The sequence below is a fragment of the Capsicum annuum genome, chromosome 12, assembly GCF_002878395.1.
Source record: "Capsicum annuum cultivar UCD-10X-F1 chromosome 12, UCD10Xv1.1, whole genome shotgun sequence".
NCBI lineage: Eukaryota > Viridiplantae > Streptophyta > Magnoliopsida > Solanales > Solanaceae > Capsicum > Capsicum annuum.
This window is the reverse complement of record NC_061122.1, coordinates 13,456,196-13,528,284: the sequence shown is the minus strand read 5'-3', so window position 1 is coordinate 13,528,284 and position 72,089 is coordinate 13,456,196. Positions and strand designations below refer to the sequence as shown.

Here is a 72,089-nt window from a genome sequence, read left to right as displayed (position 1 = left end):
TGAATTCCGCTTCAGGAATACATCTGCAAATAATTCTATTAGGACCTTGGTTGAAAAAATATGGCTTATCCCATATATAAGCACAAGAATCATGGAGCAGTTTCTTCCTCTGTTGAATTGTACTTTTAGGAGGGTAAAAGTTACTTGCCAAAAATTTTACATTGTCTGCATACCAAGGAACTTTACACTCCCTTATAGACAATCTTTTTCATCCAAAAACTCTTCCCGAATGCAAAGAGAGTCATCAATAACAAGATCATGAGTCTCTAACCTTGACAAATGGTCTGCAACTTGATTTTCTGCTCCTTTACACTCACGAACCTCTAAATCAAACTCTTACAGTAGCAAAATCCACCGGATCAAGCGAGAATTTGCATCCTTTTTATTAAAGAGATACTTGATGGCCGCATGGTGTGTGTGAATAATAACCTTTGTTCCACCAAGTACACTTTAAATTTATCAAATGCATAGACCACCACTAACATCTCTTTTTTAGTGACTATATAGTTCATTTAGGCATCGTTCAAGACGTTACTAGCATAGTAAATAGAGCAAAATACCTTGTCTTTTATTTTCCCCAAAACAAATTCTACAACTACATCACTAGCATCACACGTCAATTCAAATGACAACTCCCAATCTGGAGAAATCAAAATCGGAGCTTCTATCAACTTCTTTTTCAGCTTCTCAAAGGCTTCTTGACTATCCTCCCTAAAATCAAACTTGGCATCCTTTTCTAACAGTTTGCATATCAGGATTGCAATCTTCAAGAAATCCTAAATAAAACACCCATAGAAACCTGCATTCCCCAAGAAGCTTCGCACTCCCTTAAGTATGTCTGGATATGGCAACTTTTCAATCACTTCAATTTTTGCCTGTTCTACTTTAAGTCCCCTACATGACACATTATGGCCAAGGACTATTCCTTCCTTTACCAAAAAGTGGCATTTCTCCCAGTTTAGCACCAAATTTATATCCTCAGATCGAGCTAGGAATCGATCTAAATTTTGAAAGCATTTATCAAAAAAATCACCATAAATAGAGAAATTATCCATGAATACCTCCACAAATTCTTCGACCATGTCATAGAAGATTGCCATAATACATCTCTAAAACATCGCAGGAACATTGCAGAGACCAAAAGCCATATGTCTGAAAGCATAAGTATCATATGGGCAAGTAAAAGTCATCTTCTCTTGGTCCTCTGGAGCAATGGTTATCTGATTATCACCTAAGTAACCCTCAAGAGAATAGTAGTACTCCTACCCTACCAACCAGTCCAACATCTGATCAATGAAAAGAATGGGATAGTGGTCCTTCCTTGTGGCTTTATTCAACATCTGATAGTCAATATAGATTCTCTATCCAGTCATCATGCAAGTGGGAGTTAGATCATTCACTTCATTAGTAACCACAGTCATCCCACCTTTCTTTGGGACACAATAGATTAGGTTTACTACTTGTTTTCTGAAATTGGATAAACAATTCCATTATCGAGCCACTTTATGACCTCTTTCTTCACCATATCTTTCATCACTGGATTTAACCTATATTTTTATTGCACCCTTGGTTTGAAACCTTTCTGCATGTGTATTTTGTGCATGCAAAACGCTAGATTTATTCCTGTAATGTCAGATATTTGCCACCCGATTATCTTCTTCCTTATTTTCAACATTGTCATTCCTTCCTATACTTGTATATCAGATAATCCTGCAGGCAAAATGATAGGAAATGTATCATTATCTCCAAGGTAAATATATTTAAAGTGAGGAAGAAGAACCTTAAGCTCCAATTTTGGAGCTTCATCAACAGAAGCTTTAGGGGATGGACCAATTGGCCTATTCAATAGCTTAAAAGGAAATTTTCTTATTTCAATGACCGTCGAATTCATGACTTGAACTAATTCCAACGCTTCCACATCTCCATAAATATCACAACCTACCAAAGCTTGCTTTAAGGGATCTTCTAATAATAGCAGCCTCTGATTAGACTCAAGATCTATAATAGATATAGCAGACAACTCCTTATATATAGCTGGAAATTTTAGCGCCTTATACACATAAAAAAACTCCACTTTATCATGCGCTCTCATTGTTATTTTCCCTACTTCTACATCAATTAATGTCTGTACCGTTGCTAAGAAAGGTCGTCCCAAAATAAATAGAACAATAGGATCAACTTCAAAGTCAAGAATTACAAAATCCACCAAAAAGATTAAGGATCCCATTTGCACCAACACTTCTTCAAAAATATCATCCCGCCTAGCAAGGGACCTATCTACCAACTACAAAATAATAGTAGTGAGTTTGGGACTCCCAAGACCCATCTTTTGGTATAAAGATATGGGCATAAGATTGATGCTAGACCCCAAGTAACATAATCCATGAGCACTGATGGTCTGCCCAATAGTGACCTATTATGTGAAACTACTTGGATCTTCTTACGTCATGGGCAGTTTGTTTTGAATCTTAGATGTGCACTCCTCAGTAAGTGCAACTGTAGCATACTCTATCAACGTATTTTTATTTTCCACTATATCCTTCAGGTATTTTTCATATTTTAGAACACTTTGTAGAATATCAGTAAGAGAGAGATTTACTTGAACCTTCTTCAAAAGATCCAAGAACTTGTTATAACTCGCCTCCTCTTGATGCTTCCTTGACCTTTGAGGAAAGGGTAAAGGTAAAGTCTTATTTTCCACATGAATTTCATGATTTGCCACTTTTTCTTGACTTTGGTTTCTGCATTGTCTTTAGAACCATCTTCAGTGACTGTGGGACTAACCTACTCCTGAACTATCTCCTTGGTTTACAACTGACTCCTTGTTGTAACCTCATTCACCTACTTCAGATTTACCTCTATATCGCTAGGTAAAGTTTCTTGAGGTCTTGTATTCTGTGCTCCTACAATTTGACTAAGTTACAACTCCAGATTTCTCATAAGAAATTATTGACTCTTTAATTCTACTATAAACTGCACCTGTTGAGTCTTAATTTTGGTTGCAAACTGTGCTTGCTGAGTCATGAACTACTTCATTAAATCCTCCATATTCTTAGCTTGAGCAGTAGCCTGATTTTTATGAGCCGGCTGTTGATTTGGTTGCAGTGGCCCTTTATACTGATTTGTATTCTGCACTTGATTTCCACCCCATGAGAAATTCTCCAGTTGGGATTATACGTGTTACCAAAATTCTGATGTCCTTGATGATTTTAATTCCCCACATAGTTGATAGATTCTGTATTAGCAGTACAAGCATTTCCTACATGCTCACCACTTTTACAAACCTTACACCAAGAATTCGCCGGTTGAACTGCATTAGTTGTAGCTGCTATTTGTTTAAACCCCAACTTTATATTATTATGATGAGTAATCATATGATTTTTCATTGCTATGATCTATGCTTGTAATGTAGTAAATTGGTCTACATCTAATACCCCTATAACTTTTCTAGGAGCACTCCTCGAACCATCATGCCAGATTCCGTTGTGAAATTTGATTCAGTAGTATGCACAATTCTTCATAAGTCTTTTCAAGAGCCTGTCCACCTACTGCCGAATCCAAGAGAATCTTCGTATTTGGATCCAATACCTTAATGAAAGTATGAACAAGAACATCATTAGACTGATGATGGTGAGGGCAATTTTTGAGCATACCCTTAAATCTCTCCCAAGCTAGGTAGAGATTCTCTCCTTTTTTTTGTATAAAAGTCAAAATATCGCTTCTCAAATGTGTAGTCTTCACTGATGGAAAGAATCAAATAAGGAAATTTCAAGCTAAATCTTCCAATGAAGTGATGGAGAGTGGTGGTTCAGCATGTAATCACCTTTTTACTTCCCCCATTAGAGAGAAATGAAAGAGTGTCAATATGATATAACCAAAATTTACCCCTTCCGGAATGTAAGCATTGCTTATTTCTAGGAAGGGCTATATGTGTGGCTGTGGGTCTTCATGTGAAAGGCCATGGAATTGCCCTGCTGAATTAAACAATTGCACCATATTTTGTTTCAAATCAAATTGAACACCTGGTTTTGGCTTAAGAATACTATTCGTCACATGGTTCGTGAGTGGGATTGCTAACTCATGAATAGGTCAAGCAGCTGGTTAAGCAGGAACAAGTGGAATAATTGGAGGCCGGACATTTTCGGCATTTGGATCGACTGGATCATTTCTTTGTTCAGCCTTTCTTCACCTTTGTTAAAAGATCTTTTCTGGTTCTGCAAAAGTCTCTACCAACTCTTTAACTCTCACTAGTCCTGTATTCAGCTAAACCTACAAAAATTTAGCCACTAAGATCAAGTTGTTAACACTTAAACTTACAATCAAAAACCAAAAATTTAGTAATTTACTAATTACACTAGTCCCCGGCAATGGTGCCTAAAACTTTTTGCAACTCAATTTCACACGTAAGTGCACACAATCGTACAATTAATATAGTGACATAGACAGTGAGATATAATTCCCACGAGGACTAAGTAACTATAAATTTACCCAACTTTTATGTCACGACCCGAACTAGGGCCTGACCATGACGGACATCCCGAACCATGAAGGCCCAGACATCCTACTCTATCTGGTAGTCAAGCACAATATTTATATAGTAAGAAAATATGAGGAAATACAATATGATACGAAAACATGGTTATACTCTGAATTCAGTTTTACAATAAGGAATGAAATCCAAAATCAACTAAACAACCTCTAGAACAATCTGCAAATTTTCTACTACATGATCAAATAACAACAGTCTGAAAACTGGGACCAGGACCCAGTAGACCAAAACAAAAGGAATAACATAATCTTTTATAATAGACCTTTTGGAACAAAAAAGGCTCATGACTGTACTGATCACTTCTCTCTGGCTACTCTACTGCTTAGCCAGACCCCAAGATTAAGCCTTCACACCTGGGAGGTAGGGGGGTCAATACAGATGTACTGATACACGAAGAAAATCCAAAATAATAATTCATATTCAGCATATATGAGATCAATTTAAAATAGTTCATAAATATGTCATATGGTAAAAATCACATGGGCATTTTTAAAAGAATCTGTAAAATCATTTGAACTCTGTAACACTCTTAGTTTTACTTCAACGCTAGGTGGTATTCCCTACAATTTCATAGATTTCACCGACTACCTTATCTCGGTTGCCACCAAGATAGGAGTACTAGTGACGGAAGAGCAGACAAGAGCACACAACAAGGTGCCACAACCCCAATCAAGTCATTATATCGTGGTTTGGCTCGAGATCATGAAGCAGGGCTCTAAACCATAAGTCCCGATTTGGGATGACAAGGTACTAGGTACACAAGATCACATAGAAGGGTACCAAGTTCCCGTATCAGTAAATCATGGTTTCCAGCATATAGTCATTTGAATCGGGCTTTCTTTGGGTAACCACCTAACTCACATCAACCTAGTTTTTAACTCTTTAAAACATAGATTCTCTGAAATCAAACTCTAACTTTTCGATGGCATACATTTATATGGTATCGTTATACCATTGAATTGCAAGTCAAATTATCTGATCCATTTAGAAAATTTTAACTCTGTTCTCAAAAAATGGAATTTAGGACCACCATATCAACAATTCTTTTCAGGAAACTCATGTAAACATATGCAAGGAAACTGTCTTTGTCAACATTTCAAGAATGCAAGGTAGTCATGTCAAAGTTCTCAACTATATACATTTCTTTCTATTAAACACAAGAGCATCATAGTAACATCAAGACACACCCTCTCATTATTTTTAAATCATGTTTCAATTACTATGACATTGAGAAAACTACTTTCAAATCACAAGGCATGCATTTTAACTTTTTTTTGTCCGACAAAACCATAATCTTTAATTCAGCATATGAGAGGGGTTTCATAATATGTGCTCTCAAACAATCTTAAATCTCAGTTTTCATACATATGCATATACTTGTAAAACCATTCAAGGGGGAAAGACCTAAAGGCCAAATCAGCAATATCATAAAAACATTTATAATGCATAATTAAAACATAGATTTCAAAAACCCCTTTAAAATTCATACTTGATAATCTTTAAATCATGACCTAGTGTTTATAAGACCATGTACTTTTCAGGATAACCGCACATACCTCAAATTAGGAATTTGATAGATGCTTCTTGAAGCCTACGGTTCGGGGATTCCGAATCTTCAATCAATTTCGAAAACCCAAGGTTGAATCTTAAGGGATCTTCATTCTCAGGTTGAGACCTAAGTGTTTAGTTCTTGAGGGAGTTGGATAAAATGACCATATTTTGGTCATTTGGGGGCTTAATCACGTATTTATGACTGGATAAGGGTTGGCAAAAGGACTAAAATACCCCTAAGGAAATAAAGAAAGTCACAGCAGCCCCTCAGTTGATAGGCTGATATGCTAAAGTTAATTGGGCATAACTTTTTACTCCAATGTTGGATTGCGATAAAATTAGTTGCATTGGAAATAAGACTCAAAGACATTTCATTTGATATATAGAAGCCCTCCCAGTTCATTATATACAGAAATTTATGATCATTTGAAGTTGACCCTGAAATTATGGTCTGAAATGCACCCAGAATGCTGAAGCATTTCAAAGACATTTCAAACCAGTGTGTTATGCCTCAAAAATGCTCCCAAGACACACTATTGACTTTCCTCATCATGTATCAACAAGAAAATCAAGAAACAGAGGTGGGGAAGGTCGCAAAATAATTCATCAAAAATTGGGAGCTAAAAATGAGACCAAGTCCCTTTGACACTTAGAGAATTTTTTTTGAGTTTTACTCTATAAGCATGCTACTAGAAGCTAATACATGTACGATTTTTGCGGGGTGATACATTATCCCCCCTTGGGATCATTCGTCCCTGAATGATGGCGTGGAACATATATAATCACGATTTCAAGCACACTATGGCCATAAAAGAATAAGACAAAGATTGTACCTTCTGCTTCTTCATCATTCACCGGACAAAAAGGTTTGGGTATCTATCTCACATGTCATATTCTGATTACCAAGTAGCTTCTTTAATTTTTTGATTTTTCCACAACACTTTAACTAAGGTTATCTCCTTACTCCTTAACTTCCTAACTTGGTGATCTAAGATTGCAACCGGCTCCTCTTCATAAGATAATGAGTCTATCACTTTGATCTCCACTATAGGAAACACTAGGGAATGGTCTCCATTACACTTTTTCAACATGGACACATGAAACACTGGATGGAAAGAACCCAAACTCGCAGGTAATTCTAACTCATAAGCGACTCTACCTATCCTTCTTACATTCTGATATGGTCCTATATATCAAGGACTCAGTTTACATTTCTTCCCAAATCGTATGACTCCCTTCATAGGGGAGAATTTGAGAAATATCCAATAACCAACCTCAAATTCTAGCTCCTTTCTCATAACATCAGCATAGGACTTCTGTCGACTCTGAGTTATTGTAAGTCACTCCCTAAAGATTTTCACCTTCTCCATTGCTTGTTGAACAAGATCAGGCCCAAAAAGCCGAGTCTCACCCACTTTATACCATCCTATTGGTGATCTACACCTTCTCCTATACAGTGCCTCAAAAGGATCCATCTTAATACTGGCATGGCAGCTATTATTGTAAGCAAACTCTATCAATGGCTAGTGATCTACCCAGCTACCTTTAAAGTCAATTACACAAGCCCTCAATATATCTTCAACGGTCTGAATGGTGCGCTCAGCTTGTCCATTAGTCTGAGGGTGAAATACAGTACTTAGGTTCACTTGGGTACCTAAAACTCTGAAAAGATCTCCAAAACTGTGAAGAGAATTGAGTACCTCAGTCAGATATGATAGATATTGGTGCTCCATGCAAACGGACTATCTCCTCAATTTATAAATTGGCATAATTATCTCCTGAATAGTTGGTCCTCACAGGCAGAAAATGAGTTGGCTTGGTCAGTCGATTAACAATTACCCAAATAGAATCATACTGATTTCGGGACCTCGGAAGTCCCATGATGAAGTCTATATTGATCATCTCCCACTTCCATAATGGCAAAGCTACTCTTGGGATGTACCACCTGGCATTAAATGTTCAACTTTAACTTGTTGGAAATTCAAACACTTGGAAACAAAGTCAGCAACATCACATTTCATATTATTCCATAAATTATAGATTTTAGATCATGGTACATCTTAGTAGAGCCGGGGTGAACAACATACCTCAAAGTGTGAGCTTCATCGAGGATTCTCTTCCGCAAACCATCTACGTCTAGCACACATAATCTACCATGATATCTTAGATTCCCATTACCACCAATTTCAAAAGACATCACCTTCTGTTGACCCATATCTTTCTTGATCTGCATCAAGATGGGATCTTCAACCTGCTTCTCTTTAACTTTTCCACAAAGGGAAGATTTTTATATCGCATGGACAATCACTCACCCATCTTCAGAATCCAAAAGTCGCTCTCCTAAGTTTTCCAGTCAGCGAATGTCCTTCACCATTTCCCTCTTTCCTTTCTCATCATAAGAAAGACTGCCCATAGATAATCTGCTAAAAGCATCGGCTACCACATTCTCCTTGCCCGGATGATAGTGCAGAAATACGTCATAATCCTTCAAAATCTACAACCAATGCCTCTACCTGAGATTCAATTCTTTCTGCAAGAAAACATACTATAAGCTTTTGTGGCCAGTAACTATATCAACATGTGCCCCATAAAGATAATGCAGCCAGACTTTAAGAGCAAATACCTCAGCCGCTAACTCCAACTCATGGGTAGGGTATTTTTGCTCATGCACCTTCAACTGCCTAGATGCATAAGCCACCACCTTACCATGATGCATAAGTACACACCCAAGTCCTACTCGAGGTGCATCATAGTACACAACAAAACCCTCTATACCTTTAGGAAGAGTCAAAATAGGAGCAGTTGTCAACTTGTCTTTCAACTTCTCAAAATTATTCTCATAGGAGTCAGACTACACGAACTTTACCTTTTTTTGAGTCAACTTAGTAAGTGGAGCAGCAATGGAAGAAAAATTCTCTACGAACCTTCTGTAATATCCCGCCAAATCCAATAAGCTCTAAATATCAGTTGGAGTTATGGGTCTGGTCCATTTTCTCACTACCTCACCTTTTGGGGATCAACCTTAATCACCTCACTAGACACAATATGCCCTAAGAAAGCAATAGCATTAAGCCAGAATTCACACTTTGAAAACATTGCATACAACTTATGATCTTTGAGGGTCTAAAGAATAATTCGGAGGTGATTGGCATGATCTGCCTCACTCTTAGAATTAATCAAAATATCATCAATGAAAACTATGACAAACAGATCTAAAAACTGATGGAACACTTTATTCATCAGGTCTATAAAAGTTATAGGGACGTTAGTCAACCCAAAGGACATGACTAAGAATTCATAATGACCGTACTGGGTTTGGAAAGCTATTTTGGGAATAAATAACTCTCTAACCTTCAACTGATGGTATCTTGAATGAAGGTCTATCTTTGAAAAACATTTAGCACCCTGAAGTTGGTCAACGAGATCATCAATCCTAGGAAGAGGATATTTATTTTTAACAGTGACCTTATTCAGCTGATGATAATCTATGCACATACATAGGGAACCATCTTTCTTTCGCATTAAGAGTACAGGTGCACCCCAAGGAGAAATACTAGGATGGATAAAACCTTTGTCTAGAAGATCTGCTAGTTGTTTTTCAACTCTTTTAGTTGTGCAGGAGCCATTCTATATGGCGGGATAGAAATGGAATGGGTATCTAGTAATAAATCAATACCAACATCTATCTCCTTATCAGGTGGTATTCCTTGGAGATTATCTGGAAAGACTTCTGAAAATTCATTTACCATAGGGACAGATGAAAAGGAAGGACTCTCAGTATTAGAATCTTTAACTCGAGTAAGATGATACAAACATCCTTTGGAAATAAGTCTATGGTCTCTGAGATAAGATATAAATTTTTCTCTAGGTCCTAAAGAATGCCAATCCTATTCTATCACTTATTTGGGAAAGTGAAAATAACCTTTCGGGTTCTATAATCTAGCATGGCATAACATGAATGGAGCCAGTCCATCCCTAGGATAGCATCAAAATCAACCATATCTGGGTCTACAAGGTCTGCCATAGTATCCTGTCTACAAATAGTAACCACACAATTTTTATATATCCTCCTAGCCACAACAGAATCCCCCACTAGAGTGGAAATAGAAAAAGGCTCAGCAATTACGTTGGGCTCAAACCCAAAACTAACAACTATATAAGGGGTCACATAAGACAAGGTAGACCCCAGATCAAGAAACACATACACATCATGAGAGAAAATTTTTAACGTACCGGTAACTACATCTGGTGAGGCCTCTGACTCCTGGCGGTTGGTCAAGGCATACAACCAGTTACAACCACTAGCTGAAGTGGCGCCCTTTTGAGGCAGTGGTGGTGCATAAGAATTAGCCTATGACTTGGCTCCTCCAACATTACCTCCAGTAGAAGGGAAATATCTCTGAAGGTGACCCACTTGACCGCAGGAATAACAATTTCTCCTCTCGAAGCAACACTTCCCAAGATAATTCTTCCCACAGATACTACAACGGGGAAAAGATCTAGCGGGCTGTGTCATGCTATCTTAAGAACGGGTGTCATGAATCCTCCACCCACTATTAACTTTAGGATTTAAGGCCCGCTGATCACGTAGGGGTTTGAGCGCAGGGGTACTAGCTGTAGGACAAAAATTATTCCAAAACTTTTTCTGTGGCCACTTGTCACCCTAGTTCATATCATGATGCTGACTGTTGTTCTGATTTACTAGCCTAACCCTCTTGGCCTTTCTATCCTTCTGCCTATCCTCAGTAAATCTACTTTTCTATTCCCCAACTTGCTGCATAGGAACTGATAGTCTGGAGAAATCTATGTCCCTATTTAACATTACCCCCTTGCATTCAAGAACCAAGTCATCTGAAAGGCCGAATGCAAATTTTCTCATATGGGTTCTCATATTACTAGTCATCTCTGAAGCATAATGGGCTAGTTGATTGAACTTCATAGTGTACTCCTGGACACTCATTTCTCCTTGCTTTAGATTCATAAACTCCTTAGCTTTAGCTTTCCTTAATTCTAGAGGAAATAACCAATCAAGGAAGGCTTTCACACATCCTCCCACTTTTTATAACACTAATTTGCAATGTTTTTAAGATGATAAGTTGCTAATTCCACACCTTCTACCATATCTATATGCATCACTTCAAAGATCTTCTCTATTTCATCCATAAACTCCTGTGGATCCTCCTCTACCTTGGTGCCAAAAAACTTGGATGGGTTCATTCTCATGAACTAACCCAGCCTAGTAGACTCAGATGTAACAAATACGGACCCAACATCTTATTACCATTGAGTTTGTATGTCCACCAACTATGAAAACATATGAATATACTATCTGAATTCTGCATTAGACACCTCTCTCTCATAAGGTTGGGTATGGTTAGTCCCTGTTTGGGGAGCTTTGGGTGCCCTGGGTGGGCTGGTCTGAGTAGGTGCGACTCTCGGAGTAACATCAACCTCTGTAGTCTGAGCTTTATTTTGGGTCCTTATTCCATGAGTGGGATGGACCTTATTAGTCTGGGAATTATCATTAGTGCTACGGGGAGGCATGGTTGTTTCCTGAAATATAAGAGATCATTGATTATAGGACAGATTAGACTCTAAAGCACGAACTAAATCAAAAAGAGGTGAAACATTCCTAAACACCTAGTAGCCTCTTGCTTATAAGTGTGGCGTGCTACACACCCATAAATAAGACTCTACCCGACGTAATTTTATAGACACACTAGGGCCATGAACTGTTCTCTGATACCAAGTTTCTCATGACCCAAACTAGGGCCTGACTGTGATGGACATCCCAAACCATGAAGGCCCGAACGTCCTACTCTATCTGGTAGTCATGGACCATATTTATATAATAAGAGAAGATGCAGAAATACAATCTAATACGGAACATGGTCATACTCTGAATTCAGTTTAACAATAAAGAATGAAATTTGAAATCAGCTAAACAACCTCTAGAACAATCTACAAAATCTCTAGTACATGATCAAATGACAACTGTCTGAAAATTGGGACAAGGCCCCTAGTAGACCAAAATAAGAGGAATAACATAATCTGATATAATAGGCTTTTTTGAACAAAGAAGGGTCACCACTGCACTGATCACTTCTCTCTGAATACTCTACTGCTAAGCTGGACCACTAGATTGAGCCTCCAAACCTGGGAGATAGGGGGTTCAATACAGATGTACTAATATGCAGAGCAAATCCAAATTAATAATTTATGTTCAATATATATGAGGTGCAATTTAAAACAGTTCATAAATATGTCATATGGTAAAAATCACATGGGCACTTTTAAAAGACAATACAAAATCATCTAAACTCTCTAACACTCTTTGTTTTACTTCTATGCTAGGTGGTATACCCTATAATTTCACAGCTTTCACTGACTACCTTATCTTAGTTGCCGCCAAAATAGGTACTAGTGAGGGAAGAGCATACAATATCACATAGCAGGGTGCCACAACCCCAATCAAATCATTATATCGTGGTTGGGCTTAATATCATAAAGCAGGGCTCCAAACCATAAGCCCCGATTTGGGATGAAAATGTACTAAGTACACAATATCACATAGCAAGGTACCAAGTTCCCATGTCGACAAATCACTATTTACAGTGTAGAGCCATTTGACTCAGGCTTTTTTCGTGTAACCACCTTCACATCAATACCGTTTTTAACTATTTAAAATATAAATTCTCTGAAATTAAACTCTAACTGTGTCATGGCATACATTTATATGGTATCATCATACCATTAACTTGCAAGTCACATTCTCTAAGCCATTTAACAAATTATATCTCTGTTCTAAAAACATGGAATTTAGTACCACCATATCAACAATTCTTTGAAAGAAACTCATTCTTTAAAACTCATGTAAACATATGCAAGGAAACTCTCTTTGTCAATATTTCAAGAATTCAAGGTCGTCATGTCAAAGTTCTCAATTACATGCATTTCTTTCACTTTAACAAAAGAACATCATAGTAACATCAAGACACACCCTCTCATTATTTCTAAATCATGTTTCAATTACTATGACATTGAGAAAACTACTTTCAAATCTCAAGGCATGCATTTCAGCTCTTTTTTTTCTGACAAAACCATAATCTTTAATTCAACATACGAGAGGGGTTTCATAATATGTGCTCTCAAACAATATTCAATCTCAGTTTTCATACATATACATATACTTGTAAATCAATTCAAGGGGGAAATACCTAAAATCCAAATCAACAGTATCATAAAAACATTTATAATGTATAATTAAAACATAGATTCCAAAAACCCCTTTAAAATTCATGCTTGATAATATTTAAATAATGATGTAGTGTTTACAAGTCCATGTAGTTTTTAGAATAAACCCCACGTACCTCAAATTAGGAATTTGATAGATGCTTCTTGAAGCCTACGATTTGGGGATTCTGAATCTTCAATCAATTTCTAAAATCCACGGTTGAATGTTAAGAGATCTTGATTCTTAGGTTGAGACCTAAGTGTTTAGTTCTTGAGGGAGTTGGATAAAATGACCATGTTTTGATCAACTGGGGGCTTAATCACATGCTTATGACTGAATAAGGGTGGGAAAAGGACTAAAATACCGCTAAGGAAACAAAGAAAATCGCAGCAGTCCCTCAGTTGACAGGCTGATATGCTAAAGTAAATTGGGCATAACTTTTTACTCCGATGTTGGATTTGGATGAAATTAGTTACATAGGAAAGAATACTCAAAGAAATTTCATTTTATGTATATCAGCTCTCCCAATTCATTATATACAGAAATTTATGATTGTTTGAAGTTGACCCTAAAATTGTGGTCTGAAATGCTCCCGGAATGCTAGAACATTTCAAAGACATTTCAAACCAGGGTGTTATGCCCCTAAAATGAACCCAAGACGTACTATTAACTTGCCTCATCATGTATCAACAAGAAAATTAAGAAACGGAGGTCGGGAAGGTTGCTAAATTATTCATCAAAGATTGGGAGATAAAAATGAGACTAAGTCCCTTTGACACATAGAGATATTTTTTCGAGTTTTACTCTATAAGTATGCTCCTAGAAATTAATACATGTACGATTTCACGGGGTGTTATATTTTTCTTTTAGATAACTCAATATTATGTGTTGTAACTTATCAAGATTATTGTGCATTTTCGAATAAAAATGTATATTAATGAATAAGAATTAAAAGTTTCTGACTAGAGCAAAGCAAGCAATAGTTCTAGACAGTAATGATAATAATTCTAGAATTGAGGCATACTGAAAAATCATATAAATCTCTATTTTTATAGCAGTCTAATTGGTTCTCGGGTTGTTGGTTTGCACGGTTTATGCTACTATCTTGGTCCCCCGACCTCGAATCTTCTCTTTATTGAATATTGCAACTACAATTCCCACTGAGATACAACAATTCTTCTAGATTCATAAAGTTATCTTCTTGCAATTTAACCAAACAAGGCCTCTAGGTATATCCCTATCCTAGATGCTAATTCGAACCCCTTATTTCATAAAAGGATAAGAACCTTGCTCCTTAATTTCTTTGTTCTATCCTACGATTCTCCTCCCTATTGACATAGAAATATGGATTTATTCTAAAGGTGGCCACTCATCAAAATAGTAAGCTCAAGAAATTAAGAACAACCCAGATGATAATTCAAAAAGAAACTACTATAAAGAATATCAAAGAGTAATCATGTTCTTGGCCTCAACCCCAGAACAAGGGTATTTAGCCACTCATGTTTGAATTAAATATAAAAAATAAGTAATTAATCATATCCAAAATTAATCTTGAAGTAAAGAAGTTCAAAAAAAATAATAAGAACCATAAAAGAAAGAATTCTATGCTTTTCTGCCGTTGCTATTCTTGAAAAAAATGTATGAAATTATGCTCCCGTGTTCCTTTTATTCTAGGAAAAATTTCACCAGATTTGCACTACTGACGCGATGCGTCGCTAATAGCGTTGCTCAGGCCAACGCGTTGCGTCAACTTCATGTAGATGCACTGGAACTTCACCAAAATCACACATCGACTTCGCGTCGACGTTCTGGAAGTTCCTTTTGAAATTTTGGCTAAGGCACAGATTTTATGGGACAATGCGTCGAGTTATCATCTCGTCACTAGAAATTCACTCCAAATATTCACTTAACTCTCATAAATCCTCTTTTTCAGTTGCTTTCTTTTATCCTTGCTCTCGTGCATCTACACATGTTCTTAGAATCGATAAAAATGGTCTTTCACATAAACATGATTAATTTCACACCATCAATTAACAATTGCTTCATAATATGTGTCCAATTTTTGTCTGAATCCCTGGGAAATTTATCCTGTATTTCGAATCTCATCGATTAGCCATGAAACAAAATTTTAACTCAAGGTAAATACAATTAACTCAATTTTTGTTCTCAAAACAAGTCCAAATATGGGTAGATAGAGGTGTTTGGACATATAAATACACCCTAGATCATTGGTCTTCATAGATCACTATTATAAAGCTTCATGTAACCTTTCGGAACATATATTAGCCTCAAGAACTCTTTCAAGGCACCCATGTTTGCATAGGATTCTTTGCAAATTTATACCATTCTAAGGTTGGAACTTGAATGTACTAAGGGCATATGTATCTTGTACGGTTTTTCTTATGGCATAATCCTCAAAGACTCTTTCACATTGCTATTCCTAATCAAGTTAAACTTTGGGATCCCATTCTCTTTTGAAGATAGATAGAGCAGGAAGACATTGACTCCTACTATACCCTCCATTCATACCTTGGTTCCCGCTTCTACATATTTGATCATGGCTATATTTATAGCCCCCATAATCCCTATCTTTTTTGTATCCATAACATTTGGAATTACAATTATAGTTTTTTATGTTGTAGTCATAACTACACGAGGCTATCGAAGACATATTTCCTTTATATATCACCTTGTACCTACAAAAATGAACAAAAAAAATTTGTAGTAATGCTCCTCACCAAAAAATCTCACCTTTATGATCCTCACAATTGAAGTGATAAATGTTGAAAGTTGCTTGCACTCCGATGGATAATAAAGTGTCAATCTCTACTCTGCGGTGTAATACCCCGTACTTTTCCTAGCTTGAAATCATCTCAAGAATGTTAGAAGCTTTCTTTCAAAGATGAATCCACTTTTTTACATGTGGTATTTCTTAATATTTTCACTTTTTTTCATGTGGAAAGTTGAATTAGCTTTCCAATGATACCAATTTTATCAAAATCCGACATTAGAGGAGAAAGTTATGGCCAAAATACAGAAGGCAGTAAAAACCGCTCAGGTGTGACGGTGAGGCCGATGGACCATCGGACTAGCGATAGACCGTCGCCCACGACCGTCGTAATGGAAATAGTGAGGCCATATTCTATATAAGGTGTGATGGATAGGTTGATGGACCATCGAACTTGTGACAGACTGTCGCCCAACTGTCACTACTTAGGCAGTAAGCCCCTTCCCTGGTCCACGTACGATGGTTGAAATGACAGACCATCGCTCTAGTGATGGACCATCGCATGAGCCATCGTAGGTCTTGATTCAGCAAACTAAATCCATTTTCGAAAGTCTATTTTGGTCATTGACCACCCAGCTATATATATATATATATCCAATTATATCCAACCAAAGCTCAGAAATTCTTTATGCTTCTACAACAACAAAATTAGAGTTTTCTCTCTAACATTAATCTCTAAGAACAAAATCTAATATTCTTCAAGAACTAAGGGATTGCCAATTCTTCAAGTTCAAGAACATCAAGAATCTTAACCCAGGTATGCATAGTGTTCATTCATGGACTCCTTTCGTCCATAAAGTCCAAGAATCCCTTCTTCAACATCAAGTTATGGATTTTCTTTATGATTTCATGATTGGGCTATTCTTTTTCGCGTTGATAAATGATAAATTAAATTTTAGTCCATGTTGGGTGATAATTTCTATGTGGGTTTAATTATTATAGATATAGATTCATGCAAACCTATGACTAAACCCTTGAATGATGAAATTAGAATGTGACCATTATATTTAATTGTTGTACTATGATGTTTACATGTACCGTGCCTAAAATATGTTTGATTTAATGCCTAAATGAAGGAAAAGTTCCTAACTAGCATGTTGTCATGAAATCCGCATATATGTATAAGCTTATGCCAATCACATGTTTGATGAAATGCTATAGTAAATGCATTATGGTGATTATTATGTATTGAAGCAAGTCATGCTTTGTTAGTTTCCTTCTATCAAGTCCTGGGGGTACTTGTACTTCAAATATTAGCTGTATGACTAAAGCCATGTTATATTTTCATGATACTCTCAGTCAATCTATGATCCTTAGACTTCAGACAGTCTTAAGACTTAGGAAATCTCCATGATCTCATGAACTCAGTCTGTTCTTAAATATCAGTAGCATTCCTCCAGTCAACAAAAGTCAGTAACTCAGTCCATGTTCAGTTTCAGAAAATCATGTTCAGTGTCTATTCAGATGGGAGTAGAAATTAGCATCGAGCAAACCCAAGGGTGAGAACTCATCTGTTATATGAGGGTGTGATTCTTAGAAGTAATCCTTGTGTTCCAGAACTATGTAACCAACATAGGTTGAGACATCATAGCCTTATATATAAGGGTAAATGAGGTGTCTTCACCTGCTATATGAGGGTTCCCAACATTCTCATTAGAGTTACCTATTGTATTAGGGTCACTCGCATGTTGTCTTTACTAGTGACACGGTATTGACACCCTTCCAATCAGGGCACAGATTGGACCCCAATTCAGCTATAATGCGTCATTTAGGGCATGCCAGTTAGATGACTACTTCCCACAGTTTTAATATCAGTTAAGAACTCAGATAGCTCTTCAGATTTTAGGACTGTCAGATACAGTCAATTCAGATATAGTATGGAACTCAACTAGTTCCATCAGATTTAGGACTGTCAGATACATTCACTCATGTTATCAGTTGTATCAGTTATCAGTATATCATGTTATCATTATTCATATTCAGTAATCATGTTATCATGGTATCAGTGTTAGTTTTTATGTCTCATGCATGTACTCTCATGCTCATGATAATAAATTTGTTATTATATTTGTTCATGCATATGAACCCCATACATTCAGCTTACCTCACATGCATACTAGTACATTCAAAGTACTAACACATTTGTGCTATGGTGTCTTATACCAAAAGTTCAGAAACATGAGTTCTAGAGCATCAATAGATTCCAGTCTCAGCAATCAGAGTTAGAAGTGAGTCCTCATCTTTTGAGGATACGATCATCATTTTATTAGCTCATTAATTAGTTTATTAGTTGGAGTTAGTTGGGGACATGTACCATAAACTCCTTATTTAGAAAATCATATTTAGAGGTTTCTCAGACTACAGTATGTTCAGATAGCTTATTTCAATTTTGTTTTGGGTATTTCATACCCCATCCGTATGTTATGATTTATCAAATTTTATGTTACAGTTTTGAACCTTAGGGGCTTTAAGTTCATGTTTTCACATTATATAGTATGTAGGTAGTGTATAGTTACAGATATCAATCATGGGTTAGCTTATGGTCCTTCGGGGTCATGAGCACCGTGCAAAGTTCTGGGTACCAGATTCGGGGCATTACATCTGGTCGGAGTGGATTGTTATTTGATCCACTCGAAGAAATAAAAATCTACTTATGAACTTGAAACAAAGAAGTTACAATGAATTAAAACTATAAAAGCACACAAAGAAATAGGACGATAAAAGAATTTGGACTCAAGAACTAATCGATCAACTTAATAGATGAATTACTAGTTCATGAGTAGTTTAGGAATCAATCGAAGAGATTAGGAATCAAGATAATGAAACTAAAGAATCAAAGCTTGGACAATGGAGTTTTTTAAAGTGTTGAGATGTGTTTTAGAACTTGAATTGATGTTGGAGAAGTGTTGAATTGTGTTCGGGATGTGTTGGGGCTAATTTTTGCTCAATTTGTGGTGTTCTATCCTAAGATGGGTTTGGGGAGTTACTGCAGTATATGGGTCATATGTAAAAAACACCTAGGATGCATGAGGACCTCCCCCTACTGGTTTGAGGTGTGTTTTACCTACTGGGGCAAATCAAGAGCACCTTGGGGGCAGATGCAAGGCAGGTCACCCGCTCTTCTCTCTTGAAATGGAATTTTGGCCCTTTAAATGGTCCCCCCTTTGTACTGTTCCTTGGGATATACTTGGAATCTTCTTGGATGCTTTAGGAAAAACACTTTTTTACCAATTTTATTTCTTCCTTTTTATCAAATAACAACTATTGATAAAGATTCAACTTGAATATTTGAATGTCATCTAGAATGTGAAGAACACCAAAAACACTAACTTCTTCACCTGGGCTCAAAATGAGTTGAAATTTTGAATGTAAGCACATTTAAATGATCTAAACTCATTCCCAAATTCATTTTACCCAAATTACTAAATCAACACTTCAAATCTTGTGACCAACTTCAAAATCTTCACTCCAAGCTTAACAAGGATAGAACACTCAAATAAGCTTTGATTTGGCTCAAATTTTATTTAGAGACTCATATAGTGTTAGAGAACACAAATATAACACTATAAACTCAAGAAAAACACAAAATAAAAAACTTAAAATTTGACCTAGGGATTAAAACATGAATATTAAGGTTTTGGGATTTTCGATTTCACACTTTTTTGTGGAATTTTGAGATAACAACCCAAAGATTGACTTCATAAGAACAAAATCAAGCTCAGCTCTGATACCAAATGATAAGATTCAAACCACGAGGACTCGAATCTAGGTGCAGAAAATTAAAAATAGGAAGATAGGATAACCAAGATAGGAAGATAAACACAAAATTGATAATAAAAGGGAAATCAAAGGGCATTTCGACCCCTAAAACCTCCCCTAAAGGATTACCAATAAGAACCTAACTCTTACGTGACTACAAAGAGGGTTGGATCTCCCTTATGACCCATATTTCTAGACAAGATTCAACATCGGCTTTTCCAAGCTTTAAATTCACTCTCATAGAGCTTTCATGATTACATCATGTAAAGTTCATCATCAATTACATCATGTAAAGTTCATCATCAAAAAATAAAGGAAATAATCCTAGCTACCAAGAATTTATAGTTTGGCTAAATATTACATAATTAGGACCCAAAAGTGACCCAAATGTAAGAAAAGGCCCACTAGGGATGTTTTGACCCGCTCTTGAAATGCTAGAGAAAATAAAAAGTGGATCCAAAGTACCTTGGGTGCATGACCTTTCTAAGGGATTTGTGAGCCCCATTTTACACTCCTTTGAGCTCGTCAAAGTCCTCTGACCTTGTCAAAGTCCTTTGACCCTCCTTAATGGTGATCTTCATCTATGTGGCACATTTTAATAGTACGAAGGAATCATCAAACACCTCAAGCATCATATGTATCTCATCCGAAGTTCTAGAGGCAATTTGGTTTGTATCACCCTTGATGAATTTGTACAGGTTATTCATCAAAATTAGCTTAGTTCAAAACCTGTGTCTTTTGCAACTTTGAGCAGTTACGGTAGAAAATTCATATCTCAACATAGATCATTTAAATCACACACTGGCTTTTTTGTTGCAAATATAACACCAAAACTTATGACATATGTAAAAACCAAGCTTTATGCATTTACGAATTTATACAAATACATTGTGGAAATCATCTTAGTTTAGAATTTGATGGCCTTTTTTTTCAATTTTTAGCTGCTATAATAGAGAATTCATATCTCGGCGTAGGAGTCTTTGAATCACGTGCCGTCTTTTTTGTTGCAAAGATAACACGAAAAGTTACAACATATGTGAAAACTACACTCAGTAGCTTTGTGGATTTACATAAATATATTGTCAAAATCCATTTTCCTAGTTGGTCTCTTCCCCTTTACATGTCCACGATAAAAATTAGTGAAGGAACATCTAACCTCATGTGATATCTATGTCACTTTAAAGTGTTACTTTCATTCTCAAATAATGACACACTTTTTTTCTCTCTTTTTTTAACTTGTATGACTAAACTTGGAGTAAAAAACACTCTAAGATACCTACGTTCCTCGGAAGGATCAAGTCATAACGTAGTTCAGGAATGATAAGTTAATTTATTTTTTAAATATTTTTTTTTTCTTTTTTACTTTCTTCTTTTTATTTCTTTTTTTTAGAGAGCCATTCACAGTTTGGACTCATGCAGGATAGGAGTGACATGCATTTTAAGCTCATGCCTTAAGGATCGTTTTGGGGAAGAATTCTTGTAATGTAACTTTCCTCCCAACCGTTTTTAATGAAGTATTTTTGTACTTTAGTTTCACATTTATTGCCCCTCCCAACCGTTTGAAATGAAGTATTGTTGCACTTTAGTTTGGTATTTATTGCCCCCATTGGTTGAAGCATATTTTTACTTGATTTTGTGTCAGGTTTTGAAAGTTGGAGTTTAGAAGTGACGTTTTTTTCTTTTGCGAGTGATCGATATCAAAGTGTCACCCTTCTTTCTATTGGAGAAGTCATTTTACATGAACTCGCTTATTGTTTTATTTAGTGGGGAAACCTCAATTGGGTCAAAACTTCCAAATTGTAGCATGTTGATTCCTTCATATTTTGATGATGCCACAGAGAACATGAGTTGTAAAACATTTGAAATTGAACATTTTTATGGTTTATTTTAGCACTAACATGATTTGCATCAACTTTATCTCCATTATCAATGATGATCTTTCCCTCTCGCATTAACTTCATGATCTTTTCATTAGGATGAAGCATTTTGTGGTGTGAGGACTAACAATGCGGTGAAATTTATATACTAAGGATTATCGACTTTGTTCGATTCTTCAAGTCGCTTTGACTTATAATGTTCAATGACTTCTTTGGCTAGCAACTCCTCAAGTATCCCAGGAACACTTGATTACAACTCCTTTAAGGTTTGTTGATTTTCACATCTCAAATTTGTTTCTTTGAAGTTTTCTCTTTTAAATTTTGTCTTGTGGTGGCCTTCGTAAAACTCACAGTTGTCACCATAGATTCCCCAATTTGATCTTCTAACAAGTCTTTAAATTTTGTGATTTCTTTCCTGGATCAAAAATAGGTGACATCATTCTATGACTTGCAATACTTACATCCATGTCATGAGCGCACGTAGTTAATTCCTCAAAATTTCGAGGCTTAATTCCTTAGAGTATGTATAGAAGGCCTCAATACATTCCTTGAATGCACATATCTAGGGCAGATATTTCAGAAAGGCAGTCTTTACAGCCAAAACTCAGTGATCTCCATAGATTAATTTAATCTGTTATAGGCTCGTCCTTTCTTTGCTTAGTGCCATTCAACTTTATCATGCTCATAGTTTGTCGGGTGTTGTAAAATCAATTGAGAAATACCTTCTCGAGTAGATCCCAACTATCAATTGACTTATGCTCTAGGTCGATATACCAGTCAAATGCATTCCCCTTCAATGAACGAACAAACTATTTTACCAAAAGCTCTCCATGTGTTCCAACGTTGCTACATGTTTTGACAAAATGGGAAATGTGTTGCCTTAATTTTCCCTTGTCATTAAATTGCTGCAACTTTGGAGGTTGATAGCTCGTTGGCATGGGGAGATAATCAATTTGTCTTGTGTAAGGCTTGGAGTAATACAATGAACTCTGTGGTGCTCCACCATATTGAGACCTAATGGCATTTGTTATCATATCTTGCAACTGTTGGATAGATAAATTTGCAACTAAAATAGATTATTTCTCCTTCTAAAATTAAGAATTAGTAGGTAATTCCTCAATATTCTTGTTTTGTGGAGTGAAACCAGGTGGGTAAGTAGGTATGTGACTCGACTCTCCTGGTTCGCAGGCCTCCAGTTTGTTCATGAGTTGAGAGATATGAAGGTTTTTATTGTCAACCTACTTCTTTAGGGATTTAATGGTTTTCTCCATCATTTTAAATTTCTCGTCCATCTCAGTTGAGTCAAACATTAAGGCATTAACCTTCGTTGAAATTGTAGAATCTGGTGAATCTTCAGGTTCACCAAAATTAGATTAGTTAGAGAAATTTCACCAAAGAACATGGATACTAGATTGCCCCCAGCAACCGCCATATGAGAGTTGTTGTTTTTGTCCATCTCCAATGAGGTAAAGTATTTAGATTCATCCAAGAAACTAGCCTTAAACTTTCGGGGAGTAATCAGTCCAATATGACCAAGGTCAACAAATGCAGTAGTAGATCCCTTGCATTTAACATCATTTATTTGTCCGAAGTTCATTGCAATGGTTGAATTTGAAGCTTTTGATTTGCAGGAGGAAGAGATGAAGAGTAGAAATGGTCCCACTGGGCATGCCAAAATTTATTCACAATAAATTTTCAAAATGTCAAAAATTACTGCAACCAAAGATAAATAAAAGAAAAATATATTTTTTATTGATGAATCTTATGAGTACAATTCCATAACTCTCTTGATTCTTCTATACTAACCTTAGAAATGATCCAAGGGCCTTCAGTAGTGTGTTTCTCGAATGGTTGGATGGTTTGGACTTCTAGAGTTGTTTTTCAATCGCCAAAAATATTAAAAATGTTTAGTCACTTTGGAATAATCTCCTAGAAGAACTCTGTTGATTTCTCCTTGCAAGAACTTGATAGTCAATGTCGATGTTGTTAATGCTTGTCAACATACTCCTTTTTTTTGTCCATAGAATATTATGTTACCCCCATTTATAGTTGTAGAGAGTAGGCCAGGTTGCTTGTGATTGACCGAAATATGTTACTTTGACACTTGGAAACTTTAGACTGGTTCTTGAATTTGAATGAGATTTCCACATCATTTGTACATATGGAGTCATATCATTGGTCTTCAAATTGACGGGGATGCCAAGTCACACTGACACGTAGCATGGGTCTAGGCTCCAAAGTATAATGCTTTGAGAAATATTTTGGGTAAGACTGTAATTAATAAGTAACAGTAAAATTGGAAGAAATTTGTAATACCCCAAAAAAATTGTACATGCATTAGCTCGTGGTAATAGCTCTTAGAGTTAAATGACTAGAATTATGTCAAAGAAACTTAGTCTTATTTTTGAATTCTAAAGTGAGTAAAGTTTAAGCCATATATAATTCCCTAATTTTGACTTATTATCATGTGGGAAATTGAATGAGCTTTCCGTCGATGTAAGATTCTCCCAAATTCGATACCCGGGCAAGACGTTATGGCTAATTTAAGTTCAAGTGGTAAAACAACGTCATTTTGGAGCTTGGCGCATCGCGGAGGGGGCCTATTTAGAAATTGTCAAATATCAGTAGCATAGCGTGATTGTGGTGCGTCGTGCTAAAGTTTCAGGTCCCAACCAGTAGGACAACACGATTGCTCCGCATCACGGTGACCTTAAGAATCCCACTCATCAATTTCCAGTGAACCATCGTGATTGTGGCGCATCGCGGTGGCCCATGAAATCAGGCTCCCAATTCTATTTTTATTCCGTCTCATTAAGGGTACATAAGGTATTTTCCATCCTCTTATCAGCTGAAAATACCAAATAACATCATTATTGATATATTCATCAAAAACCATCAGGAACACTCCTTAGGGTTTCAAACAAGAAAATCCAAACAACTCAAGATTTAACCGTCGGTTTGTGAAATTGATTGAAGATTTGGAATCACCAAGCCATAGGTACCAAGAATCATCCTTTAATTTCCTAAATAGAGGTACGTGGGGTTTATCCTAAAAATGCATGGGCTTATTGAAAACACTCAATTATGATTTAAATATTATAAAGCATGAATTTGTTAAAGGGGTTTGAAATCTATGATTTTATTATTCTTTATGCATGTTATTGATATTGTTGTTTTGGCCATTAGGCCTCATCCCCTTAAATTCATTTACAAGTATATGTATATGTATGAAATTGAAATTTAAGATTTGTTTGAGAGCACAGATTATGAAATCCCTCTCTTGTGATAAATTCAAGTTTATGATCTTATTGTGAATGATTTGAAATGCATGATTTATGGATTGAAAATAATTTACTCAAATGTCATAGTATTTTGAGAATGATTTAGAGATTTAAGAGAAGGGTTTTCTTGATGTAACTATATTTTGTTAAAAGAGAAAGATTTACATGAAATTAAGAGTTTTGACATGGCCACCTTGCATCATTGAAAGTTTGACAAAGAGAGTTGCATACATGTGTTTACAGAAGTTTTAGAGAAGGAGTTCCTTGAAATAATTTATTGATATGGTGGTCCCAAATTTATGTTTTGAAAACAGAGATTGTAATATGCTAATAATTGCTCAAAGATATGACTTGGAAGTCAATGGTATGACGATACCATAAGAATGTATGTCATAACAGAGTATGTATTCAGAATATATTTTTAGAGAATGCATGTTTTAAAGATTTAAAAATGGGCTTAAAGAGGGTTAGGTGGTTACCAAAAGAAGGCTTGAGTTAAAGTAACTCTTACCCTAAAATAGTGATTTTCTGATCCGGGTATATTATTTTTACACTAGCGACGTTCGTGGGGCGTAGCAGAGTCAGAGACACCAACCCTTGCGGCACACTTGGGTTGGAGGCTTCCCCGCTGAGTCAATGGCAGAATCCAGATAGCCCGTGGAATTTAAGAGTTGTAGGGTATACCACCAGCGCAGAAGTAAAATGAAGAGTGTCACGGGGTTTAGATGATTTTACAGAGTCTTTCAAAAATGCTTATGAGATTTCTTACTATATGATATGTTTATGAACTATTTTAAATTGCTTTCATATATGTTGAATATAAATTCGTATTTTGGATCTGCTCTAGGTACTAGTACATCTGTATTGACCCTCTACCTCTCAGGTTCGGAGGCTCAATCCAAGGGCCCGGCTAATCAGTAGAGTATTCTAGAGAGAAGTGATTCATTTAGTGGTGAGCCTTCTTTGTTCCAGAAGGCCTGTTATTTCAAATTATGTTATTCCGTTGGTTTTGTATACTGGAGGCCTTGTCCCAGTTTTCAGATAGTTGTTAGATTTTTTTGTAGTAGAGATTTCGCAGACTATTCTAGATCTTGTTTAGTTGATTTTGGATTTCATTCCTTATTGTTAAACTAAACCCAGAGTATGACCATATTTCTATATCAAATTATATTTCTGCATCTACTTTTATTATATGAATGTTGTGCATGATTACCAAATAGAGTAGAATGCCCGACACTTTATGGTTTGGGATGTCCATCACGGCTAGGCCCTAGTTTGGGTCATGTCAAACTTTGTATCAAAGCATGGTTCATGGTCCCAAGGTGTCTGCTAAATTGTATTAGGTAGAATCTTGTTTACGGGTATGTATTGCGCCACACTTATAAGAAGGAGGCTACTAGAAATTTATTAATGTTTCTCTTCTTTTTGGTTTTGTTTGTGCTTCAGAGTATGAGTTGTTCCCTAATCAAAGAACTCTTGTGTTTCAGAAAAACAATCATGCCTCTCTGTCATACTATCGATCAAAATGTACAAACAGATGAGGTCCGCCCCACTCATGGGATGAGGACCCAAAATAGAGCACAGACTCCAAAGATTAATGCTACTTTGGGAGTCCCACCTACTCAGACCAGCCCACTTACGGCACCCAGACCTCCCCGAACGGGAACTAACTGTACTCAGCCTTGCGAGAGAGAGGTATCTAATGCAGAATTCAGATGATCCATTCATATACTTTCCTAGTTGGTAACCGCACAGACTTAACGGTTAGAAGATATTAGGTCTGCATATTTTATGTCTGAGGCTACATGAGTGGGCCATATCATGTGGATGAACCCGCCCAAGTTTACTGGTACCAAGGTAAAAAAGAGTTTGTGGACGAGATGGAGAAGATCTTTAAGGTGATGCAAGTAGATGAGATAGAAGGGGTTGAGTTAGTGGCTTACCAGCTTAAGGATATATCGAACCAATGGTATAACGAGTGGAAAAATTCAAAGAGTAAGCACGCTGATCCCACAGTTTAGGCCGAGTTCGTAGAAGCCTTCGTTGATCAATTCTTTTCTCTCGAAATGAGGGAGTCCAAAGACAAAGAGTTTATAAATCCAAAGTTGGTAAGATGAGTGTCCAGGAGTACACTCTGAGGTTCAACCAACTAGCCCGTTATGCTGCAGAAATGACTAGTAACATGAGAACCCAAATGATAAAATTTGCATCTGGCCTTTCAGAGACTTAGTGCTTGAATGTCAGGGAGCAATGTTGAATCGGGGCATGGATTTTCCCAGACTATCAGCCTACATGCAGCAAGTTGAGGAAAAGAAAAAGAAAAACACTGAATCTAAAGAGAATGACAGATAGGCAAAGAGAGCCAAAATAGTAGACCAGAGCTACAGTCATCAGCAGAGTGGGAATTGGGGTAACAAATGAAAGAAAAAAAAGTATTAGGGTAATGCGCACTCTTCAGCCAGTGCCCCGATTACCAGACCCCATTCAGACAGTATACTCAGGATTTTTAGTATATGCAGAGGCCGAGGACTCAGGGTTCACAGTCTCAAGGAAGTGTAGCTCAGACCTCTCGGACATACTTGCGTTGTGAGAAATGTGGGAGGAATCATCTAGGGAGATTTCATTTTGGCGCTATGGTATGCTATTCGTGAGGCCAGCTAGGCCATATCCAGAGAGAATTTCCAGTAGAAAAGGGTAATGTTGGTAGAGCCAAGTCACATGCTAATTCTTCTGTACCACCACCGCCTCAGAAGGGTGCCACTTCAGCCGTCGTAAACAGTCGCAACCAGTTGTATGCCTTGACCAACCACCAAGAGGTAGAGGCCTCACCAGATGTAGTTACTGGTACATTGAAAATTTTTTTCTATGATGTTCATGCGTTAATTGATCTCGGGTATACCCTATCTTACGTGACCCCTTATGTGGCTGTTGGTTTTGGGTTTGAGCACGATGTAATTGTCGAACCTTTTTCTATTTCCATTCCGGTAAGAGACTCTATTGTGGCTAGGAGGGTGTATAGAAATTATTTGGTGACTGTTTGTGGGCGAGATACTATGATAGACCTTGTAGACTTAGAAATGGTTGATTTTGATTCTATTTTATGAATGGATTGGCTTCATTCGTGCTATTCCATGCTAAATTATAGAACCCAAAAGGTTACTTTCTCTTTCCCTAATGAACCAGCAATAGAATAGGAGGGACATTTTTTAGCACCTAGAGAGAAGTTCATCTCTTATCTCAGAGCCCCTAAACTCATTTCTAAGGGTTGTTTGTATCATCTTATTTGGGTTAAAGATTTGAATACCAAAAGCCCTTCTCTTCAGTCCATCCCTATGGTCACTAAGTCCCAAAAGTTTTTCCAGATGATCTCCCAGGAACCACATGATGGGAGATGATCAATATGGACTTCATCACGGGACTTCCGAGGTCCCAAAGCCAATACGATTCAATTTGGGTAATTATTGATCGACTGACCAAGTCAGCCCACTTTTTGCCTGTTAGAACTAACTATTTGGGAGATGACTACGCCAAGCTGTCCATTAAGGAGATAGTCCATTTGGAAGGAGAACCTGTATCCATCATATCTGACCGAGGTACGCAATTCTCTTCATAGTTTTGGAGGTTTTTTCAGAGGGGTTTAGGTACCCAAGTGAAACTAAGTACTACATTCCACCCTCATACTGATGGACAAACTGAGCGTACCATTCAGACTCTTAAGGATATGTTAAGGGTCTACATAATTGACTTTAAGGGGATTTAGGTGGATCACTTGCCATTGATAGAGTTTGCATGTACTAACGGTTACTATGTCAGTATTAAGATGGCTTCTTTTGAGGCATTGCATGGAAGAATATGTAGGTCGCCAATAGGGTGGTATAAAGTGGGAGAGACTCAGATTTTCATCAGGAAATGGAGGACATAAAAATTATTAGAGAACGACTTAAGATAGCCTAGAGTTGACAGAAGTAATATGCCGATGTTAAGAGAAGAGACTTAGAGTTTGAGGTTGGTATTGGGTGTTTCTCAAAGTTTCTCCTATGAAGGAAGTCAGGTGTTTCGAAAAGAGAGGTAAGTTGAGTCCTCGCTATATAGGGGCATACCAGATTTTAAGAAGGATAGGGGGAATTGCTTATGAGTTAGAGTTGCTTGGAAGTTTGGGCTCTATTGATCTGGTATTCCACATATCCATGCTGAAGAAATGTATTGGAGACCATTCACTAGTGTTACCTGTAGAGGAGATCAAGGTGACAGATTCATTAGCATATAAAGAGGAACCTATTGCAATCTTAGATCGCCAAGTTCGGAAGTTTGGGAGAAAAAAGATAGTGTTGGTTAAGGTGTTGTGGAGAAATCACAAAGTTGAGAAAGTAACTTGGGAATCAAAAAATTACATGAGAGATAGATACCCAGATTTGTTTGATCCTGTGGATAACGAAATGGAAGGTACAATCCTTATCTTACCCAGACTTTCCTTAGTATACTTTAAATCATGCTTGTTTGTGTTCTGTATCGTCATTCAGGGATGAATGATCTCAAAGGGGGATAATTTAACACCCCACGAAAATCGTCCATGCTTTAGCTCGTGGTAATATTCTCTTAGAATTAAATGACTAAAGTTGTGTCAAAAAAACTTAGTCTCATCTTTTACTTCCAAAGTGAGTAAAGTTTAAACCATATACAATTTCTCTAATTTTGAATTTTTATCATGTGGAACATTGAATGAGCATTTCGGTGATGTAACATTCTCCCAAATTTGATACCCGGGCAAGAAGTTATGGCTAATTTAAGCTCTAGTCATAAAACACCGTCATTTTGGTGCTTGGCGCGTCGCTGATTGGGCCTATTGAGAAATTGTCAAATTTCAGTAGCATAGCACGATTGTGGTACGTCGCACTAAAGTTTTAGGTCCCAACCAATGGGACAACGTGATGGATCCGCATCGCAGTGACCTTAAGAATCCCATTCATCAATTTTCAGTGAGCCACCGCTATTGTGGCGCATAGCGGTGGTCTATGAAATTGGGCTCCTAGTTATATTTTTATTCCATCTCATTAAAGGTACATTAGGTATTTTCCACCCTCTTATCATCTTAAATACGGTATTTTAATCCCAAATGACCTCATTATTGATATTTTCATCAAAAACAATCAAGAACACTCCTTAGGGTTTCAAACTAGAAAACTCAAACAACTCAAGATTCTACTGCGGGTTTTTGAAATTGATTAAAGATTTGGAATCCCCAAGTCGTGGGCACCAAGAATCATCCTTTAATTTTCTAAATAGAGGTACGTGGTGTTTATCCTAAAAATGCATGGGCTTGTTGAAAAATCTCAATTATGATTTAAAGATTATAAAGCATGAATTTGTTAAAGGGGTTTGAAATCCATGATTTTATTATGCATGTTATTGATATTGTTGTTTTGGCCATTAGGCCTCATCCCCTTAAATTGATTTACAAGTATATGTATATGTATGAAATTTAAATTGAAGATTTATTTGAGAGTACAAATTATGAAGTCCCTCTCTTATGATAAATTCAAATTTATGATCTTATTGTGAATGATTTGAAATGCATGATTTATGACTTGAAAATAGTTTACTCAAATGCCATAGTATTTTGAGCATGATTTAGAGATTTAAGAGAGGGAGTTTCTTGATGTAAATATATTTTTTTAAAAGAGAAAGATTTGCATGGGATTAAGAGTTGTGACATGGACATCTTGCATCATTGAAAGTTTGACAAAGAGAGTTGCATACATGTGTTTACATGAGTTTTAGAGAAGGAGTTCTTTGAAATAATTTATTAATATGGTGGTCCCGAATTTATGTTTTGAAAATTGAGATTTTAATATGCTAATAATGGCTCAGAGATGTGACTTGCAAGTTAATGGTATGACGATAACATAAGTATGTATGCCATAAAAGAGTATGTATTCAAAATATATTTTCTGAGAATGCATGTTTTAAAGAGTTAAAAATGGGCTTAAAGAGGGTTTGATGGTTACTCGAATAAGGCTTGAGTTTAAGTAACTCTTAGTCTAAAATCGTGATTTGCCAATCTGGGTATATTATTTTTACGCTAGCGACGACCATGTGGCGTAGCTGAGTCAGAGACTCCAACCCTTGCGGCACACTTGGGTTTGAGGCTTTCCCACTGAGCCAATGGCGGATTCCATATAGCCCGTGGAATTTCATAGTTTTAGGGTATACCACCTAGAGCAGAAGTAAAACAAAGAGTGTCACAGAGTTCAGATGATTTTACAGAGTCTTTCGAAAATGCCATGAGATTTATTACTATATGAATGTTTATCAACTGTTTTAAATTGCTCCCATATATGTTGAATATAAATTAGTATTTTGGATCTGCACTGCATACCAGTACATCTGTATTGACCCCCTACCTCCCAAGTTCAGAGGCTCAGTCCAAGAGTCCGGCTAATCAGTAGAGTATTCCAGAGAGAAGTGATTCGTTCAGTGGTGAGCCTTCTTTGTTCCAGAAGGCCTATTATTTCAGATTATGTTATTCCATTTGTTTGGTCTACTGGGGGCCTTGTCCCAGTTTTCAGATAGTTGTCAGATTTTTATGTAGTAGAGATTTCCCAGACTGTTCCAGATGTTGTTTAGTTTATTTCAAATTTCATTCCTTATTGTTGAACTAAATCCAGAGTATGGCCATGTTTCCATATAAGATTGTATTTCCGCATCTTCTTTTATTATATGAATGTTGTGCATGATTACCAGATAGAGTGGGACGCCTGGTCCTTCATGGTTCGGATGTCCGTCACGGCCAGGCCCTAGTTCGGATCGTGACAAAATTGATAAAATTTCATTGATTTTTCAAACGGAACAAGTATTATTGAATTTTTCCTTTGTTTTTTAGTACAGTGGACAAATAAGATAACAAAGGGTATATCTCAAAATAAAGGTATATTTAATTAAAACTCTGAAACAAGAACAACGGAGTTTACTATGCCAATAACATTTTTAGAGAGAGTAAACCATTTTCCATTTTCTAAATAAAGATAGTTACTTTTATTGATCACTATGAATGATTTAACCAAAAAATATATATCAGTGTTTTGCCAAGATGCCTATGACTAGTTTTTTCAATTACTCCAATAAAATTATTGTACAAGTAAGGAAGCTACATAAATCAGTCTTTGTTATTGGTTTTAAGCACTTTTTGTCCACGATAAGCTATTACAAAATAGTAAGTACGTGTCCTTATGTCACATATTGGAGACCCAACGTTGTATATCAATTGGTGATCACACTCTTCATCCTCATTGCACAAAAGCCCCCCATTGCTTCCTTGTCCTGATTACACCATTGACATATATAGTTGACTAAGTTAATAATTTGAAAACAACAACTAGAGTTATCTCTTCCATGTAGTAAAATGTGGTACCACTATAATTATATCTCTTCGCAACTTAATTACTATCGTAGCAATTTATTTAGAGGGAAGCATAGGTTGCATCATAATTTCGAATCCATTTACCCCAAATATTGACTTCACTCGACTCTTACATTTTTAATTCCCTTGTTTATTATTTTCTTCTCCAATACATATCTGATTGACTTGAGAACTGTATTAACCGTTTTCGCAATTTAAGATTCATCTTTTGAGCCTACGAGAAAGGTAAAAAGGATCGTAATAGTCAAAATAACCGAACTAGTCATTGCAGTCTTAATTAATGTAGCTAATTAAAGAAATAGTATCAAGGACTGTAACACAATCTTTTCTTGCAGGAAGTACTTAGAAAAATGAGTCACTTAATTTCCTTTTGCAAAGAAACTCATTAAGAAAATTGTGATTTTCAGGTCACATAACTATATAAGGTATAATCTATATCTATAATATATTCAAAGTGTGAAAACCCTTAGAAAAGTGATTCAAACTTTTTTCCCTTCATTAAAACACTCTACAATAGACAAAATCATCTTTTCACCTATTTTCCTTAAATATACGAGAAAATCTAATAAAATAAATATATAAAAAGATTAAAAATCCTAAACTACGTAAAATATATGAATCCTAAAATATTCAAATAAGTTCGTCTGGGGTTTTACGCTTCTTTATTTGATGCTTTTTTTGTTTGTTTGTTTAAATTTACCTTCAAAATAAGTTTGTCTTTTTTTTTTTGTTGTTGCTTTAATTAAGCTTAAACAAAATTGAAGATCCTTTAATTTCTAAGATATTTTTTCATAATCTTTTATTATTTGTATTTGCCTTCATAAGTAAATCGTTATTGATTGATTTTTCAATATATTTGTGCAGATGAAGAAAGATTTATGCGAAACATGCAGTCAAAACTTCGTATCAATTACAAGGTATCGATTATAAGTGAATTTAAGATATTTTTTTTTATAATTCTAAATTTTATTTTTTATTCATATTAGTTTTACTTCTTATTAAGGCGTAATTCATGTTAATACTGTTTTGTCAAAATCATACTTACATTAAAAAAAAAAAACTATTGAGATAAAAATAAAGTGAAAATTGTGATTTCTCATAATAGCAAACAAATCATAGTGTCAAACAAGTATTTAATAAAGTCATTAGTTGGCTAGAAGATAAAACATAATGGTAATTAGAGATTTCATGCGTTAATAAATTAAATTTATAATCAATTTCATTCTTCCATCAAAGATAATTTGAATTGCTTATTTTATGTTTTAGTATCGTCATCAAGACTCTAAAGTATATTTGTCCTTTCAAAGTATAATATTAAATAATTGATATTTCAATGTCATATTTTTTTCAATTTTTTATCCATATCTTTATTTTATAATTTATAATTATTTTGTTTTGAATGAGAAGATGCATGAAATAGAATGTGATTTTACGTGCCTTGGCGTGAACAACATGAAAAGAGAGAAATATGAGATCTTTTGAAGGGTAAGCTTTTCTTTATCAAGAAATTAGCCTTACGTGACTTTAAATGGATCTGATTCATAAAAGCAGGATTTTTCAAGGCGGATCAAGTAGATTGTTCGATATAAATGATATAAATTTATTCTTTTATATACACTTATTATTATCTTCATACACACATGCAAAACACGTATACTTTACTAGTATTACCAAATATATAGGCATCTTTTAATATTTACGAAATATATATTATTTTACAATACACCTTCACCAAACTTCCCCAAAAATAGAAAAAAACATATCAACTCGAATCAAGCAGTATCAAATTAAATAATTTTATGTTATTTCCATAAATATTGTAGCCAATTACAGAAATTATGTGACAATGTGACACAATCGTTTACATATAACTTGGAATATGCATCACTGACGGAGCTAAAAGTTTTAGAAGGGTGTAAAAACAATATTGCATAAGTAATTTTTTTGATGAATGGATGCATCAAAAATTTTTAAATCAAACTACGTTGGATTAATAATTTCACTATCATGCAACTCATGAACTCATTCACAGGTCCTTTTTTTTTTTTTTTGTTTTTGTTTTTTCATCCGGTATCTGGTACCTGTATTGGAGCCCCGGTTCATTCAGATCACACACTACCATGCTCATTTTAGGGGTGACGTTCCCAACAAGATTTTCTCCATACTCAGAGCTCGAACCTGAGACATCTGATTAAGGGTGGAGTAGTCATCACTACACTACAATCCATGTTGGTTATTTACAGGTCTATTGATACAAATCATCGTTTTTGTTTTGGATGCGTTGACATTCGCCCTTTTTCGTAGACTATTATTGAGTTGAGCCAACATCCACATTCATTCAAATGACATTAATTTGCCAAATGGATAGTAACTCATGGCTTAAGAATTTGAATCATGAGATACTGACACTTAGCGAGTATCAAAAATTATTAATTAATCTAATTATCAATCTGCGTCTCAAAATAGAGGTATATTTAAAGGTAAATATGCCGCAATAATAACATTGCAAGGGAAATAGCTTTCAACATTTTTTCTCACAGAAAAATAGCTTTCAGCTCCTTTCAATTCAAACAGAGTAAATCATTTTCCAATTTCAAAATGAACATAGGATACTTTTATTTATCATTATAAATAGTAACAAAATAACATGAATTAATCTTTATCGTTGGTCTCAAGGACTTTTTGTCCATGATAAGTTGTTGGACAAGAGCAAGTACGTGTCCTTATGTCACATACAGGACAATAGCATTTTTTCCAACAACATACTGGAGCCTCATGTTCGCACACAAGCCCTTTGCTAATACATTCATCATCTTCATTGCACGAAAGCCCATTACTTCCTTGTCCTGATTACACCATTATCATTGTTGACTAATATAATAATTTAAAAGCAACAACTAGAATTATCATAATCAATATATTGAAAAGGGATTAAAAAATATCATAAGTGGAGCATAAAAGAGAGTTGGATTAGTACTATAATTAAAACTTTTTGTAACTTAACTGTTGTCTTGGCAATTTATTTATCGGGAAGAAAAGGCTGCATCATAATTTCGTGTCCATCCCAAATGATGATTTTGATCCGCTCTTAAGTTTTTAATTTTTCAAGTTTTTTATTTTATTCTTTAATACACATTTAATTGATCAAAATTCGTATGTGTTACCCATCTTCGCAAGTCATAATTCATATTTTAAGCCCACAGAAAGAATCTTTTATAAGAAAGGAGTCCTAATACTCAAAACTGCTGAATGAGTTGTCGCAATCTTAAAACGAACAATAAACTATCTTTAAAGTATGAAAAATATTTTATAATTATTAAATATGAAAAGGACCAAATTCAGGAAACTAAAAAGATGCTACCACCTCAAAAATTCTAAACAAAGTGTGACTATAACCTGCACATATAATATGAATTACTGAGTAATATAGGTAAATAGATAAAAGAAAATGCTTACCTAACAAAATAAGAAAAAAAGAGACCAAGAAAATCTTAATCAACGTTGCCTTCTCCATTCTCTTCCAAGTGTAATGGTAGGCTGGTAGCACAAGAATAACTATATGATTTAATATCTCTTTGCAACTTAACGTACTGTTGATTTTAGCAATATATATAGGCTGGAAGCAATACACCTGCACCAAACTATAAGGAAACTAAATATTTTGTAATTAGTTTAAAACTTGAAAGGAAAATAAAGATTATAAAATATTCTTACACTAAGAGAAAGTGAAATATTCTATCATTAATGTAAATCATAAGGTAAAAGGAAAGCAAATTTCAACAATTATAGAAAGAGAGAGGGGAGAAAATTTAAAATAGGGTAAAATTACTTTTATCCTTCAATCATTCATGATCTCTACTGACACAATAATAACTGTAAAACATGAGGAATGGAGAGCAGAATCGGTGAGGTTTTATTTTAATTTTTTGTGGAGCCTTTTCCCTTTTGACAGAGTTATATAGAGTTTTTAATATACAAACAACTAACTTCCTTTAACTGATCAATAAAGTGTATAGCTTATGTTGGACAATAAAATTCTCGAGATCGAAAAATAAATATTTGAGATAGAAAAATATTATAACAATCAATTTTATTGATTTCAATGCGACTGTTACAATCTTTATAAATCCTCTGATTCTCCTTTTCAAATATAAAATCAAGGGCTTGAAGCTTCATCTTGAATTTGAACATGATTTGTTGATTTGAGGGATTTGATCTTGACTTGTGCTTGAATTCAAGGGCTTTTGGGCCTGTTCTTGAATATTGCGGTCTTGATTTGAATACTTGAGCTTTTTAGAGAAATTACAGTGTTTAATCCACGAGCTTTCTCTTGTTACATATTAGAGATCCGGGGGTGTCCTCTTTTCTGAATCATCAGAACCCTATTTATAGTTGTGGAAAAGGAAGAGTCATGATGGAGATGAACTTCCTTTGAACAATCAAATTCAAGTTACGTGACGCTTTTTATGCGCTTTTATTTCATGAGTCTGCTACATCATTTTGACATGTGGCATGGTCCTATTGGCTCCTTCACTTGACTTGGCATGCCACGTCATTTGGCACGTGACTCTTATTTGAGCCTCTAGAATATGACAATATCTTGGACTTATTAAAGTGAGCTCATCATTTGTAGCCTAAATCAATGGGCTAGGCTAATAAAATTGGACTTTCATTAAATTTATATTTGTTTGGACTTAAATAATTAATTTAATTATATTAATCCCCAATATTTATTTGGGACTAATATATTTTGAATTTAATATAATCCAAATTTTATACAAATTTAAATTTAATAAAATTGTATCACCTGCAAATATCCCCTATTTTAAGATTTATCGAGATATTTAATCAATTGAGGGCTAGACTTGAAGTAATAATTTAATATTTCAATGGCCCAACATTCGTAAAAGAAAAAAGAATGATAAACCTATATATATTCCATGTCACATAAGGACAAGCTAGATATGGAAAATATATAAAATCCCACTTGCATGCAACTACTTTTTCTTTTCCCTTTTTTTTTTTGTTTTATACTTGTTTTACAATAGAATTATGTAGCAGCTTGTTTTCTCAAGTTTGTAGGTCCCGCCACTTGCTTTCCTTTAGCCATTAAAATTCTAATAACATTACAACATTCTGATTCCAATACTATCCTTTATCGAAGATGAGTCTTAATTACCCGCCTTTTGATGTCTATATAAGCCCGCAGGTCTTGTCTTTATTTCAACATACACTTGTGAAGCTTCTCTTTTTCTTTTCTGGCAGTAGCTCCCAGTCCGGTTCACGACCACCGTGAGGTAATTTCTTCCCCTTTCTTTGCTATTTCTTTTCTATTCTTTTCTTCTTCTTTTTTAGGGTTAAAGCAAATAGCAATACACATTAATGACGGTCATCGACTTAAGGTGTGAAAGTTTAACTTCGCTTCCGTCATTTTAAGTCCGACCAATTTTACTTGAAGATGGTGGACATCGACTTAAGGTGGAAGAGTTTAACTTCGCCTCCGTCATCTTTAGTCCGACAAATTTTACTTGAAGACGGTGGACATCGGTTTAAGGTGCGAGATTTTCACTTTGCCTCCGTCATCTTAAGTCTGACCAATTTTACTTGAAGACGGTGGACATCGGCTTAAGGTGCGAGAGTATAACTTCACCTCTGTCACCTTAAGTCTGACCAATTTTATTTGAAGATGGTGGACATCGGCTTAAGGTGCGAGAGTTTAACTTCGCCTCCGTCACCTCAAGTCCGACCAATTTTACTTGAAGATGGTGCAATGGTTTTCTTTAAGTATGGGCCCTTTCACCGATGTATTTATGTGATGATCTTCTCTAAGTATGAGCCCTTTTCAATGTTCAGCTTAAGGCGTGAGAGTCTAACTTTGCCTCCGTTACCCTAAGACCTGACAAATTCAGCTTCAAATATACGTAAATATATTTCACCAGAGCCAAACATATGAAGAACCCTTTTTTTTTTCCTTTGGCTTTTTCTTTGCCGGTATATATATATATTGAATCTTGACTTCGTTTATAATCGAGATTCTTTTATTTGTGTAGCTTGCAGAGATGGTTCTCTTTAAAGACTACACATCTTCATCGTCTAAAAGCAAGTATCCTATAATTAAAGCCGATGACGGTACCGTTTTAACCAGGCTATTGATTGAAACTCCAATGGTAGGCAGGTATGCAGATCTGTTGCCACCCTTGCAAAATTCTTTCCATATGTCAGATTGGACTTCAGAACATGACATTGGTGCTAATCGATTGGTTAAAGTATGACTTCTTTGGACTCCCAACCAACGTCAATTGAATATTGCGAGTACCTTTCCTTGCTTAGGACGTCGGGTACTTAAAGGAGAAGTATGTTGGGGGTACTATGGAGATAACCATTGAATATCGCCATACTTAAGGATATTAGGAATGGACTAAGGACATATTGGATAGAAGTGCACAAACCTTAAAGGCAGCAAAAATATATGATGTCGTTTATGCTTCACTGTTTACCTATGGTCAAAACTCGAACATATTACAGGCATTCTTTGAGGCTTGGTGTCCAACTACCAACACATTGCTTACTTCAGTTGGAGAGTTATCCATATCCCTTTGGGACTTATACAAAATTGGAGGTCTGCCTATCGGAGGCCTTCCATACGAAGAAGTGGTGCTCGAAGCGAAGGAGCTTACAGGTGCTGACGAAAAGAATGAGAAATTTATCCCTCGTTTTTGTGAATCCTTATTTATAGCTTTTCAACATCTTCAATAAGGAGAGACTTCTAATCCAAGAGTTCCTTTAAGAAAGTGGATAAAATTTTGGTGCAAAAGGATATTAAGATACGAGTTAGCCCCACCGAGGAACAAGAAAAAAACTGCTCGCTTGAAGTCAACCCATAACACAACTGGGACCATTCCAAAGATCGTAAAGTGGTCAAGTGCAGATGATACCCCATTTTCTAAACTTGGACTGAAGTATGAACATAAAACCGATATGTATTTGGCAGCATTCCTATCATATTGGTTGTTCACCTTTGTATTTCCCTCTAGGGATGGATTTTTCATTCTTTCGGAAACTTTTAGAATTGCAGCTATGATGGTAGATAAGTAAACTTTTAGTCTTATCGTTCCAGTCCTATCGAGCATTTATAATGGTCTTAATAGAGTCTACAAATCTTCACAACTTGAGCAGCTCAGAGTATCCTTTCCTATCCATTATGTGTATGGTTGGCTTGCTTACTATTTTAAGACATATTTTCCACTTTCTAATGGACCATTTGTTCCATTGGTGATGGTATATTTCGGCGAGGGCGGGGCAAGGTATTTTGATGGAGAGTTTTCCAGAAAATGCATCCATAAAGGTGACACTATTACTTGGGCTTCCACCATGCCTAGCCAGGCCGCTCCTTGTCATTTTGTGGATGATGATAAAGGTGATGAGTCAGAGATAATCTACTTTATGAGACTCCATTTTAACTTACTCCCTTTTAGATATAGAGGTTCATTCATACTTGATCCATACAATCCACACCGGTTAAGCCGTTAGTTTAGATTTTATCAAGGTATTCCTGGAGTCTTGGAAGATGATATTCCCAGTGCTTCATTAGATGAAGGCCTTAAATTTCATTGAATTTGTGTATTTCATGGCTCTATGTCGAAAGCGACTTTCCCAAAAGTCACACCCAATGTGTGAAGATATTTATCCATGTCGTATAAATCTTGGTGGGACAAAGTTCATGGAAACTTTCTCGAAGTTAAATTATAATCTTTGGTGAACGTTGTAGGTCCAATTATTGAAACTCCTCAAGAACATGGTGAGGAGGTCCCGATTGTGATTAAACCTTCTATTTTGAAATCTAAGGTAGTTATTCCATTCGGGGTTAAGGGACCTCTACATGCAGAAATTCAAAAAGAGGAGTCGCCTATCCTGACTCAACAGGCTTTCAATAAATGACCACCTCAAGAAAAAAGTGAGAGTATTCATGTAGATCATTGCTGGAAGAAGGTAAAACAATCCTTGGCAAAGAAAGGTGATTCTAACACACATGTGGAGATTCTTGCTAGTTCATCAAAGACTCCGTCAGCTATCAAGAAGGTAATGACAAATCTTCTACCATTTCATAGTATATGCATTGCCTGTATATACCCCTCATATTATGTTTTTATTTGTAGATGCGGCCAAACAATATCCAAATTTTGGAAGATCCTCATCAAAGTGATCCACAAGATAGTAGCGACTTTGTAGTAGGTCCAAACTCAAGGGAATTACTTTTGTCATCCAAAGAGGTTACTTCTAACTCTTGCGGTAAAGTCAAAGAAAATTTGGAGTCAAACTTTTTCTGGTAACCAGCAGTAACCATGTCTATTTTTTATGGCAAGAAGGTCATTTTAGAGCTTAAAAAGAATTTATCATAAAGGCTTGGGCTAGTATCCATACCAAAATTGTAGACCTTACTCCAAATCGTGCTTCTTCTATCCAAGATGACGTCCAAGTCATACTAAATGACACGAGTTAAATGGGGGCAGATATTCCCCCCTTGCAGGATTTATTGAGGTCTTTCTTTGGGATGACGGCTTCCTATGACCAAGCACGACCTGCCTTTGTTGATAAGACCACGACAATTAAAGAGTCAGAGCCATATTTAAAAGCCAAAGAGAATTTTGAATTTATATTGAGGGAGAGGGATGAAAAATCTAAAGAAGTTTCTGCCGCCTGCAAATCTCTTAAGAAGGTGAGAAAGAAGGTGAAGAAGTTGAAGAAGAGTTTTCCAAGTGTTCTGGTGTCTCCCTTGTAACAACAAAAGCCTCAAAGGTCGTGGAGAAGAAGAAGCAAGTCTTAGAGGCTTCTTTACAAGATTTAGTCAATTATAAGCTATACTTAGATTAGCCTTAGGATATGTCTTTCTTCAAGCCTTGTTGTTGTTTTCTTCTACCCTTTTTATTGAGTAGTCAGATTTATTAGTCATAATGGAAACTCTTTTTTTTATATTGCACATTTATTTTAATATTTTCTTTGAATTCCAACCCAAAGAATTGCTTGCTTATTTTGATGTATTGATGTAGTCATATTAAGCTCTGGCTTTTCTATTCCAAATTTATTGCTCATTGGATTTATGTCTTTGTCTCACAACCTAGTTGGACTTACAAATTCAATTTAAAATCATTAAGAATTAAAGCTTTTAACTTCATAATTGATAATTGCACGTGTGGCAGATCTATACCTCAACTGTAAGCTTTGGGTATTCCAAATCCTATCAAAAGATCTTCCTTTTCTTTTGATGGGTTACCCCCATTGAGCCACAAGTATTTGACATAATTCCAAAACTTAATTAATATGTATGCAGACTTGACTTTCATACGATGGATCAAACGGGGACATGTATTTTTTTTGACACTCATGCAACTGAACTCAAAATGAAATTCCAAGTGCCTACGTACCTCAATAAAGAGGATCAAATCACAACGTAGTTCTAGGTGAGTGTTTTTATTTTTGTGTGTGTGTCCTATGTTTTGCCTAGGTCGCCTCTTTCGACTTTTTCAACCTAGCGAACTTTCATTTATTTTTTTAGCCGTACACAGTTTATACTCTTACAAGCCATGAGTGGACATACAGTTTATACTCGTTCCTTAAGGAGTGTCATCTTCCTTGAAGGATAGTACTTCTTTAAGAACTTGGCGTTGATGGGGACAACCCTCACGCCATTTATATCGACAATCTTTTAATCACCATTTGAATATCCCTCTTCTACGACATATGATCCATCCCACTTCAAGGTGAATTTGCCCCTAGATATATGAGAAGTGATCATGGGCCTTCTTACTGCAAGGACTTGATCTGCAACTTGAAAGTACCTAAAGCGAACCCTTTTGTTGAAAGAACGAGATAGCCGGGGCTTGATAGCATTCAAGATTTTGTTGATCCTCTAGCCTCTTCTCATCAAGAGCTCCTAACTCCGTAAGACGCAACTTAGCATTTTCTCCATCGGTGAGCCCTTTTTGAATAGCCAGTCTCAAAGAAGGTATTTGACGCTTAAGTAGAAAGACTACTTCAACTCCAAAAGCAAGTGAGTATGGGGTTGCTTACTTTGATGTACGGTAGGTTGTCCTATACGCCCATAAAGAATCTTTCATTAGCTTATGCCAGTCTCATTTGGATTTGGAGACGACTTTCTTCAACAAGTTGCATAAAGTCTTATTGAAGGCTTCAGCTAGACTATTGATGGCAGCATGGTACATAGAAGACTTGCACTGCTTGAAGCCAAAGAGATCATAAATTTTGTTCATCATCTTGTTATCGAAAGGCTTTCCATTATCAGTTATTATGTACTGAGGAATTCCAAAGCGGTAGATGATGTTCACTCGGATGAAGTTTGCAACATTTTCCTTCTTTACTTCCTTGAGAGCAATAGCTTCATCCTATTTTGAGAAGTAATCTATCACGGCCAAGATGTATAAGTGTCCACTAAAATATTTTAGTAGTACACCAACAATATCCATTCCCCAAGCATTAAATGTCCAAGATGCTACAGTTGGGTGCAGTACCTTTGGAGGTTAATGTATGAAATTTGCATGGAATTGGCAATATTTGCATCTTCTATCATAGTCCAAGCAATCTTTCACCATCGTTGGCCAAAATATCCCATCCTTTTAATGTTAAAATGGAGCTTTGATCCAGACTGATGCGATCCACAAAATCTCGAGTACACTTCTTGCAAAGCTTGAATTTCTTCTTTCTTTCCTAAACACCATAAGATTACTCCTTCAAATGATCTTCGGTACAGTGTGTCTTTGTAATAAAGGAAGCGAGGTGCACGATGATGAATGTTAGTCTTTCTCCTTGGATCTTCTGGAAGTATCATATAACACAAGTAGTCAAGTATATGTTGTCGCCAATCCTCCTTCATAGCTTCGGACACAACAACAAGGTATTCAACTTTACTTTCTTCATCCTCAGTTGATGGTAGTACTACACATTCTTAGCGAATAATGACTTGCATTTGATTTGGCAGAGTAAGGGTTGAGGACAAGGCAACTAGGGAATCAGCTTGCTTATTTTCTTTCCTTGGCACATGTTAGAGGGTTACTTCTTCAAGCCATCCCATCAACTTTTGTGCATATTCATGATATGGTCTTAACTTAGGCTTTCAGACTTCATAGCTTCCCAACAACTCCTTATCATTAATTGGGAGTCGCCAAAAACTTATAATTGCAGATGCTTCATGTCGACAACCATCTCTAGTCCAAGTATGAGCGCTTGATACTCAGCAACATTATTGGAGCAATGATTCATCAAGGTAAAAGAGTAGGGTATGACTTCTAGTGGAGTGACAAACACTACGCCAGCACCAGCTCCATCTCGATGTGTGGCACCATCAAAGTACATATTCCATGGGGATCTAACTTCAATAGCCATTGCATCTTCATTAGGGAGTTCATCGCTCAGGTCCCAGTCATCAGGTATTGGGTAATCTACCAAGGAGTCAGCCAATGTTTGTCCTTTTACAGCCTTTTAGGGAACGTATACAATCTCAAACTATTGAAATTAAAGGTACCTCCTTGCAAATCGGTTACATAGGACTGGTTTTGACATCACAAGCTTGATGATATTTGCCCTAGACATGAGACGGACAACATGATCTTGAAAGTAGTGTTTCATCTTTTGGATAGAGAAAGCCAATGCCAAACATAACGTTTCAATTGAAGAATACTTCAGCTCATTTGGTGTCATCGTTCTGCTCAGATAGTAAAGTGAGTTTTCTTTGCCTTCACTATTTTCTTGAGCCAGTAGTGCTCCAACTGACCTCTCTGGTGCCGTGATGTAGAGTATCAATGGCTTCCCAGGTATGGGTGCTGCAAGAACTGGTGGCTTCATTAAGTATGATTTAATACGCTCAAAGGAATTAATGCAAGCTTGGTCCCATTCGAAGGGAGTGTCCTTCTTCATGAGAAGACTAAATAGTTGATATGTTCCGGCTAGGTTTGAGACAAACCTCCTTAAGTATGCAAGCTTTCCTTGAAGGCTTTTTAGCTCATGAAAATTTTGAGGTTTGGGCATCTTTAACATTGCAACGACCTTGGCTTGATCAATTTTAATTCCTTGGTGTCGTACAATGAAGCCAAGAAACTTTTCTAAAATAAATCCAAAGGCATACTTTAATGGATTCATCCTAAGTTGATATCTTCGAAGTAACTCGAATACCATTCTTAGTTCTTTTAAGTGTTCGTCTCTGTTTCTTGACTTCACCACTAGATCATCCACATAGCATTCAATATTTTTATGGAGAAGGACATTAAAGATGTTCTGTATAGACCTTTGATAAGTGGCACCAGTGTTCTTCAAACCAAAAGGCATCACCTTGTAGCAATAAATACCTTTAGGCATACGAAATGCAGTGACTTCTTCATCCTTTAGCGCCATACAGATTTGATTATAGCCAGATGAACCATCCATGAAGGACATTGCCTCATAACTAGTGGTGGAATCAATCATTAACTTCGCTATGAGGATTGGAAGATCATTCTTAGGGCATGCGTTGTTGAGATCTCGAAAGTCGACACAAACTTGAATTTGGCCATTCTTCTTCCGTACTAGAATAATACTTGAAATCCACATGGGATATTTGACTTCACAAATAAATCCAGCTTCAATGAGTTTGTTAACTTTATTTTTAATCAGTGGAACCAACTTTGGGCTAAAGTGTCTTTGGGCTTGCTTAACAGGACGGGCACCATTCTTAACTACCAACTGATGGACCGTTACTTTAGGATCTAAGACAGTAATTTCTTTATAGCTCAAGGCAAAGACATCCATATATTCTTTGAGTATGTCCATATAAGCGATTTCCTTCTCTACTTCTAGAAACGCTCTCAGGTAAGTTGGACTTGGTTCTTCATCGGTTCCAAGATTAACTTTCTTTAAGGGATCTATTATGGACCTTTACTCCTTCTTCAAGTTGTGATGGAGCATCTCCAGCATCTGTCTCCTCTTGAGGATCATCGTCATTGACGGATATATGATAACACCAAAAGGCATTTTCTATCTCTTCATCAACCTTTATTTGAGATGAGACATTTTTCTCGTTCTGGGTCATAACATGATATGAGGAGCCAACACTCTCTTCATCTTCTTCGCATTGATTGGTATAAACCATAGTATTCGCATTTTCTTTTAATACCTCGTTGTATGAAACTACTAGTTCCATCTGTCGTTTTATTCTAGAAGGAATCAAACTTTGTAAATCCTTCTGGATTTTAAATGAAAAGTGCAGCATCGTTCTTTGATGACTTCCTTGATACTTTTTGTTTTTCTTCTTAATTATAGGACCCAAACTTTCAAACACAAAAGTTCTTACAGTTGGTTCTCCAAGTCGATCAAATACAGAGGGTCTTATATTAGCAGTAGTGGATTCTTTTTCCACGGTGATATAATTACTGACTGACCTTTCTATGGAGATGAGAATTAGAGGTGGTTACACTTATCCTAATCCTTCACGTGCTTGCCTGGTGTTACCCTCTGATGGATGTTTGCCCAACCTTGATAGCTCATTAGGATTGTATCCAGCCTTTACAAATAGCTTGTATGCATTTGGATCAAAGCCTTCTTTTGTATTCTTCGTAGGGAGTGCCATATTTGGTGTCGGATTTTGAGCCACAGATTCCTCAAGTGGCCATAAGGATGGATTTATTGCTCCAATTTTCCTGATAGGTAAAGTTATCCCCTTCAGTACATTATATTGGGCATCACATGAGTGATCTTCATTTTTCTTTACCTTTGGCATATAGTGAATAATAGGAGTTGCCTTCTTCTTCGTAGAAGCGATGCTTTCTTTATTCGAAGTGAAGAAGGGCTTTCTTTTGGTGAATTTTTTGATAGTCATCGTGACCTTCTTATATGCAAGACCGTCACACTTGGTCTTAGTGACATCTTCAATCCTTTTCTTATCTATAATATGATTCTTTAAGTATAATTTTCCATCGGCAAAATATGACTCAACTTCAGTGAATTGCTTGTCATCGGCAACTATCATTCTTTCTACTCCGTTTTTGAGGTACTTTAAGTATTGATAGTGAGAGGACGAGATAATTTTGTTTTCGTGCACCCAAGCAATACATTGTATGACGTTTTGGAATTGATCACATCCATCAATGAGTTTGATTGAAAATCATCCATACTAATCCCCAACTTCATACATCCCATGGCCCTTTGGCCCCCTTGGTTGAAGCCTTGGATCATTATACGACTTTCGTTCAGTTCGCTAATAGCGATGCCAAGATCCTTCATCATCCAGATAGGCAGGATATTAACTCTATATACTTCATCTATCAAGATTCTATTAATCTTCTTTCCTAGAATTTGACCCACCATGTATAAGGGACGGTTATGTAGGGTCTCACCAAGCAGAAGATCGTTATTTATGAATGTAATTTTTGTATCACACACATGTGCCTCTTCACTAAGAGATTCTGCCAACCTTTAGGAATATAAAGGAACTTCCATGGGTATATTCTCACCCTTTGCCCCCTTTTTGGTGTAATTGAAACAAAATGCCCCAAGGTTGTCTTGGGCAGTCTTTACACGAAACCAACTCGGTAAGAATTCCTCTAAAGTCACTGGACGCCAAGGTTTTTGGTGGTAAAGCTTCGTCACCCTCATATTCTTTGGGAATCCAACCAAATTTTATTTTCTTGGTTTCTTTACCATTCTTCTTATGGTTGGTTGCTTGGACGACTCCTTTCGCAGACTCATCTTTTTGTGTCTGCGCCTCATCACCAGAGTCCAATCTTCATCATTACCTTCGTTAACTAAAGACCTTTTAGGCTCTAATATTTTCTCATTCTGCTCTTCGATACATATTTGGACTGGGTCAAGTGAGCCAAAAGTAATAGAGATTTGATGAGAACTAGCCATCTCATCGTCGAAGAAGATCTTCTTCTCTTTTGCCAGTTGTATGACTTTATCTTTAAAGACAAAGCACTTTTCTAGAGGATGACTTACGGGCCTATGATATTTACAATAACTAGTGTCATTGGTCCTTCCAGCTTCATTGGGAGGCTTCATCTATGGGAGTTCAATGAACTTATGCTCAAGGAGTTCATCAAAAATCTTAGCAACATCAGAATCAAGGAAGGGATATTCCTTTTCTTGCATCTCCTTTAAAGTTTTCTGATTAGACGTGCTCCAGAAATCATTTTAAAAATTTACTTCTTTATCACCTTTGTGGTGACCTTCACAGGAGACACATCAACATTCATGGACTCCTTGTTTTCATTTTTGGGAACAAACTTGCCCCATCTTTTGGGTTCCTGCTTTTCGTTTCCCCCTTTGAGAGTCATGAATAGACGCTCTTTACTTTCCAGCAGAAGACATGCTGAACTCCATGTCATGAGCACGAGTAGCTAACTCTTCAAAGGATTTTGGTTTAATTCCTTGGAAAATGTAGAGAAGCCCCCAGTGCATTCCTTAGACACACATCTCTATTACAGAAGCTTCACTGAGCCTATCTTTGCAGTTCAAACTTGTATTTCTCCATCGATTGATGAAGTCGATAACTGGATCGTACTTTCTTTGCCTATTATTTGTAAGCTCTATCTTGCTCACTATACGCCTTCTGCTATAAAACCAATTTAGGAACTCGTGTTTCAATTGCTCCCAACTATCGATGGAGTTAGGGTCGAGATCTGTATACCAATAAAAGGTGTTTCCCTTTAGATAATGAGCAAACTATTTGACAAGATAGTCACCATAAGTTCCAGTATTATTACATGTCTCGACAGAGTGTGTGACATGTCATTTTGTGTTACCTTTGCCCTCAAATTGTTGAAATTTGGGGGGCTGATAGCCAGCAGGCATTTTGAGGATATCTATTCTTGCAGTGTAAGGCTTGGCATATTCAAGGGAAGACTTGGTGACAACATCATACTTTTATTTGAGGGTCCCTTCAATAAATTTCCTTAATTGCCCAATCGGGATCATTCCCTCAGCAGAAACTTGCACCTCTTTAGTCGATGGTGTTTGTTTCACAGGATTTTCTATCTCATGAACCTCTGGAGCTTTTATCGGTGTATGGCTATATTCTCCATCTATCAAGCCTTACACCCTATCCACTATCTTATCAATCCTAGCCTCTTGATTCTGAACATAGTTGGTCAGGCCTTCAATTGCCTTTGTCAGATTCGCAAGCTGTTCCTCCATAGACGAGGTATCAGTTACTATTACTTGCATGATCTCTAGAGATGTTGGAGAGTAACACGGATTATCACTTAAGTTGATCTTTGAAGTGCTTACCTTATGTGGTGTAAGTGGAGATGACACATTTGTTGAACAACCATCACTCTTAGCTCTAGAGTATTTGGAACCGAAATACTCAAGTAGAGATAGAGTCTTTTTTAATGATTTGGCCACACCGCTTCCTCCTTCTGAAGCACTTGCATTGAACTTCATTCCTTTTGGGGTTGAAGATCCAAAAATTAGAGTTCGTACGGACGACACTAGATGTGTTTATTATCCTAGCAAGCCTGCCTTTCTCCTTGTGACAGCTCCTAAACTTTCGAAAGTAACACCATGAATGCTTTTCACTTCGGTAGAGAACCATGAATCAGCAGCCTTGGAAGCAGTTAATTAAGAGTTGATCTTCTTGAAAGTCATTTCAGCGTCCTTAATATTCAAAGTCTGAAAAGTTAGGATGAGAGGTATAGATCGTCCCACTGGGCGTGCCAGAATTTGTTGGACAATAAAATTCTCGAGATCGAAAAATAAATATTCAAGACAAGAAAATATTGAAACAATCCATTTTATTGATTTCAATGCGAGTGTTACAATCTCTATGAATCTGCTGATTCGCCTTTTCAAATATAAATTCTAGGGCTTGAAGCATGATCTTGAATTTGAACTTGATTTATTGAGTTGAGGGATTTGATCTTGACTTGTGCTTGAATTCAAGGGCTTTTGGGCTTGTTCTTGAATATTGCGGTCTTGATCTTGAATCTTGATGAACTTGATTTGAATGCTTGAACTTTTTAGAGAAATTGCAGTGTTTGATCCACAATCTTTCTCTTGCTACTTGTTAGAGATCTAGGGGGGGGGGGGGAGGGGGAACTCTTTTTTGAATTATGAGAACCCTATTTATAGTTATGGAAAGTGAAGAGTCATGATGGAGATGGACTTCCTTTGACCAATCAAGTTCAAGTGATGTGGCGTCTTTTATGGGCTTTTATTTCATGGGGCTGCTGCATCATTTTGACATGTGGCATGGTCCTATTGGCTCCTTCACTTGACTTGGCATGCCACGTCATTTGGCACGTGATGCTTATTTGGGCCTCTAGAATTTGAAAATATCTTGGGCTTATTAAAGTGGGCTCATCATTTGTAGCCTAAATCAATGGGCTAGCCCAATAAAAATTGGACTTTAATTAAATTCATATATTTTTGGACTTAAATAATAAATCCAATTATATTAATCCACAATATTTATTTGAGACTAATATATTTTGAATTTAATATAATCTGAATTTTGTACAGATTTAAGTTTAATAAAATTACATCGCCCACAACTTCATCATTTGATTTATTTCAATCAGCCGAATACGTCCCAAAAGCATCCCTAACCATCTCACTATATCAAGAATTTCAACATTATTCTCCCCTGTTTATGTATTTGGTCTTGTAGCTTGCCACATTGGCCTATTGTGGACGCATTTAAAGGTTGATTCCTTGCTTGAATGTTGTTGGGTTGAAATACTTGTATGCTATATTTTGTGCAAATTTGACATATTTATTCTCTTAAGCGTGATTTATTTAATAAAATTGCTCCCAAGGGGTATAATAAGCGGATCAATGATCTTACTGGATTCTTGTAGCTCATCATTTACCTTAGTACAGAGGCGAACTCAGGATTTGAAGAGTGTGGGTGCACCTTTATCATAACATAATCGTTCGAGACAGTAGTGGGTTGTAGCTAAAGTCTAATGACTTATGGGCTTATATATTATAAATATTAAATAATAAATATATAGCATATATTATATATATTCATATACATCTATTTTAATTAAAAAAGTATATTAAAAACTTTGGTTTATTTCGGTTTAAACCAAAAGTCGAATGACGTCAATCTAAAAATCGAAAACCAAATCAAAATACTGAATTTTTTTTAAAAAAAATCAAAACCAAACCGAAAAATCAAAAAACCGAAACCGAAAAATCGAAATAGTTCAGTTCGATTTCGTATTTTGGTTTTTCGGTATTTATGCCCACCCCTACTTCTAAATTCTAGTTTCCACTTTCCAGGGAGCAGAGGTGAAGCCAAAATTTAAGGTTTGGGGTTTCTGAATATTTATACAGGACAACGATGACTTCAAACAAATATTATAATTGGTAAATTACCAAATGAGTAACAATACTCAATATGTATTCAAAAAGGAAACGAAACACTTAAACAATATATATATATATATATATATATATATATATATATATATATATATATATATTGATTTTTCGGGTAAATTTTATGTTTTTATTTTCAAAAAATAATTCTTCTTTTTGATAATCTACATATGTAGCAGGGAGAGAAAAACATATATTGCAAATAAATTCTTTTTACTTTTTAAATTGTTAAACTTTTGTTTTGTCCTATAGGATAAAATTCACTTTTAGAAAAAAGATAGAAGAAAGAGGGATTTTCCTGATGTAGAATTAAAATTTCTATACCCAGAAAATATTTACACGCATCTGGGTTCAAACCCATGAACAAGAGGATAGTTAAACTTTCCCCTCTCTGTAGTCTGTATTTTTCTAATACAAATACATGTAGTCGAACCCCCGACATTGAGAGCCAAAGGATGCTAGCATTCGAATTCCGAACCAATGCACCCAGACAAGTATGGTTATTAAGGGTGCACAATTAAGTTTATTAACACTTTAATAGGATATCTATACATATATATAGGATTTTTTTAAAAAGTTACCGGATGCACGTGCAACCACGTAGGTCTGCCTCTTCCTTAGTATATATATATATATATATATATATATATATATATATATATATATATATATATATATATATTATACAAACCATTCCACAAACACTACCATGCAACACTTGAACTCATTCATGGCATTCCTGGATTATTGTTGAATTGAACCCACACCACATCCGTTCATGGTGGAAACTTTTGCTATCAGGCTATATATGTCTCAAAATTTTTACTTAATTTTATGGGTAAACAATATAAATAATACATTGCAATCATTAAGATTTACTTCTCAGAATAATCAGGATATCCAGTCGCACTGGAAAAGGTGGGGTCTTATAAAAATTAAATGTTGATCTGTCCCTGCTACAAAAGTGCTTAAAAGTACCTAAAATAAGTCAGTCCAAACAGGCTCCAAGTAATTAGGGCTAATTGCTTTTTCACGTCCGTTTGGTTGTGCAAGCACCAGTTAAAAACATTGAACTCTTCTACACGAGACATTTCAATTCCTTTTGGCACAAATTCATTGAGCTCAAAACGAGCTAGTCCCAACTACAAGAGCCAACTAAACTGTTCAATCTTTGGTTGAGAGGTTGAGCTAGAACTATGCTTACTATATTGCTGAGCATGCAAGGTCCGTTTCAGTGGGAACATCTATGGAATTTTTTTATGGATATTTATGGATGTCACTAACTTCAATTATTCTGAAGGGATGAAGGACAACAGGAACAAGATCTGCTTGTCCATTTGACACACTTCAGTTCAAGGAATGCTTAACTTGATGGTGTTTAAGATTGACTTAATGAAAGTAAATTAGTTGCTAAATTAGTTTGCTGCTTCGGCTTTTAGTGACCAGCTGTCCAGCGACAAAACAACATAGTTCTTGCGGTGGTTGTAAGTTGTAACTATGGTTAACTTGGAATCGGCAGCTTCTATGGTGGAAGCTGCCAGAGTTTTGTATTGGTGAGAATGTGTTAGATAACACTTTGCTATAGTTAATCGAGGGGGTCTTTCCATAACTTAGGTCTTGCTTATATAATGTACTAATTGTCCATGGTGAAAACAGAAGATCCTAACTGCCTGAGTGTATATGTAATAATTTCAGATTTTCAGGGGTGTCTCTTGTTTCTATGCACACAGAACACAGTTTGTGGGGAGCTGGTCTGGAGGAGTTACTTAATGCTTTTACTCAAAAACTTTTAACTCTCCACCTGCTCTCGGTGATTGATGTTTTGTTTTCTCAATGAAGCTGAAACAATTCTTTTTTCAGGCCAAACCTTGATGTCAAGTGGGAAACATGTGTTGCAGTGGGAGATTTTTACTGGAAGTAGATCGCTGAGCCTGTAATGAGCCTCTGCACAGAAACCACTGAAGGTTCTTTCATAGATAGCAAGGAAAGAACGCTTGTTTGGAATTACCAATACGCAGATCCAGATTTTGCATCATGTCAGGCAAAAGAGATTCTAGATCACTTGGAAAGCGTTCTTGCAAATGAACCAGTTACAGTTAAGAGTGGCCATGACATTGTAGAAGTGAAGCCTCAGGTGAGCAATATGATGTATTTTTCACATTTCTCATTAGAAACACTTGCACAAATCCGAATCTGGTGAAAACGTCTAAGAATATTATTCATTCTAGTCTACAACAATTTTGACCTGAGAACCTCCTTTTTACTGTGTCTAAAAAACTTCAATTGAGTTCATCCATGATTATCACATATTACTGACCATAAGAGTTGCTTACAGCCTATTTCTCAGCCAGTGTTGCAACGGAATAGAATCCACCTCATTTTTCAAGCATTTGAGATCTTGCGGCAGATAACTGATATAACTTTGTTTTTCTTTACAAAAAAAGAAAAAGATAAAACTTTGTTTGTTGCTTCCTTGTGAAAAGTTTAGTAGTAATCCAACAATACTGAACCTAAAGAATTGGGCGTATAACGAAACTTATGGAGTAATAAATGTGATAACTTTATGGTTTTATTTTGCTCACTAGTCATATTTGGGAAACTAAGTTGTGTTTACTGTTTAGAGCTCAAACATGATCCGCGGAGAGTTGGCAACTCTATTTAGAACTAAGCATGTTTTCTTGAAATAGCTTATACACACTCTAGATCATGCCCACTCGTAAAGGTACATTAATAATCTTACCTTACTTTGGTTTCCTGAAGTCTGAAAATTAGAATCGCACCTCTTTTTATGATTCCAATTTCTTGTCCGTTTTATTTTCTTCGACCTTAATTTGATGGTTTTGCTTTGCCATGAACGTTCATTTCGACCTCCTAGGGTGTCTACAAAGTTCTTGTAGCAGAACGTCTCCTAGAAACAATGCAGCAGCAAGGAACAGCACCAGATTTTGTGCTCTGCATAGGGGATGATCGATCAGATGAGGATATGTTCGAGGTGATAATGAGTGCTGTCGCAAGTTCCTCACTTTCCCCCGTGGCTGATGTGTTTGCTTGCACAGTTGGCCAGAAACCAAGCAAGGCTAAGTATTATTTGGAGGACACTACGGAGATTCTAAGAATGTTGCAGGGCCTGGCGTCTGCGTATGACCATTCTGCTAAACATGTTTCGATATCTCCTCAACGCATAATCATCGACAGAGAATAGGAAGGCAAAAAAAACAAGATTGATAGAATGCTTTGTTGGACATGAATAGTTGCTATAAGTGTATTTAATCTTCTAAGTTAATTTTCCTTTCCTTGGGGTATTGTTATACATTGTCTCCTAGAAATATCATTTTTCTTTTGTTTGCTGATTGGTTTAAGGTATGTTAGGTGTTAAAGTGCCTGCCCTACCAATTTTAATATTTTACTCTACTAGTTTCCTATAAGGGGAACAAGTAAGCTAACGTGGTTCACAAAAGTAAAACTTGAACACAATATTTTTACTTGGAAAATATCCATCTCAAGAAAGGTGTAAAAAACCACGACCTGTACCCCAACAGGATTTAACCCCAACTTCACTATAACTCTTGAGCCTCAACAATCAACAAATTACAAGACTCCTTGTAAACTAGGAATTAAAACTTCTAACTCCTATTACTGCAAAACACTAATCTTCTCAAGATAAGTGTGCCCAAGTCTTCGAGTTCCCCAACTAGAAGACGTTAATCCTAACTCAGTTTATGCTTCACTAAGACTAGAGATTACAACTCAATATGACTCAATAAACAACCTATTACACAAAGTCTAAGACTCTAAGTAAAGGACCAGGTTGCTTCACTAGCTCCTTCAAGTTGTAGAACTATTTTGCTGATTGTTGACTATCTTTTTAGTGGTTGAGTGAATATTTTCAATGTCGTTTCTTGTATTTAAGACAACACCTAATGGAGTCCTTTAGTTGTTGTATTCTTTTATCTTCACTAGGACTACCAGGTAGTTTCACTCACTTTTTGCTGTCGTCTCTCTCTCCTAGATTGAATAGGACTCTTTTATTTCATTTCCTCTTATTGTTAGACTCCTTGATCAATTCAACTTCTGGATACTGCATTTTTCTTCTCCTTCTTATCTATTTTGCTGAAGTGCTAAGTGTTGAGGGAATGTCTGAATGTTCTTTCTTATCCACTCCTGTTTGTACGCAATATCATCTTATCAATAACCTTGACTGCATCTTTGCTTTGTACACTTGGATGGACCAGCTTTTACAACATGTTTCATTCACATGTCTATTATCAAAACTCTACACTCCCTAAAAGATTCCCCCTTTTTGATGATGACAAACTTAGCAGCACAACATCACAAAACTTGACATACTTAATAAGGAATTTAAATAAAAGAATCACAAAATGAAATAGATTAGTCCAACTGAGTTATAAGCACTGCATAGTCTACTCTTCCCCCTTTTGACATCATTGAAAAGCTGGCACAACAAGTGAAAACGTTTAATATCTCATGGAAATTAAGGCAATCACTAAGACAATTAAAATTCAGAGTAAGAGAACATGAATGCATTATGATAAAACAGGAGTAGAACACTTTAAAGAAATTAGGTCGATTTCATTCATTATCAAAATACAACTAAATTTACGAAAAGCAACATAAGAGATAACAAGTCACCAAGGAAGAAAACAAAAGGAGATTGGCCTAGGACAGTAGGAAAGGGGCTAAGTGGATGAAGAAGAGGGGATAAGGGAGGTCAGCTTCCTAATAACATCAGCATTCTCAGCATTTTCTTTTTCCAACAAGGTTGTGAGGAAGGAAATCTGAGCTTGAAGGAGCCTTTTTTCATCTTCATGAGTAGCCTGTGCAGCCTCCAAAGCAGCCTTAGCAACTTTCACCTCACCCTGCTTTGCAGCTAGTGCATTCTTTAATCTTTGCATTGGGTTGTCAACACTCCTTATAGAAATAAGTAGCATCATGTGGTTCATAGTCCCTATGATATCCTTAGTAGTCTGTAAAGACCACACTTAGACAGATACCCCAAACTCCTCAAATATAGGGGTGAGCCAGAATTCATAAGGGAGGGCATGTCCATTGACTTCTTTGAGGAGAACCCGTTGCATATACTTCAATATAAGTCAAGGCAAATGAATTCTCACCTCAGTGTCCAACAGTTCCATGAGTTTAAGATCTAGAAAACTAGGCACAGTCCTTCTTTACTTCCAAGGGATAATCATCTTATGCACTACATCAAAATAGAGCTGGTGAAGTAGGGATATCTCCCTTTTAAGGACTCTTCTATGATTGATCAAGTGAGGATTCCCAGAGAACTTTCTACATATGTCAAGAGCAGAGTCAAGATTGTTAAGAGGTGGCCAAATGCCCTTGACATAGTGACCCACCCCCTAGGGGTGTGCATTGGTCGGTTTGGTTTGATTTTATGTGTTATTGGCTCGGTTTATCGGTTTTCGGTTTTTAAATATGTAAATCAATAACCAACCAATAAGATATTTTCTTATCGATTTCGGTTTATCGGTTTTTTGTCCTTAACAGTTCGGTTTTTGGTTTAACCAATAATAAAATACTTATAAAATAGAAATAGTAACAACTAACATAAAAAAAAAAATCTTAATTACCGCCAAAATCCTACGCAATGCATTTTAGTTTACAGGAATCTTCAAACTTGAACTGAATATTAGTTAGAAAAAAAATTAAATCCTAATTGTTGGAAGATATAAATGCTTCAAGCTTTTCAATACGATAATAGCCGAGCTTTATATTGTGCCTTTGTTGCCCTGAATAGGTTAATACTTTGTGAATCACTGAATTGTGAATAAGTAGTGCATATAATATATATATATATATATATATATACATACAAATATCTATCTATATATAAATATATAGATAGATAGATAAATAGAGAGAGAGAGATTTTATATATAACATAAAAAGGTATAAAACAATAATCTAGTGTATCCTTATTGGGTTATCGTTTAACCGATAACTCAATAAGCTAAAACCGAAACTGAATCGTTTACCCAATAAATTTTTTTATAAAACCAATAAAAAATTGTTAACCCCATAACCCAATACCAATAATCCAATAACATTTTTATCGATTTGGTTTATTGATCTGTTTAGTTTTTGCACACCCCTACCACCCCCCAGAAGGAATAGGCAAGATCCTAGCAATGTCAGCAACATAAAGGATCATTTTAAATTTTATAACAGTAGTAGACAACATCTCACCAATGGCCACCCCATTTGTGTAGAACTCATACACTTTAGGTTTCGCAAATCGCCTCTGAAGGTCTCCCTGAAGAAAGAGATGTGACCATCCTTGAAACTCTAATTTTCCCAGTAAAGTTTGTATATCAACACCCCTACAACCACTAAAAACTCTTACTCTAGATAATTTGTGCTTTTGAAAGTGAAGATGATGTGCCTCTGGAGTGTCTTCATGGGAGGATGGTTCTGGAACCTCAAAATCAGGATCCAATTCAGCAGTGGCATCCAAATGGAATTTAGAATCAGATGAGTCATAAGGAACAGGTTTGGTGTCTTTTTTCTTTGGATGAGTAGAAGACTTTGGAGGAAAAACTCTGGAAGATGTGGAATCTTTGACAGTAAAAATGGATTTTGAATATGAGGAAGCTCTTTTTGTAGGTTTAGGAGATGATTTTCAAGACAAAGAGGGTTTTGAGACTTTTACCATGATAGTCTTTTTCTTTCTTACTGATTGAAGAAGAAAATTAGAAGAAGATGCATAAGGAAGAGTGGGATGAGATGTAGCCACACGTTTTTTGATAGCTCGAAGAGCTTTAGCGAAGGAAGCATCTTCTCGTTGCTTTTTCCCTTGAGTGTGAGGAGTACGAGGAGTATAGACAATTGGAGAGGGTTGTACAAGAACAATGTCCTCTTCATTGATAGAGATGGAAGAGGGTTTTCTTTGTAGCTTAGATCTGGACCTTCTTAGGATTAATTCTACAATAAGAATCTCATCTCTATCTATAGGAATATCATCAGCATTAAGAATTTGGAGAGTATTAGGAGGTGGAAGTAAGGGTTTTTAGAAGGATGAAGAAGGTGAAGAAATTTGGGCAAAAAGGTTTGGGAAATTTCTGAATGCAGTGAAATCAATTAATTTTAGGGAGATTTGAGGAGGGGTTAAGGGAGGTAAGGTGATGTATGGATAAAGAACAATGGCGGTGAAGGGATTTGTGATAGATTCAGTAGATGAGGAGGATGAAGAAGATGAGGAGGATGTCATTTGTGAAACAAGAATTTTTTCTTGCTTATGAAGAATTGAAGAGGGAAAGGAATAGGAATCAAGAAAGGGAGAAACATATTTGAGGAAAAAAAGAGGAAGTTGAATAGATGAGGGACTGTATCTTGGCAGGAATTTAATGATGAGAAGTTTTGTACTGGCAGGAATGTAATGATGAGAAGTTTTGTACTGATGGGAAAATAAGATGTAGCTTTTTGAAGTAAGAGTGACTCTTGAATTTTCAGTAGTTTAAGTGCAACAAGAAGGAACCAGGTAGACAATTTGCTTCTCTTTATGCCACTATAGGTAACAATAATCACACTTGAATGAAAAAATGGACAAAATTACTTTTGTGATCCAGTTTCTTTGCAAAATCAACAAATAAATGAGTCAATATACTCTAAATCTTAGAATTAGGATACACAACTTAATGCGTGAGACTTAATTAATCAACAATCACTTTAAGATTAACTTATTCTAATCGAGCATTGACGGAGACTTATGCAATTTTTATCATCCCCAAGGCTAACCTATTTTTTTCAAACTGTTCTCTACTTAAAGACTTAGTGAAAATGTGAGCAATTTGTTTTTTAGTAGAATAAAACATAATTGATATCAACCCCTCTTAAACAGACTCTCTAAGAAAGTGATGTCGAATATCAATATGCTTAGTTCTTTTATGTTGACCAGTATTTTTGGCAATATTTATAGCAATTGTGTTATCACAAAAAATTGGAACACATCCAACATCTATGCCAAAATCCATAAGTTTCTTCTTAATCTACAATAATTGAGCACAACAAGAACCTCCAACCACATATTCAGCTTCAGCAGTAGATAATGCTATTGAATTCTGCTTCTTAGTAGACTAGGTAATTAAACATGATCCAAGGAAGTGTGCCATGCCTGTAGTGCTCTTCCTATCAACCAAGTATCCTGCATAATCTGCATCAAAATAACCAACTAAGTTGAAATTACTACCTTTTGGGTATCATAGACCAAGATCACTGGTTCCTTTCTTTTTATAGATTTTAGATAAGACTCTTTAGGATTTGCTCGAAATCTAGAACATAATCCTACTCTGAATACTATATTAGGTATGCTAGCAGTAAGATATAACAATGACCCTATCATTCCTCTGTACATCTTTTGCTCTACATCAGGACCTGTTTCATCCAAATCAAGATTCATAACAGTGGCAATTGGAGTGCTGATTTCTTTTGCCTCTTCCATGGAGAATCACTTGAGAAGTTCTTTTTCATACTTCTACTGATGGATCATTATTCCTGATGTTGTTTGTTTTTTTTGTAGTCCCAAAAAGTAGTTTAGCTCTCCCATCATGCTCATCTCGAATTCACAACTCATAAATTTGGAAAAGTCATGAGTCATGTTCATGTTTGTAGAGCCAAAGATAATGTCATCTACATATACCTGCACCACTAACAAATCTTTTCCATTAATTTTTAAGAAAAGAGTGTTGTCAATTTTACCTCTAGTGTGTCCATGCTCCAGTAGAAACTTTGACAACCTTTCATACCAAGCTCTAAGAGTTTGTTTCAACCCATACAGGGCCTCATCCAATTTGTACACATGATCAGGAAACTCCTTGCTTACAAACCCTGGAGGTTGTTTAACATATACTTCCTCCTTGAGAATGCCATTCAAGAATGCACTCTTAATAGCCATTTGATAAAGAATGAACTCCTCGTAGGAAGAAAATGCAATAAGTAATCTAATAGCCTCAATTCTAGCCACGGGAGCAAAGGTCTCATCAAAATATATGTCTTCTTTCTGATTATATCGTTAGACCACCAGTCTTGCCTTATTCCTTGTAACTATTTCATGCTCATCAAATTTATTTTTATACACCCACTTAGTCCCAATTACAGTTCTATCTTTTGGAAGAGGGACTGAGTGTCATACTTTGCTTCTTTCAAACTAATTCAATTCTTCCAACACGACTATGAGCCAATCAACATCAAGTAAAGCCTCAGTTACCTTCTTTGGCTCAATCTCTAATAGGAATGGCTTAAAGGCACACATACTTCCTAATCTAGACTTTGTGGTAATCCCAAAAGTGAGATCAGTGAGAACATTCTCAATAGGATGTGACCCTTGATACTTATAACCTTTAGGGACCAAGCCTAGTGAGCTACTAGGATCACTATTGATATTTTGAGCTGGGGTAATTGGTAGCTCAGTTCCCCCCGTCACTACGCCTCTAGATTCAGTTCCCCCTATTGAAATATCTCCATGCTTGGTAGCTTGAGTCAATGAACCGGGTTGTGTAACCTATTCCTCAGACTCAGTTCCTTCCTACAGGTTAGTCTTAACACAGGATTCATTAAAAACTATATGTATGCTTTCTTCAAGACAATTTGTTATGATATTTAAAACCCTATAAGCCTTACTATGAAGTGAATAACCTAAGAAGATTCCCTCATCACTTTTGGCATCAAATTTTCCTAGATTATTATTATGTATGAAGCATTTACATCCAAAGGTTCTAAAATGAGAAATATTTGGCTTTCTTTCTTTAAGTAATTCATAGGGAGTCTTCTCTAATATAGGTATGATCATGCACCTATTTTTGATATATGCAGCAGTGCTTATTACTTCAGCCCAAAGGTTTTTAGCAACATTTGTTGCAAACATCATTGTTCTAGCCATATCTTCTAAAGTTCTATTTTTCCTTTCCATCACCCCATTTTGTTGTGGTTTTCTAGGTGCAAAAAAATTCTGATCTATACCATTTGCTTAACAAAATTCTAAGAACTTGACATTCTCAAATTCTGTATCATGATTAGATCTTATGGAAACTAATGAAGTGCCCAGTTTATTTTCAATTTTCTTGTTAAAAATTGCAAAGACATCAAAGGCATCTTTTTTATAGGCTAGAAACAAAGTCTAGGTGAACCTAGAATAATCATCAACAATTACAAAAACATACCTTTTTCCACCTCTGCTTCAAAGTCTCATTGGTCCACACAGATCCATATGAATCAGGTCAAGGCACTTGGTGACATGGTTCTTTAACTTAAAGGAAGATCTTACCTGCTTCCCCCTTACACAAGCACTACATAATTTTTCCTCTTTAAATTTGGTCTTGGGTAGTCCCAATACCATAAATTTTGAGGAAAGTGTATTTAGTTGTTTCAGACTTGTATTTTCAAGTCTCTTGTACCAAAGGAGAGGACCATTTTCAATTGCACTTAGACAAGTCAATTTTAGTCCTGATATTGCCATTATGTTAGCTTTGTATACATTTTTGTATCTTCTAGTAGTAAGCACAATCTCTTTGGTGTCCATTTTCTTGACTTCACATCTGCAAAAGTGAAAATAACTTTGTTACCTTTATGAAACAGCTGTGAAATGCTCAGCAGGTTGTGCTTCAATCCTTCTACAAGATAGACATCTTCTAATGCTCTTAACTCAGATGAGCCAATTTTTCCAATTCCAGTAATGATTTTCTTTTTTTTACCACCAAACAAAACTCCTCCTCCATTTATTTTTGAGAGTGAAAGGAACTTTTTCTTGTCACCAGTCATGTGTGTAGAGCAAGCACTGTCCAAGTACCAATACCTCTTTCTTCCTTTCACTTTCTCCTGCAAAAGAAATCAATGGTTAGACTTAGGAACCCAGATAATCTTGGGTCCTATTTTATGAGTAAAAGGATGAATCAAATTTCTTCTAGTCCAAGCTGGCAACATGTAGTGCAACCAGTTTCTCTGACCTGAACCAGTTCTTTTCTTTTTGTTTGAGAAAATTTATTTGCCAGTTTTTTACTGTTTGATCTGCTATTAGTATCTATTGAACATTCAGTAGTTGGATATCCATGATTTCCAAAGATATAGCATAAATCTTTAGGATCAGCACTACCCCTGTGGAATCCCAAACCTGCCTTTTCACTGTGAGTTTTCTCACTCAGTTTATGAACAATTCTTGATGAATTTGTCCACCTATTTGCTCTTTCAAGATCAAGTTCCATTTTAGAGATTTCTTGAATCAATCTGTTTATCATGTCAGCTGCATTACTGCATTCTTGTTAACACTTTTCTAGTTCAAGTTCAGCACTTTCTTATTCATTACTCATGACCTTTTTCCAGTTTTAGTGAGAGTCAATTTGAGGATTTCAGACTTAAGATCATTATCAAAAGAATCAAGTTCTACAACCTATTTATTGAGAGTGCAGTTTTCATTATCAACTGTAACTTTACAGGCTTTTAATTCAATAAGATCAAATTTAAGGCTTGCAAAACTGTTGAACAACTTATCCCTATCAGAAGTTAATTCTTCAAATCATCAATTAGTGCACTCCTCAAGAAAACAAGATTTGATTTAGAAAACAAGTGTAGTTTTTCTTTAAGTTCAAGTATGCCTACATCAGTAGCATAACCTTCTTCATCTAAGTCTGAATCTCCACGTTCCATAAATGTAGTTTCATCAGCTTCATCATTATCTGAGTCAAATCACCAAGCTGCTATCATTTTATGTTCCTCCATCCTTTTTGCATTTTGTTTTATTCCCTTTTCAGCCCTTTCTTTTCTCCACTCTATTTCCCAGACTGGACAATCTTTGATCTGATGATCATTCTTACCACACTTGTAGCATCCATTTGGATTGTCATTTGAAAACTTCTTGCTACTTGTTCCCTTCTTTGTTTTGAAGAATTTGCTGAAATTCTTGGTTATGAAGGCAACTTATTCCTTATCAAGTTCAAATTCATCATTACTATTAGAAGCCTTCAATGCTAAGATTTTCTATGGAACTGCTTCTTCTTTGCTTTCATCAACTTCCATTTAATAAGTTGTCAAATTTCCAACTAGTTCATCCAAAGTCATGCCAACAAGATCCTTGTTAGCCTTCATAATTACAGTTACCTTAACATTCCATTTTGTTTTTGGTAGTACCCTTAGAACCTTTTAAACCTATTCCTCCTCAGTGATTACTTTGCCCAATGAAGTCAGCTCATTTGGTAAGGTTGTAAGCCTTGTCATCATCTCATGCAGGGATTCATTTTCCTTCATCTTGAAAGCTTTATACTCAGTTAAGAGATGGAAAATTCTGAATTTCCTTACCTGAGAGGTACCCTTATGTGCATTTACCAATGCATCCCAAATTTTCTTAGCAATGGTTCAAGTTGACACCTGATTATATTCAGCAGGTCCTAATCCACAGACTAGGATGTTCTTAGATTTAGCATTTTTCTTTAAAGCCACCAAGTCATCAGCAGTAAATTCACTCCTTACCTTTCTAACTTGTTCACCATCAACCATCTTCATTGGAATGGTAGGAACATCATTAATCCTATCCCACAATTCATAGTCTTTACCTTGGATAAACATCTCCATCCTTGCTTTCCACCAGATAAAGTGAGAGTTATCAAAGAGTAAAGGTCTAGTAGTTGACTAACCTTCACTATGACTAGTAGGAGGTGCAGAATTCATCATTGTGATCTTTTCTTAGGTGCTAGCCTTATTTAGGACAACCTCTTACTCTGATACCACTTGTTAGAGTGCATGCCTTACCAATTTTAATATTTTACTCTACTGGTTTTCTATCAGTGGAACAAGTAAGCTAACGTGGTTTACAGAAGTAAAACTTGAACACAATATTTTTACATGAAAAACACCTGGCTCAAAAAAGGTGTAAAAAACCACGACCTGTACCTCTATAGGATTTAACCCCAACTTTACTATAACTCTTGAGTCTCAACAATCAACAAATTACAAGACTTCTTATAAACTAAGAATTAAAACTTCTAACTCCTATACTGCAAAATACTAATCTTCCCAAGATAACTGTTCCCAAGTCTTCGAGTTCCCCAACTAAAAGACGTTAATCCGAACTCAGTTTATACCTCACTGAGACTAGAGATTACAACTCAATAAAAAACCTATTACACAAAGTCTAAGACTCTAAGGACCAAGTTGCTTCATTAGCTCCTTCAAGTTGAAGAACTATTTTGCTGATTGTTGACTATCTTTTCAGTGCTTGAGTGAATATTTTCAATGTCGTTTCTTGTATTTAAGCCAACACCTGATGGAGTCCTTTAGTTGATTTATTCTTCTATCTTCACTAGGATTCGCAGGTAGTTTCACTCACTTTTTGTCGCCATCTCCCTCTCTCCTAGATTGAATTGGACTCTTTTAATTTATCTCCTTTTATTGTTGGACTCCTTAATCAATTCAACTTCTGCATACTGCATTTGTCTTCTCCTTCTTATCCACTTTGCTGAAGTGATAAGTGTTGAGAGAATGTCTGAATCTTCTTGCTTATCCACTCCCATTTGTACGCAATATCATCTTATCAACAACGTTTCCTGCAGCTATGCTTTGTACACTTGGATGGACCAACTTTCACAACATGTTTCATTCACACGTCTATCATCAAAACTCTACATTCCCTAACATTAGGTGTCAACTTCTAATGGAAATTTAATCATAGATAGATGTAAAAATAGCTAATTCATTTACTGCAGCTTCCTGGAGCATCTTTTATTTTTATTTTATTGGTCATATTGAAGTGAACCAGCCATTAACACTTTCAAGTTTCAACTGTGGGGTTTATGGGTCAGTTTTTCTCCCATACTAATAGCATGTTTGGATTGCTTTTTGGGTTGATTGGAAGTGGCGGACCTAGGATTTAAGGAATGTGAATGCTTAAAAAATTAAAAATGACATCCCTTCAGTGGAGAACCTTAAAGATCAATTTAAATATCAGTGCACCCCTAACCAACTTTTATTTTAGTGGGTGCTTTTATGTGTTTTATACCTATTTTCGTATATTCTCTACATAATTCTACCTATTCTGGATCGAGTTTACTAAGTGTCGAAGCACCCCAAACTTATACGTACGTCCGCCCCCTTTCATGGGTCAGTTTTTCTCCCTTACTAGTAGCATGTTTGGATTGCTTTTTTTCTAAAAAAAAAAAAACAAAGAAAAAACACTTCTTTAAGAAAAAAACATCTTTTTTTGAGGAAAAAAAATGTGTTTGGCACATTTACAAAAGTGCCTTTAAAAACAAGTAAAAATATTTTTCCTGTTGGAAAAAGCAGAATTTTTTTTTTTTCTTTTTAGAAGTAGAAGTAGAAAATAAATTATATTTTTCATCACAAAAATAACCCCTATCATAGTTACATATAATTCTTTATTTCATTCAATGTTTTATATATTATTATTTTATTTTTCACTCTTTTTTTTAAATTAAATCGAATATATCATTGAATGATGACGATTAAAGAATATATAACTTTTTTTAATTATCAATAATAGAAGATGAATCACATTGCAAGATCAAATGATATTTTGACAACACTTGTAAATATTTTTCCTCAAATATTTACACACGTCTTTTTTTTTTGTTTGTCATTTGTATCTCAAAAACACTTTTTCAAAAAGATTATTCAAACACAATCCGTTTATGAAAAAATTGTTTTAAATAAATTTACCAAACACAAATTATCTTTTTCAAAAATACTTTTCTGAAAAGTTATTTTACAAAAATATTTTTCAAATAAGTAGTTTTCTAACAACAATCTCAAACGATCTATAAGTAGCAAAGAAAAATTTATGCTCATTTTTTATGACAAACTTAGGGTACGTGTATTGCACGTGTATCAAGCCCTAATTAAGAATAAATGTATACAAAAAAATAAATTATTGTATGTAGATTATTTTATTAAGTAATTTTTTTTTTAAAATAACATAAAATGTTGAAGATAAAAAAGTGTACTTAATTAAAGAGGAATTCAGTCATTTTACTTATTTTCCAATTCTAAAAGAACTTTATTTTTATGAAAAGTTATTTTTATTCTCATGATTTTACATTTTGATCGAAATTGAGGAAAATTTAGATGATTATAAATCTTTAACATGTTAGGCGGTGTTTGGTCAAAACCAACAAACAAATTGAATTGAAGAAAGTATAATTTTTTAAAGTTGTCTGAAAAAAGTAGATCGAGTTACTTGGTACCTAGTGGCCAAGGGCGGATTGATCGGAAAGCTCAGGTACGAGTAGGACATTGGCTCCAACGAAAGGGTGGGGAGAACGAATGGGTAGGGTGGGATTCTCGAAAATCTAGTAACTTTCACGCGGTTCTTGTATTTATAATAAAAAATCTAGGAAATATATAAGAATTATAAGTTGGGAATCCATAAATGTAGTGTGTTATTGATCTCGTGGTAAAGAAAAAGCTTGCTAAAGTTTTGTAGGCCTCTCTTGGTTGTGGGTTCTAGCAAATCTAACCTGAATGCCACATTTATAAAAAAATGGTTAGTTCAACAAACATAAAGTTCATGAGGGACCAACAGAGGTAATATAACAATAACATGAAGGTTTAAAGACAAAAACGATGGAGAACATGGATATCAATCCTCTCAAATCTGTAGAGATCAGAGAAAGTGAGACAATGAATATCGCGTGAATTAGTCGAGGTGCAGTTAAGATGGTCTGGACACTAAAATTATTAAAAAAAATATTAGTCCAACACACAAAGTTCAGGAGGGACTAAAATATGATTATAAAATTTATATTTGATATTAAAAGAGGTTCTTTAACCTGTAACAATAGCCAAAAGGTTCACAGATAAACATGACGTAAAGTGTGGATATCAATCCTCTCAAATCTGTAGAAAATCAGAGAAATTAGCTAAGTCCAATTTCATAAGCTAAAATCATAAACAAGCTGCTTCAAATTAAATTTGTGGATCAGCTCGTTTAAAAAATTGAATTCTCTAATTATTCAATCCCAAACAACATAATAAATATTTAATCTTCGAATACTGTAAAACGAATTCATAACAATGCAACATGCTGGTTCGAGCATAAGAATAGTTGTATATTTTGGAGAAATATAAAAAGAAAATTATAAAGAATCATTGTAGTGCCAAAATCATATATATACCTAATGAGTTGCGATTTAATGATTTTGCTAACGTCCACTTAGATTTCCGTTCGGTTTTCCTATATTATAATATAGAGATTGTAATTCTAAAATTAGTCATACTTGAATCACTATTACAAATATATCAGGCATAATTTGAAATAAAATATTTGTTTAGTTTTTCATTAAGAACTTTAATGATCAAGAATTACTTTATAATAAACACCAATTACCATCCTCCTAGGAAGCTGCTAGGCAACCAATATTGCTAAATTTTCATATGCACACACACCATATAGACATTTGAATTCATGATTCACATATGCAAACAAAAATACAAAGGAAAATATAGGCAAAAGATAACAATCAGAAAATTGTGATGAGAGAAAATTGAAAGACGTCACAATAGTTGTACAACAAAATTATGAAATAAAACTTCTTTCATGGGAGAAAATCATAGATGTCTAGGTTTAGCCATTGTGGGTGAGAATAACAGGGCAGTTCAAATCAACAATTGAAGCTTTTGATATGGGTAGAATCGTAATGATCGTAAAGTGTCTCCGGTGAAATAGAAGAGAGAGAAGACAAACTTAAAGAGTTTTTTATTGCCAAGCTATAGTGTGAATAATTTCAACGGAAGATCTTTAAGATCAATTCATGTGAAATAAGGTGAAAAAAAGGACCACAACTTTTAAAACTTATAATGTAATTTCTTGTCAAGGATTTGACAAACTCACACCATCCATTTAAAATAAGATTTGTCCTACTTGACACACGAGCAATTTAAACTGTAGGGTTCTCTTTCATGTGACATCTCTTTTTCAGACTTTACTTCACCTTACTGTCGTTGTTCTTCTTTCTTCTTTCTTACAGCCCTGCAAGCACAAAGCACCGCCCCTTTCAAAAAATTACCTTATCAAGACCAATTTGTTGTGTGTCATAGATGCACAATGTTTCGATTTCACTGTCATAAAGAACTTTAGTAGTTAGAGATTTGTTCTCCCTTAACAACTTTTCAAAATGAGAAGCATTAAACAAAATCAGAAAAAGGAAGACTAAATAGCTTCTGGTCAGCTAAGTACAATATATGAATTTTGTGTATAAAGATCACTGCTTACAGTAGTATCATATGCCTTGTAGTGTAATATTTTTGACAAATTAATTACTTGACAATGCACAAACTGAATAGATGTAGAGGATCATCTGAATTAATAGACTAAATGCTAAGGAAGTATTTTGGAGAGAATAGAACACACCTTTTCATCCAGAGTCGACATTTACTTTAGACATTAGATGTAGAGGAATCATCAAAATTCAACAAAAATTGAATGAGGCTCGAATACACTATTGACTTGTCTCCTCTATATGATATTGACCTCCCGTAAAATCTATGCTGCAAATTGAACATATTAACAATTCCCATTTTCACCTATTAAAGGAGAAGTTTTTGTTTTCTTTCTCACACATAGTAACGAACCTATGATGCAAATTAAACACACTAACAATTTTCACTTTCACCTATTAAAGATGAAGCTTTTATTTTCTTTCTCACACATAGTAAAGAACCTATGATGGAAATTAAATACACTAACAATTTCCACTTTCACCTATTAAAGGAGCAGCTTCTCTTTTCTTTCTCACACATAGTAAAGAAACAACAGCGAGGGAGTAATATCATAATTGCAAAGCAACGAAATGAAGAAACAAATGGGAAAGTATCAAAGAAAAGTGTAATATCATAATTCCAAAGCAACGAAATGAAGAAACAAATGGGAAAGTATCAAAGAAAATTAACATTTTTGGATTCAATATGAAGACAATATCTCCAACGACTGAATTTAGGTAAAAGTCTAAATTATAAAAATTTCTTCTACCATCATAACAGTAATATGTTGCTTAGTATTAGAGTACGAGCCCTACTAATTGCCTATCTGTGGAACAAGTAAGTAAACGTGGTTCACAGTAGTAAATACTGAACACAGTATTTTTACGTGAAAAACACCCGGCTCAAGAAAGGTGTAAAAACCCACGAACCGTACCTCTACAGGATTAAACCCAACTTCACTATAATACTTGAGCCTCAATAATCAACAGAATTACAAGACTTCTTGTTAACTAGGAATTAAAACTTCTAACTCCTATCACTACAAAAACACAATCTTCCCAAGAAAAGTGTTCCCAAGTCTTAGAGTTCCCAAACTTGAAACATAATTCCTAACTTAGTTTATAGATCACTGAGACTAGAACATTGACTCATTAAAACTCAAAGAACCTACTCACTATACAAATTCTACAACTTGCTAAGTAAGAGATCAGGTTCTTCTTCAAGTATGAAAACTGATGTACTGATTGTTGATATGTTTTTCAGTGCTTGAGTTGGTGCTTTTAAATTCGTTTCTTGTATTTAAGCACCCACCTCATGGAGTCCTTTAATTGATACCAACTTCTATATTCAATAGGACTCCAGATAGTTTCCTCCTACTTGTTGCCGCCCCTCCCTTCTTCTTTCAATAGGATTCCTCTTTTCTCTTTCTTCAGGACTTCTTGTTCAACTCAAATTCTGCACTTATTCTTTTTCAACTCAACTTATGCAAGTCTCCTTTTTCAACTCAACTTCTAATGTGATAAATATTACCCACTTCTCTTTGTACGCCAAGTCATTATATCAATAACATATCTGCAACTAACCATAGTTCAGTTGAATGGAACAACTTTTACCACATGTTTTATTGTATATCATTAAAACTCCACATGCTCTAAAAATTTCCCCCTTTTTGATGATGAAAAACATAGCAGTATAATACCATAAACATAACATACTCACGAAGAAGTTAAGTAAAGGAAACAAAATAAAACACAGATTAGTCAATTGAGTTTTAAGCACTGTATAATCTGTTCTTCCCCCTTTTTACATCATAAAAAAAAATGGACCAATGAGTGAAACAAGTCTTATAATTCATGGCCACTGGGGCTATTACTAAAATATGAAGACTTTAGAGAAAAAACAACAAGCAATGTATCAATAACACAGAAGTGAGCCACATAAAACAAAAAGAGACCACTTCATTGATTGATCTGAATACAATGATCACAGCCTATAATAAATTATAAGATATAACCAGATTAACCAAAAAGTAGGAATAAAAGAGGTCAGCTTCTTAATGATATCTGTATTTTTAGTTCTTTCCTTTTCTAAAAGGGCTGTGAGAGAGGCAATTTGAGCTTGAAGGACTTGTTTCTCCTCCTCATGAGTAACCTGAGCAACTTCCAATGCAGTTTATGCCACCTCTACCTCACTTTGCTCGGTAACAAGAGCATTCCTCAGCCTTTGCATAGGATTATCATCACTCCTCAAAGAGCAGGCAACATAGCATGGTTCACAGACCCAATGGTATCCTTTGTGGTCTGCAATGACTATACTTTGACAGGAATATGAAAGTCCTCAAAAATAGGGGCAAGCCAGAACTCATATGGTAAAGCATAGCCATTTGTATCTTGAATTAAAACCCTTTGCATGTGCTTAATGATGAGTGTAGGAATATCAATCAGAATCTAAGAGTCTAACAATTCCATTAGGGTGAGATCTAGAAAATTTGCTACAGTTCTTCTTTCCTGTCTAAAAAGGATTATTTTGTGAACCACATCAAAATAGAAATGGTGGAGAGGAGACATCTCATTCTTGAGAACCCTTCTATGATTTAAAAGAGAAGAATTTCTAGAGAATTTTCTAGAAATATCAATAGCTGAAGGAAGGCCAAGTACCTTTCACATAATGACCCCAACCCCCAGTAGGAACACGTAAAATTCTACTCATATCAGCAGGGTAAAGATTTATGGTTTTAACATGAACAGTGGTGGAGAATATCTCCCCAACAACAACTCTATTACTATAAAATCCATACACTTTATCTTTCTCAAACTTCCTTTATAATCACCTTAAAGAAATAGGTGTGATCACCCCTGAGCATTCAGTTTAGTAAGCAACACATCCATATCAGGACCCTCAAAACCAGTGACAACTATACCCCAAGCCAACTTACGTTTTTGAAAGTAGAGAACTTAAGCTGACAGGAAGGCCTTGTTAGTAGGAGTATCAAAAGCAACATCATAGTCAAGATCGGGATCAGGTTGAGTAGAGGAAGTAGGAGGGATATCAGGAAGAAAATCAAAATCTAAAGCCAAGGAATCAGAAGGAATAGGTTGGGATACTTGTTTCTTCAGACTAGAAAAGGATTTTGAAGAGCCTCTGGTGGAAGGGAATTCTTTAATAGTGGAGGCTTTCTTAGGAGAAGCTTTCCCCATAGATTTTGAGGACGATGAAGTTTTGGAAGTGGGTTGGGATGGAGAGATAGATGTGAAAGAGGACTTTGAGGTTTTGGCAATGATATACTTCCATTTTCTTTTAGAATGAAATAGAATATCAGGAGAGAGATTACTGAGAGGTGGAGAACCAGAAGAAGCAACCCATTACTTTTTACTTCCATAAAGTGCTTCTTCCAACGAAGCATTTTGTTGTTGTTTATTTCCTGGAGTAAGAGGATTGAGAGAAGAAACAACTACAGCAGAAGGCTTAACTAAAGTAGATTCATCTACATCAATGACAACAAAAGAAGGTTTTCATTTTAGGACAGATCTGGACCTTCGAGGAATGAGATTTGCAATAGGTTCATCATGTTGATAAATAATTTGAAGTGGAATTGGTGGAGAAAGTGACGGGTTGGAATGGAATAAGGTATTTGGAGAAAAATGTGTAAAAGAATTTGGGAAGTTTCTGAATGCAGCAAAATCAGAGAATTTTTGGGTGATTTGAGGAGGAATTAACGGAGTTAAGGTGATATTTGGGTGGATGATGATGGAGGTAAAAGTATTCATGGCGGAGTCAAGTGAAGAAGATGGAGATGATGAAGAATCCATCGCTGATAAGTCAGAAAGTTTTTGTGTTGTTGTAAAGAAGGTATGGAGGGAATAAAAAGGAGAGGGAAAAGGATACGCATTTAAGAAGGATTTGGAGGAAGTTGAGTTATGTGAGGAAAGGATTTGGATAGAACCGTAATGATGAAGGGGTCTAAAATAATGGGAAAGGGCTGACATCTTTTTAAGGCAGATGACTTTTGGATTTTTGACGGTTTAAGTATAA

At 35.7% G+C, this 72,089-nt stretch overlaps 1 protein-coding gene, 1 long non-coding RNA gene and 1 other non-coding gene across 3 annotated transcripts; 2 read left to right on the top strand and 1 right to left on the bottom strand.

Moving 5' to 3' along the window:
- The first annotated feature begins 3,622 nt into the window (after positions 1 to 3,622).
- On the top strand, positions 3,623 to 3,729 carry LOC124889842. The gene has a single exon (XR_007048756.1). It is a non-coding gene; the product is annotated as a small nucleolar RNA R71 (small nucleolar RNA).
- Positions 3,730 to 35,003: 31,274 nt separating this feature from the next.
- Positions 35,004 to 36,391, bottom strand: LOC107849958. Its single transcript, XR_001668351.2, has 3 exons — positions 36,286 to 36,391; positions 35,913 to 36,097; positions 35,004 to 35,302 (listed from the first exon to the last, which is right to left on the bottom strand). It is a non-coding gene; the product is annotated as an uncharacterized LOC107849958 (long non-coding RNA).
- Positions 36,392 to 37,439: 1,048 nt separating this feature from the next.
- Positions 37,440 to 54,172, top strand: LOC107849712 (alpha,alpha-trehalose-phosphate synthase [UDP-forming] 5). The gene is made up of 3 exons (XM_016694274.2): positions 37,440 to 37,753; positions 52,686 to 52,959; positions 53,701 to 54,172. Exons 2-3 carry the CDS (start codon positions 52,762 to 52,764, stop codon positions 54,025 to 54,027), a joined length of 525 nt encoding a protein of 174 aa, XP_016549760.1. The 5' UTR covers positions 37,440 to 37,753; positions 52,686 to 52,761; the 3' UTR covers positions 54,028 to 54,172.
- Positions 54,173 to 72,089: the final 17,917 nt, after the last annotated feature.

Excerpts from the sequence above, each read along its gene's own strand:
- LOC107849712 (XM_016694274.2), top strand. The coding sequence starts at position 52,762 with ATGAGCCTCTGCACAGAAACCACTGAAGGTTCTTTCATAGATAGCAAG. Across the intron at positions 52,960-53,700 it reads TTGTAGAAGTGAAGCCTCAG|GGTGTCTACAAAGTTCTTGT; the intron begins GTGAGCAATATG and ends TCGACCTCCTAG.